This window comes from Vanellus vanellus (genome assembly GCF_965231255.1).
Source record: "Vanellus vanellus genome assembly, chromosome: 5".
Lineage (NCBI taxonomy): Eukaryota > Metazoa > Chordata > Aves > Charadriiformes > Charadriidae > Vanellus > Vanellus vanellus.
In genome coordinates, this window is record NC_138910.1 from 44,805,738 (window position 1) to 44,874,638 (window position 68,901).

At 56.0% G+C, this 68,901-nt stretch overlaps 2 protein-coding genes across 2 annotated transcripts; one reads left to right on the forward strand and one right to left on the reverse strand.

Annotated features, from left to right (window-relative positions):
• Positions 1-17,243: 17,243 nt before the first annotated feature.
• Positions 17,244-60,209, forward strand: COL18A1 (collagen type XVIII alpha 1 chain; the record flags this gene model as incomplete). Its single annotated transcript, XM_082484011.1, has 45 exons — positions 17,244-17,354; positions 17,938-18,036; positions 18,531-18,667; positions 19,139-19,206; positions 47,013-47,557; positions 50,503-50,586; positions 50,679-50,738; positions 50,899-51,037; positions 51,157-51,260; positions 51,349-51,375; positions 51,472-51,642; positions 51,749-51,775; positions 51,857-51,919; positions 52,026-52,112; positions 52,268-52,321; positions 52,396-52,545; positions 52,695-52,757; positions 52,934-52,978; positions 54,035-54,175; positions 54,267-54,338; positions 54,454-54,480; positions 54,610-54,654; positions 54,797-54,859; positions 55,302-55,337; positions 55,409-55,498; positions 55,668-55,697; positions 55,815-55,841; positions 56,036-56,098; positions 56,251-56,325; positions 56,421-56,456; positions 56,581-56,634; positions 56,864-56,938; positions 57,150-57,221; positions 57,430-57,472; positions 57,616-57,678; positions 57,767-57,810; positions 57,918-58,040; positions 58,133-58,277; positions 58,386-58,459; positions 58,538-58,666; positions 58,855-58,890; positions 59,053-59,313; positions 59,397-59,594; positions 59,784-59,899; positions 59,993-60,209. The coding sequence occupies 45 exons, from the start codon at positions 17,244-17,246 to the stop codon at positions 60,204-60,206; spliced, it is 4,386 nt and encodes a 1,461-aa protein (XP_082340137.1). The 3' UTR covers positions 60,207-60,209.
• A 1,448-nt stretch (positions 60,210-61,657) lies between these two features.
• On the reverse strand, positions 61,658-66,949 carry SLC19A1 (solute carrier family 19 member 1). The gene is made up of 6 exons (XM_082483858.1): positions 66,839-66,949; positions 64,011-64,321; positions 62,595-63,342; positions 62,179-62,371; positions 61,954-62,095; positions 61,658-61,848 (listed from the first exon to the last, which is right to left on the reverse strand). Exons 2-6 carry the CDS (start codon positions 64,185-64,187, stop codon positions 61,660-61,662), a joined length of 1,449 nt encoding a protein of 482 aa, XP_082339984.1. The 5' UTR covers positions 64,188-64,321; positions 66,839-66,949; the 3' UTR covers positions 61,658-61,659.
• Between the last annotated feature and the right edge of the window lie 1,952 nt (positions 66,950-68,901).

Here is a 68,901-nt window from a genome sequence, read left to right on the forward strand (position 1 = left end):
CCAAGAAGCATAGGAGCTATTCTTCAAAGACCTGGTATGGGAAAATCAGATGCATATGGCTTTCCTGGATATTTAAGTTAAGCCAGATAGGGTATCTCTAAGCATTGCCAGTGTAGACACTGTAGCCCGGTGCTGGTTATGGGGACACTGAATATGGGATTTGGGAGAAAGAAAACTAGATGGATCAACATGTGTTGGCCAGTATGTAACACTGAAGGTCAAACATAGCAATTGTGAATTGCTCCGGTGCGATCTAGTGTAACAAGGGTCCTCCCCATGCAGGCAGAGGCCATAGCCAAAATACAGGCAGAACTGAACTCCAGATCCAGTGGAGGAGAGAAAAACTGGGACAAGGAGAAGACAAAGGGTCTTTCTATGCTTCCCAGAGCAACAGTGAGGGTAAGGAAAATCCTAGATATCTAGATAACTCACTCCATCCATGTTCCCTTGGCTGAGCTGGTGATCAGCACTCCTGCTGAATAGCTCAGGCACTGAAGATATAGGGCTGAGCTTCAACAGCTGGAGCTGTGGGTGGAGACCCCAGTAGAGGGGCTGGTCAGGGCTATCGGGGCCTATTAGTGCTGTCAGGGCCCTGACAGTGATGATGAGAGACTCCTCACCTTGGGGAATCTTGGAGTTAGCTGCCCCCTGACTCTGGTAGCTTTAGGTGAGGAGGGAGGATTGTGAGCATGAGAGGAGATATGGACTGATCATGTTCACAGGGAACAGGCAGGAGCCTATGAGTTGAGAAGTTGTTTCTTCTTTTCCAAAAGTGGTCTCTTTAAAAACTTTCTGAGTTGGGCAGCCAAGACCAGCACCAGCACCAGAACCATCAGTTGCTTTGGAAAGCTGGCACCATAGTGCCTTGGAAAATACTGCACTCACCTGGCTGCTTGCAGGTCATAGCAAGAACAGGGTTGTGAGTCACTCTGGGGAGCAAATGCAGTAAAATGTGTTCTCTTGTACTGCTGTTAATGCATGGTCCTCTATGCTCATGCCAGTTTCTGTTATTCTTGCATTGCCCTTATTACTGTTGCTATTAATAATTTGAAAAAGGGAGAGCCTTATAACATCAGGACAAAGAGGTGAAGGAGAGCTCCCTTCTCCCTTATGTTCAAGACTGACTTTAAAGAGTAGGTGGCCTTTCTCCAGCTCCAGTATCATCCTTATAGCCAAGGTTGAGGAGCACCTTAAGAAGTGAACGTATGGGAAAACAGCACGTCACCCTCTTGGGAAAAGGGGAATGAGGCGAGCCATTCATGGCATCTTCCTCTGATTTGATGTGACAGCAGAGTGGTCTAAACACTGTCTCAGGAAGCCAAGTGTGGGCAAAATGTCTGCTTCCATCTCCCCCAACACATCCCCTGCAGCTACAGTTGAGACACGGCTGCAATTTACTGACTGCATTGTGTGTGGGAGAAGGATCTGTTCTCAAAACTAAGACAGCTGGAAATGAGCCCTAGTAACAGCTCAAAAAATAAGTAAACACCCACCTCACTGATGGGCCCCTCCTCTGCCTACTCATTTCAGCAGGAGCACCCATGGCTGCCTAAGCAGCCTCAGTGGGAAGGGCACAGGGCCTTCCACAGAAGCTGGCATGGTTTCTTTGAAAGAAGTCACAGCTTGTGGTAATAATAAACACATTGTTTGTAATGTGGACAAGGAACATGTGTGCAAATGGACAAGTGCCCAAATGGTCATCTGACACCTTTTGCCTCAGATGTACTGAAATCAGTAGGTATGGTAGAGAATGTGTCTTCTCAGGAGACCTGCCACACCACTGATTGTTGAGAACTGTGGTACCCATCTCCTTTCTCAAAGGCCTGTGCCCCTGGGTGACTTCTCTGTAAGTAGGCAGCCAAAGTCAAAGTGCATTAATGTCTGGGCTCCTGCAGGTGGCTTTTTTGAGGAGGAACTGCAGGAATCAGTGGCAGTTGGTATCTGCCAGAATATAACAGCTGTTCCTTCCTGGAATGATTTTTCATGGAAGTGATTACCTGCAGTACTAAAGTATCACGAGCTGCTGAGTTTCACATGTCAATTAGACTTGTACAGAGATACTTTCAAGTTTCCTTGTGTTCTTTTGGCTTTTTTCATGTAGAAAAAAAAGAAGCCCAGTCTCTGGCATTCAATACTAATGCTGTGTATTCAGCTGCTGCTAGCAGCATCCAAACAAAACTAGATGCCTGCTGTGCAAGGAAATGTACAGCCATGAACAGGGAGGTTCCCTGGTGAATAACAAGCGAGACACTTACTTTGGGGAGTGCAGAGGATGGGGATAACTCTGGGATGAGAACCTATTCTGTGCCTCTGATTATGATGCCACCACCCTGAAGGAGCAGCAAAGAGAAGTGCTCGAAGCAGACATGTTCTGATAATTTTTGCTGCCAGATGGACACGAAGCAGACTTGTTCCCATGGGGTTCAGAAGACTTGATCCAGGACCAATGGATGGCCATACATTGGCAGGGAATGGCCTCCAGCAAGACCAGAGTACGATCCTCTAGTAGCCAAGTCTGAGCTTGTGAACTGGGCCATCTTTTCGGCAGATACCAAATTTGGCACATGCACACACAATTCTGATACTTTCTTGCTCATCTTTGAATGGTTTGTGAGCTCACCTCATGCCACTGTTGGAGGCTTTGGCTCTAGAGCACCCCAATGTGGCCTATCTTCTCCAGCAGAGCAAAGCAATATGCTTACTTCCCTCCATCACTTAATCTCATCCACATGAGTCCCTGCTTTTCTTCAGTGTCTGCTACTCCTTCCTCCTAGGGCATACAAACCCCTACATTTCTTATGTGCCCAATGGCTCTTGTTGTGTGATGCCACAGGCAATATATATTGTGGGTTTAGCACTGTTGCAGAGCTGGCTTTCTTGATTTCAGGAAAAGAAGGTGCATGCACAATATCCCAGTTTCTGGGGAATGTTCCTACTATGCAGTTACTCAGAAAGGCAAAGTGAGGTTCCTCTTCCCAACCATGTCCTATTCCCCTCTGGAGCTTGGGGAGAGAAGAAGGATATTGTGAGAAGGATCACCATCAGAAAATCCTAGAGAAAGCTACATGGGCTTGCAGCCTACCAGCCTCAGTTATGAGTGAAAGTATGCCAAGAGAGACTGCTATGGTTTGTTCTTAGTAAGTCTTGGATTTGGAGTTTAGAAGCTCATTCACATGTTTTTAACATTCTTGCATGAAGGAGAGGTACAGCAGATGCACATCAAAGCTCAGGTCTCATCACAGCTGCTAATGATGGCACAGATGCAGCTGGCTTGAGACACTGCCAGCTGCAGTGAGTCTGATCTCAAGCAGTGCAATTAAGAATTGCACTGCGATTTCCTCTGCAATGCAGAGGAATAGAGAAATCATTCAAGCAGCCAGGGATCAGGTTAGGCAAGCTAAAGCCCAGATTGAACTAAATCTAGCCAGGGACATTAAGACAAGCAAAAAATCCTTCTATAAGTACATCAGTGAGAAAAGAAAGACTGGGGAAGATGTGGGCCCTCACTGGAAGGAAACACAAGAGCTGGTTACCGGGGACAGAGATGGAGCTGAGGTACTCAATGACTTTTTTGCCTTAGTCTTCACTGGCAAAGACTGCAGCCACACTACCCATGATGCAAAAAGCAAAGGCAAAGACTGAGAAAATGAAGAACTGCCCACTGTAGGTAGGCAATAAGGAAGACCCAGGGAACTATAGGCCAGTGAGTCTCACCTCTGTGCCTGGCAAGATCATGGAGAAGATCCTCCTGGAAACTCTGCTAAGGCACATAGAAAACAAGGAGGTGATTGGTGACAGCCAGCATGGCTTCACCAAGGGCAAGTCATGCCTCACAAATTTGGTGGCCTTCTACGAAGGGGTTACAGCGGCAGTGGACAAGGGAAGAGCAACTGATGTCATCTACCTGGACTTGTGCAAAGCATTTGGCTCTGTCCCACATGATATCCTGGTCTCTAAATTGGAGAGACATGGATTCAACAAATGGACCACTCGGTGGATAAAGAACTGGCTGGACAGTCGCACTCAAAGAGTTGCAGTCAACGGCTCAATGTCCAAGCGGAGACCAGTGATGAGTGGCGTTCCTCAGGGGTCGGTACTGGGACCTGTACTGTTCAACATCTTTGTCGGCAACATGGACAGTGGGGTCGAGTGCACCCTCAGCAAGTTTGCTGATGATACCAAGCTGTTTGGTGAGGTAGACATGCTGGAGGGGAGGGATGCCATCCAGAGGGACCTGGCCAGGCTGGAGAGGGGGGCCTGTGCCAACCTCATGAAGTTCAACAAGGCCAAGTGCCAGGTCCTACATCTGGCTCAGGGCAATCCCAAGTACAAATACAGGCTGGGAGGGGAATGGCTGGAGAGCAGCCCTGAGGAGAAGGACCTGGGGGTGCTGATCGACGAGAAGCTCAACATGAGCCAGCAATGTGCGATCGCAGCCCAGAAGGCCAACCGTATCCTGGGCTGCATCAGAAGAAGTGGGACCAGCAGGTCAAGGGAGATGATTCTGCTCCTCTACTTCACTCTCGTGAGACACCACCTGGAGTACTGCATCCAGCTCTGGAGTCCCCAGCATAAGAAGGACATGGACCTGTTGGAGTGTGTCCAGATGAGAGCCACAAGGATGATCCAAGGGCTGGAGCACCCCTACTATGAGGAGAGGCTGAAAGAGTTGGGCCTGTTCAGCCTGGAGAAGAGAAGGCTCCGGGGACATCTTATTGCGGCTTTCCAGTACCTAAAGGGGGCCTACAGGAGAGCTGGGGAGGTACTTTTTACTAGGGCATGTAGTGATAGGACGAGGGGGAATGGCTTTAAACTGGAAGAGGGCAGGTTTAGATTAAACATTAGGAAGAAATTTTTCACTTTGAGGGTGGTAAGGCACTGGAACAGGTTGCCCGGAGAGGTTATTGAGGCCCATCCCTGGAGGAGTTCAAGGCCAGGCTGGACATGGTCTTGGGCAACCTGGTCTAGTGGGAGGTGTCCCTGCCTATGGCAGGGGGGATGGAACTCTATGATCTTCAAGGTCCTTTCCAATCTAAACCATTCTATGATTCTATGATGATTGTATTCCACACAGGCCAAAAGAATGTAGTTCCTGCTGCGAAAGGTCATAGAGCTACTGCAGGATGCAGATGGGGAGGTGGTTGGGATGACCCTGTCTGTGTTTAGCAAGATGCTCCTGGCCAAAGACATCCCAATTGCCAGACCCACTGCTCTGCAGCTGGCTGAGATGCTCTGTCCACTCTTTGACAATGTAAGCCTTTGTGCCTGCCCGCCCCCCCTGCCCCGCTCTGGGTGCTGCCACGAAACTTTGTGCCCTGTGGATTTTCAGACCCGAGCCCAGGTGGGCCTGGAGCAGCTGGTGCTGAGGTCTTGCCCTCTTCCTTTCCACCAGGAGTCCAGCTATGTGCAACTGTTCTCCATTCACCTCTTCCAAGATGTGATGGAGTTTGTAGCGGAAGTGGGTAAAAAGCTGCTGAAGATACATGTGCACCAGAGCCTGTTCCCACTGCTCTGCCACTTGCATGACGAGAACCAGCATGTGGCAGAGGTGAGGTGTTCTGACCTGCTCGGGTCCTGTGGAAGGTGGGTCAGCTGCCTCCTGTCCTGATGCCTCGGGGACTGCAGCGCTCCAGCCTCCTCCTGGCTTTGACTACAGAGCAGCAGCTCTGGGGGACCTCTGTCCTGATGCCCTGGCAGCACCAGGTGCCCGAGATGGGGGTTGCCCCACTCCTCTGCCCAGGCACTGAACCTGCTGAGGGACAAGTTCCCCAGCTGCTGCATATTCCTACCAGGGGCCAGGAGAGGCCCTGAACCTTGCCCAGGTGCAGGGGGGACAGGTCCTGTGCCCTGGGCAGCAGTGGCATATCCCAGTCTCTGCTGCTCTGTGGGCTTCTCCGGAAACCCTGCTTTGATCTACCAACTTCCTGAAGAAGAGGAAGCTCAGGCAGCTTCTGAAGAGGGACCAGACATGGACAGTCAGCGAGTGCCTCGTAAGGATGGCTCCGAAGCCCCAGACTCAGCCTGGACAAGCCCTGTGCCCCTAATGCCCAGTGTGTGGGACTGGCAGCTGTCCCCTGCCCACTGCTGCTGCCCATCGCTGCCAGCCTGTACCCCTGAGGCTCCCTGGGTGGCACATGAAGGGACAGCAGGAAAAGCTCTGTCACAGAGGCACTGGAGCTGCAAGAGCAGCTGCAAGAGTCTTTTGACACAAATGCTGAGGCGAATGAGGGCAGATCACGGGAAAAGGTCCTCCAGTGGGGTCAGTCCCCATTCTGAAGGTCCCATCACCTTTGACAACCCAACAGGATCTTTCTCCCGCTGGCCTAGGTCTCGATGCTTTTGCTGGCAGCAGAATTTAGGAGAATGAAACTCAGGCCAGTTCTGTTCTCCTTTGAGTACCCTCAGTGCAACTCTTTTCCCACCTTGAAGGATGGGAGCAGCTCTGGTACCTGCCATGGGAACATTTATCCCGCTCCTTCCCTCCCTGCATGCTCATGCTCTGTCCATGTTGCTTCATCAACACGCCTGCCTGACTCCTGTGCACATCGCCCAGTGCCCATGGGGCAGCTGCAAGGACTCATGTGCCAGCCCCGTGAGCCCCAGCACCCTACAGAATCAAAGCTCCTCAGGCTATTGCTTGCCCTGTCCATCCATGGCTGATGCACTCCTCATGGGATTGCTTTGCCCAAAGAAGGGGCAGCATGTGCCTCTCCCACACATGTATGGCAAGCCAGGATAGTGAAGCATCCCCAGCAGCAGGGCTGAGCAGGCAGTGCTGGAAGGGGAAGCTGATACTGGGCAGGGGAGCACAGCTCCTTGTCCATCCTTCCTGGACCCCTGTGTCAGGGCAGATGGAGGAGCTCAGCCCTCACCAGGCAGTCACCATGTCAGAGACACTACATACAGCCTCAGGTGCTCATGTTTGCGTGACAGAGTGGGGTGCACGTCTCCGCATGGGGATGTTGGTTCTTAGAGTACAGCTCTCCCAGCTTGCCTCTTCTGTCCTGGAGGCCTGGGCTGAGTCCCAAAGCACTGCAGGAGCCCACAGCCTCACTGCTCACCCACCAGGTAATTGGCCTATGGTGCCATTTTGTCCCAGGAGATCTTGAGAAAACACCTCACTATACTCAAAAGCTGGCAGGACCTAGCCTTGCTGCCCTACAGGCTGTGTGTTGCTTCTGAGAGAGGTAACGGCTCCTACCCAGGCCACTCGCAAAGCCTCCTGCTCCTCCTGTGAAGCAGGGTCCACCCCTGGGCAGTCATTCCCAGCCCAGACATGATAGCAGCAACCCATCTCGTTGAAGTAGCAAGATAAGCATCTCTGTTGATCGTCGGGGTCCTGTTGCTGTTTGATTTCCTGAGATCAAACACATCTGATCTTCCAGCAAGGCAGCAAGTAGCCAGGGAAAAGGAGTCCCTGGCTGCGGAGGCTTGTTTTTACCCTGTAGAGCATGTGCAAGACGCTCAGCGAGCATCTGAGAGTGCATATTGCTTGTTTTCTTCCAGAACATTTACCCCCCCAGGCATCTGTAGAGGTTTTCATCCCTGCATTCATTGCCTGGGAGCTCAGCTAAGCTGCTGCCTGCTGGCCTGTTCCTCAGCTCCCGACTTGCTGCTGCAAAGATCAGCAGAGGGCAGGGCAATCCCACCAAAGAGTGACCAAGGACCAGGAGCTAGGGCATCCCATCACAGCGCCATAGATGGCAGCTGCGGATGAAGAGGAGGCCAAGGTACCCAGCTCACCTCCTCCCCAAGGAGGGTGCAGCCAGCTGGGCAGTGTCCCTGCCAGAAAATACACAGGGAGACAACAAAATTGCTCTCGGACATGCCAGAGATCCTACTCTCAGCTTAAAACCTGTCCTTTGAGGGACAGGGAACAAGCCCACCCTGGGTAAGAGGCAGGCAACGCAGTCCTGCTCTGGCAGCTGGCCTGGCCTGTGCGGAGGCTCCCCAGAGTGAGTGCAGGAGAACTAATGCCTCTCATTTTCCAGCCCTCACCTGCTTTGCAGATCACTCCCAGCTGTGCTATGTGTGGGTAACAGGGTCTGTCAGCAGCCACAGCAAGAGGATGGACCCGGGCTGAGGTCCAGACAGGAGCAGCAGGAGAGGGGGGCTGGAGGCAACACTGGGAGCAAGGCCACAGTGTGGACCTGGAGGCTTTATCCAGGAGATGGGGCCAGACACAAAGACCAGCAACCTGCAACTGTCCAAGGGCCATCCAGCAGATGGGCTGAACACAAGCTGCCTACCACACAAGTATGAGGTCCACACAGGAAACAGCACCTGAAGTAAGCTACCTGTTACACAGGTCCAAGGTCCACCTGGAGACAGAGGCATCAATAAACATGCCCTCACAGAGCTCAGGCCAGGACTAGCTGCTCAGGGCTGAGCTGAAGTGAGCAGGGCCCATGGCAGGAGGATGTGTGGGTCCCGGGGGGGTGTCCCATGTGAGGATGTTCAGGGTCATCAAGACCCTTTAGAGTCCTCAGGGGCCCAATGCTTAGAGCAACCCAAAGTTTGAGTACAAGGCGTGGGCCACCCAGTGCCTCAAGGGTTCAACTCTGGTTGGGACCACTCCTCAAGATGAGGGTTGATGGGAGCTGCATGGTGACAGTGCTCATCCCTGTGTTTGGTTGTGGTCAACTACCTGTAACCTGTTTCATTGCACCTCTCTTCCAAAAGTGGAGTTTGTGAATGTTTTCTGGGGATGATCTGCTGGTTCAGGGAGGGAGGAAGAGCTGGGTACCATGTTTGTAGAAATACTCCATCAGAGCCCAGAGTAGCTCCAATACTTGATATCTTTGCTTCTGAGAAATCCTAGGTACACCTGGGTCACCAAGCTTTGGAAAATGTCATTGGGTGGCCAAGGCTGACTTGCCTATTTGCTCTCCTAGATGCTTGGCTTTCAAGGGTCTTTGGCACTCTCCTAGTGAATGCACAGGGGGGTCGCATCTCCTGGAGATACTCTTTTGCCTTCCCAGCAGATGGGCAGGAGAAAAAAGCCAACTTTCCTACCCAAGAAGTATAGCCAGAGAAATGAAGCAGATGAGTGTCCAGCTGTGCCACCTGGTGATGTGCCAAAAAAGCCAACTTCAGGAGCTAGGGGCCAGGCAGGCCTGCACCTTCTCTAGCGGCCTTGGGGAGGCTGGGAGAGGGGTGGGGGTGGAAGGCAGAGAAGTCATGAACCCACAGCACAACACAGATAAGCAGCCTTCTTTCTGCAGCCTGCAGACATGCTCATAAATAGCAGGAAGTTTCAGATACCCAAATAAGCAATTTCAACTGCAGTTGGTTTTACCACACAGGGGGGTGGTTTAATATCCATGCCTGGAGGGTGTGCTTATTCTCAAGCTTGCCAACTGTGTCTGTCCTCCCTCAGCCCAGGGCGCTTACCGTGCTTTACAGGGCTCTGAGCCTTGCCGGCAAAAACTCTGCAGGACCCGCCAAGTATGAACAGGTGGAAAGCATGCCTGTGGGGACACATCTGCAAGTGTCTCTACATGCCAGGAGGGCTGGGGATGGGTTTTTATGGCCTAGTGTCTCGCCTGAGCACGTGAGCCCAACAGCTGGAGCTTTGAGAAGCAATTTGAGATTTAAAAAAAAATAAATCACTGGAGGCAATGATACCAGCAAGTACCCAAGGATCCCCCAGCCCCATGCAGCCTGCACATGCCCACTCTTACCCACTACCCACTGCCCAGCAGTGCCAGGCACTTCTTGAGAGCAGAGAGGGGAGCACAGGGAGCTGCAAATCCACACTTGTGTCTTCTAACTGCACTATCTGGGAAGATCTGTGACACCTAAAGGTCTCTGGGAGACACAGGGCAAGACCTGTCCTTGCCCTGGTGCAGTCAACCCAGGCATGGGAGGGGAGTGGAGAGGGCCCCTTCTTCCCCAGCTCCAGGAGACAAAAAAGCAGAAGTGGAAGTGCACAGCAAGCCTTCAGGGTCCAAGTTTGCACCTTGTTTCTCTGCCGGGGGCTGGGGTGGATGGGAATTTGGAAGCTCGCCTCTTTGGAAAGGGTCCAGCTGCCTTAGGAGAAATTCCTCACATACCTTTGCTGTGAAGAAAGTGCTGACCTGTTCGGGGGCGTTTGCTGAGCAAGTGAAGACGAGCCAAAGGCAGCTCATAAGTGCTGGGAGAAAATGGCCCATTTTCTCATCACTGGGGTTAGGCAGCAGGTCAGGCTCTTTGGGGAAAGCAGTGCCTGGTGGCAGTTACTTTGTGTGCTGTAAGCAACTCCAGCAGTACGCCCCTGATGCTCACTGCCTTCACATACTGACAGGGAGATGCTCTGACTACAGCAGAGAAGCTGACGGTGCCATGCTGTGTGGTAGGTGAGTACTGCAGGGTGAGCCAGGTGAGCTGGCAGCTAGGTCCAGGCTGCTTGGCCAGACCCTGGTACCCAGGACCTGCCTGTGGTGCTCTCTGAAACCCTACCAGTCCCAGGGGTGAGACCCAGGAAACATGCAGAAAGCTGGAGTCTCAGGGTGGAGATGAGACTGTGGGTCAGAGAGACGATCTTTAGCTATGGTCAGAATTGGAGCACCTCTTGGGTTGCTAGGGAAATGCACAGGGAAGAAATGCTGTTCCTTCATCGTAACAAAAGCAGGCTGCTGGCACTGATAACTGCAGTGCCAGAGAGTGTTTAAACCAGAAGCAGGCGGGTGGGGGAGAGCACCTGGTCTGGCCTGATGGGACTGATGCGAGGAACGCAGCTAATGTTCAGTAGACTTCTGAAAATGCCAGCAGGAAAATAAACAGCGTAACTGCAATAAATAAGGAAGGCAAATCAGATCCTCTGCAGTGCCAGGAGAACAGCCAGCACATCTGGGCTGCAGAGCAAGGGCAAAACTACAAGTGCTCCCATAACAATGCCAGATACCTAAAGCCAGATAGTTAGAGATTTTAGGGGAGGCTGTAACAAGGGGACACTTCAAATACTCACTTGTGGACTGGATGAAAGTGTCAGGGGACAAGATGTAAGGATAAAACCTTTGAATGGGGTACAACGTGCCATCCCCTCAGAAGCAGCCTGAGAACCACCAGAAGATGCTTTTCTGGGTCTGCTCTTGCACAGCACATGGGGCTTAGCTCGGGACAGTCTAGGCCAGCTGCAATACCACTTGGGTTTTGTTTTATGGTAAGGAAGAACAGGCTGAATAAATCAAGCATGTGGTTATTTGATTTCAAGACATGTAAAAATGAGGAAATGTGACAGAAAAGAAAAAAACGGGCCAATCCCAAACCTCTCAACAGTGTGGTCCAGAAAGCCAGAGGCCTCCAAGCTGCCTGGCTGTAGAAAAACACCTTATTAAGAGCCTCAGTAAAACATGGAGCAAAGACCAAATAGGGCATCCTGTAAAGCCCCTGTACAGCTGATGAGAAAGAATGGGGAGCACAGGAAAACATTGATGCTGAAGAGCGGAAGGTCTGCCGAAAGAACAGGAAAACTGAAAAAACGCAGCCAGTCGGATACAAATGGGTAAGCAAGAGGGCTAGGAGAAGGCTTGAGGACAAATGTGCTCAAACTAGTGGTGAAGAGCTCAGCAAATCTACTGCAGGGCCTGGCAAGTGAGCAGGGTGCACAGGGATTAGGTGGCCACAGCTGACAGGTCTTTGCCCTGGGGGCATTTCCACCCCCACCCATCCCAGACCATTTTTTTCCCACACAGGTGGGAAGGGCTCATAAATTGGAATAGAAATCCTGGCAGAGTTATCCTGGAGATACAAGTTAAATGTCAGTCAGTCCTGGGCAGCTCAGAGGTGGCAAGCACCAGCTGGGCCAGAAAAGGATGGGGCACATTGACTGTCAGCAGGCATGTGATCAGGTCCTAGCGCTACCCTATGCAAGGTGGGTACAAGGTTCCTCGCGCATGGGGGTCCTCACAGGAGCAGTCCTTCCCGGTGGCCAGACCCTATACCAGGCTGCAGGAAACCTGACAGCTCAGTGCATTCTGGAATGGGGAACTGAGGCAGAACCTCAGGACACCCAGCTGCTGAGCAGCCTGGGGCGGTCCAGTCTCCCGCAGAGCCAGCCAGCACAAGCTTCTCTGTGGGGAGCTGGGAATTTCCTCTTCTCAGGGAGGAAACAGCTCCTATTTTGAGTCTTGCTGGAGCAAAGGCCTTTGTTGTTTTTTTTTTTTCCCAGCTGAGTCAAAGTTGACTGTTCCTCTCCAGGGGAGATGCTAAATGCAGTCTGGGAGAGAAGAGGTGACAGCCTCCTGCTGGGAGACTCTCCAAGGAAACAGCACTGCCACATGCCAGGAACTTCAGTTTTGGGGCTGTTTGCTCTCAGCGTTACCTCCACACAGGGAAAATGCAGGCATGCTTCACCACCCACACAGCATCCCCAGGGCCCCGCTGGTCCCTCCTCCAGCCAGCACCCTGTGCTGTGACCCGCGTCCTTCCACCTCCATCCTGCTCCCCATGCCTGAGCCAGAGACAGCCATGACTTACAACCCATCAGCATTGTGCCTGGCAAGCCGATCGTGATGGTTACAGGGGTATCCTCCAAATGGCAGCCTGGGCCCAACCCCATTACTGTGCCAGATCAGTCTCTCTCCTGGAGACCTGTCTGTCTTGGCCCTATTTCAAGGCTCTCCCATGAGCAAGCACCTGTCTGTCAATGCAGGAAGGAAGAGAAACACGCTCTTTTTCTTATGTTAAAAATAAACTGCTTTTCAACAGGTCTCTCTGAAAGGGCTGGGGAAGGGAAGCAGGAATCAGGATGAGTTTGCTTGCTCTGTGGCTGCTGGCCCCAGCTCACACCAAGCAGTGAAGGCAGACATTGATTTGAACTGAACTGCACTTTCTGGGGGAAAACAGGGAGGTGCGTGTGTGAGCAGAGCTTGCTGGGGCACAGTGCCCATGAGCAGGTCATGCAAGGGGAGGGAGAGCCCCGGGGACCCATGGGAGCTGGAGGCTGCAGGTGGCCCCCACTAGTTGTAGGAGGGACATGGAGGGGCTGGAGCTGGCAACCAGGGTGTCCCAGTGTGGGAGGACTCCTCCCTTGAATGAGCAATTCAGGCATCACAGCTGACCGGGGGCATTTGGGGGAAGGCTTCAGGAGCTCTCCCAGCCTTGCTGGGTTTGGCAGAGCTGGGGTCAGCTGAAACTCCCAGTGACCTCCAGCCCTGCAGAGGGATGGGGCAGGGCATGCAGTAGGAAGGAGTAGAGGGGTACCTGGTATCCTCCCCTGGGCAGATGATGGGGGCACAGGCTGGCACACATCTCCATGGTAGCAAGAAGAGATGCTGCTGGGGGGATGCCATGAGCCTGGCCACTCTCCATGGGCTGGTCCCCTGGTACTCTCATAGTATTTGTAGTCATCACATCAGGAATATTGGCAGGGACGTGCCTGCCTAGGGACTTGTTCATGACTACTCTCCTCCCTTTGTAGTTGGTCCTATCCAACTCCCCATCCTACCCTGGCAGCAAGTCCTGTGGCTGGGGACAGAAATGCCTGCTGGGATTTGCTCTCAGCTTGTCTCTGCTGAGCCTCAAAGGGTGCCTCCTATGTTGGTGTTGCAGGCTGCAGTGGGTAACAGCTCTGCATCCACCTCACCCACCAGTTTTGTGGACTTATAGCTATCCATCATCTCCGCCTTCCACCCTTTCCTCACCTCCCAGAGCCCTTGCCAGGTGGTCTCACCCCCTCAGACAGCTGCTCCATCCCCTCCATCATTGCAGATGCTCCTCACACCAGCTTCACCGGGTTCCTCTGAAGCTATGGGGGACCAGACCTGCACTTTGTACCTGGGATGTGGATGCACCAAGGTTTCACACAGCTCCAGAGCTCTAACCTTCTTATCTTCCACTGGTGGTGTATGAGCATGACTGTGTAGCGGGAAGGGAAACAAGTGCCATTTCCCACAGCCAGCCAAAAGGCAGAGACCCAAGGGCAAGCCGCTGTGATGAGACATGCAAGAAGCATCCGCCTTGTCCCCTTTCCCATGAAATGCTTCTCTTCATCTCTTTGTCTAGTATGTGCTGAAATATTCATTTTCCCCTGGAGTGGATGAGTCATGAAGAAGCCGGGAGGGAGAAAAGGCTGCCGGGACACCCCAGGTGCCCGTGTCTGGTGGACAGGCTGCACAGGAGGGAGTAGGCACTGCCCAGGGGTGCGGGCAGAGAACAGGAAGGATGCATGTGGTCCAGCAGTCTGGGGCTGGCTCTCTCCCTGCCAACACTGCATGGGGCTTCCCAGCCCTGGGATAGGAAAGGGGATCCCTCATCTAGTCCGCCTCCTCCTTCCCTTGGGTGGAGGTTACTGTGCGTAGCAGTGCTATGCCTCTGCTGAATTAGCAGCTGTGTATCTGCTGGCTCCAGAGCAAATACTCTTGCTTGCCCTTCTCTCTCATGTGTCGCTCTGCTCTTTTATTGCCAATATCAAACCTGGGAATGGGCCAGGCCATCTCCATCATATCACAACTCCACAAGACGAAAGCTCTCCACAGCATGTGGCCCAGGGAGAGAAGGCAGCCGCTCTGCAATGTGGCCAGGGCTGGGGTCTTTTGCCTGCCCAGCTCTATGTGAGGGGCTCTAGTCTCTGTGGTGGTGGGGGAGACTGCGCCACACGATGTGGGGGGGCTGCAGACAAGAATTTGTCCTGTCCCTGCTGAGGTAGGAGGTGATGGACCCCTGGCCCCAGCTCACCTCCCTGCGTCCTCCCTGCAACTTCCCTGAGTTGCAGCAATCTCCTTCTCACATCTGCAGGAGGGATGTGGGTGAGATCCAGATCCTGGATCATTTCTGCTGCCGGCTAGGCCTCTGGCCGCCCCCATAACACCTCCTTCTGCCCTCTGCAGACCCTCGCTAACGTGTTTGCCAGATATGGCTGCTAGGGCCAGGTGTGGTGCTAATACACTCCCAGCTTCCCAACACCCCAACCTGGCTTAGCTCATTCCCTGCCCACATGGGCGGGGAACATGCTCCCCATTCAGTCAAGCTCTTGTGCTTGCCAGTTTTCCTCATTGGGGGAATATCTGGATTTCCAATTATTCCCACTCCCTGCCTGTGCTCCTTGGGTCCTTCCCAAACGCCCACCTTCACGGCTGTGCGTGCTTTACTTCTGGAAAGGAGGGATGCCTTTCGCAGACCAAGATGCTGTTGCATTATCCCTTGCCAGATCCTGACTGAAGGTGTCAGCTGAAGGGTGGGCATGGTGCTGTGGACATCCCTCCTGGATCAGCTCCTCCACCGCTGTCCTGGTGGGTCTATGCCACCAGTGGACAGGGGCTTCTGAGCCAGAGCAACAGATGTGGCAGAGAGATGCAAAACTGGCTGGTGCTAGTGGTCCTGGGTGCTCACACCCACAGGCTGTAGCCAGGAGAAGGTGGCTTTAACACAGACAAATGGCACACCAAAGTGGCAGGACTGGCCATGGCCACTGCTTGGGGACTGGCACAGATGGGACAGCCCTGCCTGTTGGTGGTTTTCTGCTCCCTCCTCTTGCTGCAGCCTTTTTTTTTCTGCACAGAGGTTTGCCAAATATTGTCCATTGCCTTCTTGTCCCTTATTGCCACCCCTAGCCCTAGTCCTATGGTTCCTGCTGCTCCCCAGCCTCCTCACTAGGGTCCCTGCAGAAAAGCATGGTGGCAGCAGGACTAAATCCTCTGTCTGCACCCCAGCTGCAAGTTATGAGAGCATCTGAAGGGAATGCGCACAAGCAACTGTTTTTCAGCAGTGGCAACAGTTCATAGTGCCTGCTGGCACCCCCACCGCTCCCACAGCACGTGGGTCACAGCTCCTTGGGCTACGCGGCAGCCTGGGGATACACTGCCCTTCACAGTGCATGGGCAGCCGTCGCACCAAAGCCATTTCGGGAGAGGGATGTGGACGCAGGCCATGCGTGCCAGCCCCGGAGCCACGGCCAGGGATGTGCCTGGGCTGCAAGGCCAGCATTTCCAACCCCTCCCCTCTGCCCAAAGGAGGGAAAAACAGGCCAGACATCCTGCAGGGCTGCCAAGATTACATTTTTTTTGGTCGCTGTGCTGTCCCGGCCGCTGACCTGGCAGGCACTGTGTGCTGTGAGCTGGGGCAGCCCCTCTGCCCCTGCAATGAGGTGCCCCTGCCCAGGGACACTCAGCAGCATGAAACAACCAGCCACAGGATGCAGCCAGGAGGGATGGGTGGGAGCCAGGCACAGGGGTGGGGGGACAGTTGGACCCTTGAGAAGCCGTGCAGAGATGAAAAATGCCAAAGCTTTGCTGGAGCTTGAAGCCTGCAGGGCAGGAGGGCCTTTTTGGCTGGGGTTTGGGAAGTAGCGTCTGTGGGCGGCTGAGCCACCATCAGAGCACTGCTGGTTTCCATTTGGTTGGCTTTCGAAAGAGCTGCCTCCCTGGCAGCATGTCCCCCCCGTAGTGGGCAGTGTTTGTTTGCTTGGGAAAAGATGAGCCTCATTATCTGTCCTTCATAGCTCTCAAACTTTAAAGCACAGCAGGAGGAAATTTTACGATGGGAAACTGCCCTGGTGTCAGCTAGGCACTTTGCATGGAGGTCTGCTGGGGGGAGACAGCCTTGTGGCAGTGGGGCCAGCACTGGGGCAGAGACCCACTGGCAGGCACAGGAAAGGCAGGAGGGTGGGCAAAAGGTGATGCACTTGAACCTGTCCTGCATCTCTCCCCGGCAAACAAGCACAGAGGGAGCTGGGGGAGCATGGTGAGGGCAGGGAGAGCCCAGGGGTGCAGAGAGAAGTCGGGGCTGTAAAGCAGCTCCACATTCACCTGCGCCTCGGTGCTCACAGCACCCAGCGACAGCATCTCTGCTCTCAGTGAAGCACCAGCCGTGTCGGTGTGTGGGAAGGTCTGGGCAGGCAGTCAGGGTAGCCCCAACAAGGTTTGCACCTCCTGGTCCATGCAGCACTGATAACAATAGGAAGGGCCAGTGCTGTTTCCCTGTTGAGCTAAAGCAATGCCCAGAGCAGCCATCCAGAGCTGCCCACAGCCTCTCCCACCCTGTGGGAGCATTTACCCTCCTGCTCCCGTCACGCCCATTAAAAGTCGGCTTGCTTTGAAGATACCACCACTATCAGGGAGGATCGTTTTCAGTTTTCAAGGAGATTTTTCCAAGCACCATCCTTGCCCCAGGACTCTCCTCCCACTTGCTCCGTGCTCTCCAGGCCCAGTGTCATCATGATTCCTTCTGCAGCCCATCCACCCCTCTGAAAACTCTGTGAAATGGCAGCCCGCTGACTCAGGGCTGCCACGTGTTGCCTTTTGTGCAGCTCAGGTACTCTGGCAATGCACATCAGCGTCTACCTGGAGGAAAGGAATCCAGCTGCAGGAGAAGAAAGGGGCGGCAAATCAGTCAGCATCCAGCCGGGAAAGTGTAAATTCAACAGTCCTGACTGGGTGAAATCATTCTGCACCCAAACAAAAGGCAGCTTCAGGGTCTATTCATTACCCCAGACCAGGGTTGTGCCGAGGGGCTGCCTGCCTTTTGCATCGTGGTGCGAGGCGTGGTTAAAAGATTTATAGCGAAAAGATGGATAGCGATAGCGTGCACCTCTGTGAGCACAGAGACGAGCAGCTGGATGTCATGGTTTATTCTAGTAGATCCAAACCGTGGCTTAGACTAAACACCGCCTCTGCCATCAGTGAATCACTTCTAGATCCCCTGGAAGTTTCCAGGGCTTGGATTTCAGAAGTTTGCTGCCTCGAGGCACTAAAATGCTGCGGAAGACAAAGCAAGGTGTGGCAGGTTTTGTGGGGATTATCCTGCCCTCCACGGGGCTGGGGCTGGAGGGAGATGAAAGCTGGGATAAGGGGAGGAGAGGGCTGGAGCTGGAGGGAGATGAAAGCTGCCGTGAGGGGAGAAGGTGAAAACGGGCAGCAGTGCCAGCTGCATGGAAAAGGTGAGGTGCACTGCCACCTGGGCTCTGGCACTCCAGCCCCCTGGCAAGGGTTGTCCCATGAGGGTGCCAGGGTCCCCCAGGCCCTCCCTCCTGCTGAGCTGGGCCAGGTTCATCGCATGAACAGCCAGAGCGGCAAGGGAGGCTCGAGGGGTTCCCAAGCCCCCGACATGCAGTCGGGAGTAGCGAGGGGCTGCTGGGATAGGGAGGGGCCAGGAGAGGAGGGCGTGGGGTGCCCAGATGGGAGCACCCTTCCCTGCTTGGTGCACCCAGGACTTGGATAGGGGACAGGAGAGGGAATGAATCACCGCTGAGCTCATTCCCTCCTTCAAGACCGGGCCTGGCCTGCGAGCCATGTGCTTGGTGGAGCAGGCAATGCCGGGGCAGGTCCTGGCTGCCGGTGCCCTTTGGGCCTGAGGGTGCTCCCCAGCCCCCCAGGGAGGTGATGCTCGTTGGGGAACCGCGCCGTGCCCTCCGCGCACCGGGGGCTGGCGCAGAGCCCGGACGCTCCCCGGGGGAGTCCCCGACCCCCTCCCGGCTGCAGGAGTCGGTGCAAGCGCCGAGACCGGGGGCTGGGGGCGGGCTGAGCCGCGGCCCCGGCCCGGGGCGGGCCGCCCCTCCCGTCCCCTCCCGTCCCCTCCCCTCCCCTCCTGACCCCTCCTTTCCCCGCCCCCAGGCCGTGCCGAGCCGAGCCGTGCCGAGCCGAGCCGCGCTGCCGGCACCGAGCGGGCACCATGCGCCCAGGGTGAGCGACGGGGCCGCGGAGTTGCGGGCGCCAGGGCTGGGGCGCACCGGGACCCCGGAGCCGCAGGGGTTGGGGGGCACCGGTAGCGCAGGGCCCCGGAGCACCCGGGGCTGGGGCTCGGGCTCATCGGGATCCCGGCGCCGCCCGGGCTTGGCACCGGTACCGCGGGAGCACCGAAATCGTCGTGGCTGGGGGGCACCGGTATACTGTGAGAGGACCCCGGGGGTACCGGTACCGTGGGGACACGGGAGTTGGCGGGGCTTGGGGGCACCGGTATGCCGTGAGAACTCCGGGGGCACCGGCACTGGTACAGCGGGGACCCGGAGCCACCGGGGCTGGGGTTCACCGAGAGTCCGGTGCAACGGTGCCGCCGAGGCTGGGGGGCACCGGTATACCGTGGGGATCTCCCAGCTTCCGGGGCGCCCTGGGGCTGCGACAGTCTGGAGCGCAACGGTCCGGCCGGGGCCTGCCGGCCGGGGGCCACCCCTGAGCCGGCAGAAGGGTGGGTAACCTCTTGCTCTCTCCATCCCTTCCCGCAGGTGCCCCCCGCGGCGGCTGCTGCTCGGGCTCTTTGTCCTGCTGGTCCCCGCTGCTTCCCAGGAGCCAGGTAATGTCCGTGGGATGCTGAGGAGGGGGGTCACTGCCACCGTGCCTGGGGTCCTGGACAGCCTTCCTGTCCTGAAGCCCCCTGTCCCCTGGGATGAGATGCAAATATAGCTCTGCTTCCCAGAAGACATGAGGTTGCGTCTCCCCTCAGGCTAAATGCTGCGCCCAGTCCGTGATCCCCAAAGAGAAGGGTGCTGGGGGGACTTTCCCTGCATGCACCCCTTCAATGGGGGGACTTTCCCTGCATGCACCCCTTCAATGGCCATGTCCCTCATGGCTGCTGAGGGTGGCAGGGCTGGGGTCCTGTGGGCCCCATCTCCTCGACGGGGCACTGGGCAAGGATGTTGGGGAAACACTGTGCCAGGCAACCCTTGAGAGAGATGTCTGGTTGCAGTGCACTTGGAGGCTTTACTGGGGTGAGAGTGGTTTGTCTGTACCACTCCGGTTGTGAGACAGATGGGAGGGTGCTACCCCAAAGTGGCTGTGTTCCATGTGTTAGCAGTTTCTTCCGTGCCTGCAGAAGTCCTCCCTGTGACTGTGTGTCCTTGGAAGCGTTGTGAGCGGTAGGAAGCCTCGAGCGTGTGCCCCGGGGATGCAACACCTCCCACGCCACTCACTGGCTTTCCCCAGCCTTCGAGGCTCTGCAGAACAACTCGCTCATCTCACTTTCAAGCAGCTTGAAAGTGCCCCGGGAGAGGGGAATTCAGCGCTGACTCAGCTTTCCAGCCTTTCTTTCCCTATGGGGCATGCGAGCCAGTTCTCCCACTGCCTGAGTGCATGAGCTGCCTATTTTCCTGGTGAACTTTACCTCCCCGCTGGGGAAGCTTCCTCCCGGCTGCCAGGCCAGTTGAAAGCCCTCCTCCCCTTGCAGCCAGTCTCTGGATGAGTGCCCAGCATGAGGTGGCACAGAGAGCTGTGGCTGACCCGGGGAGCCCCCAACCCTGCTTGTAGCCCCCATTTGCAAAACGGCTGAGCTGCAAGCAGTGATGCAAAACTGTGTGAGGGTGACTTCTCCGGGGTGATGTTCTGGTTGTCTTCTGCTTGCGCTGAGCGTTGTCAGCTTGCCAGCACGTTATGAGGCAGGGCTTGTGCCCCTCTATCATCGTAGGCTGGGCGAGACACGTTGGTAAGCGGCTGCCCCAGGTACAAGGGAGCTGGAAGTCGGACAGGCACTGGGCTGTGAAATCGGTGGATTATTTACTGCAGCAAGGCTTCATGTCATCTAGGAACAACTCAGGTTTGGCTGTGCAGAGGCTGGGTCATGTTGTAGAGGGGAAGAGAGTGGCCTGGGCAGCAGGGGTGCCCAGCGCTCCCAGAGTGTGTCTGGGAACACTTGGAGAAGCTCTCGAAGTGCCCCAGGCTGGATTTATGATAATGCTTTCTGTGGCGTGGGTGCCTCCCGAGGGACCGCAGGAACAAAGCTTCATTGGAGGTCTTCAGAGATGGGAAGATCATTCCCATGTGAAATCCTGAATTGACTATTTTAGGTCCCTGGAGACTGTCCAGCACAGCCGAACTGAGCTGGAGGGCCAGGAGCTGGTTTTACAGTGGTTACTCAGAGCTATTCATGCTCTTCCCACCCCCTCTCCACTGGCATCTCAGCTCCTGGAATGGCACTGGGCACACAGGGTTGGGCAGGACCCTTTGCTGAGCTGAAGCTGCATCCCCCCCACCTTTGAGCAGCCATGCTGGGGAACTCCAAGGACATTTCACATGGCACGCAGAGGGGTTAAACATTGGGGGAGCACTGCTGGCGCTGGTCACCCCTGGCAGGGAGGTGCCCGTTTCACCCAGCTGACTTGGCTGTCTCCCAAAGGCAGGCTGCGAGTCGGGTTTTAAAAGAATTTGCAAGAGGGTTGGTGTGGCTTTTTTTTCTTTCTTTCTTTTTTTCTTTTTTTTTTATTTTTTTATTTCTTCCCTTGGTTCAATGTCCAAGGACTGCAGGGCCTGTTCTGCCAGCACTCCTTTGTGATGGCTCCTGGGGAATGTTTGCTCTGAAGGCTGTCCTGGCATGGAGATAACCTTTCTGTTTATCTGCCTGCCTTGCAAATTTGGGGGCTTAGCTGACCGGAGCTGGTCTTACCTCTTATCTCCAGATCTCTGGGATTCCTCAGCAAGGGCACGTAGCTGCACGGGGGGATGAGGATGCTGCAGGGATGCTGCTGTGGGCCTGGTCCTGAGTGCACAGGGGAACTGGGGCACATGCAGGGCTATGGGTGTCCCCCATGCACAGGGCAGCAGCCCAGGCTGTGTAAGACACTGGGGAAGTCTGCATTCCCAGGATGGGGGACAACTTTGGGAGAGGTCACTGGAGATGGGGGATCTCCACCATTAGGAATTTACAAAGCTGGCCAGGGTCGCCCCAGTTTGGTGGTGGAGATGGCCTGAATTCCTTCATCTTCTCTCATGCTGAGTTTCTCTGCATCAATTTGGGGCTGGGATGGGCTGGTACATCAAGGTCTTGGCTGGTGGTGATGAGGAGGATGCAGGCAGCACCTGGGAAGCCGAGCTGCCTCCTCCCTCTGTTAAATATAGCAGGTACTGGAGCTGCTTGCTGCTAGCGTAGAGGATCATGCCTGATTGTATTTCCATCTTCAATGGCGCGTTGGTCTCAATGACTGGGATTCCTTGCAAGCACGTGCCTTCAAAGATGAAATGGGTGCTGTGCAAAGCGATTTACAGCCTGTGACATAACTGCTTTGGCATCGGCGCCTGGGGATTTTTGACAGGTGGATTGGAGCTTTCACAAACATTATTTTAAGAATTTATTCTAAAGACTAGTGGAAGGGCTGTGGGAAATTAGCTGTGGGCAGCACCCACCGGCAAGGGTTCAGCTTGGGGATAGTTGGCACCTCTCAGCTCTGGTAGCATTGTTTGGCTACTGAGGCCCCTGTGATGGGCTGGAGCAACTGGGGAGGATGCTGTGTTTGGGAGGCTCTGCAGGCTCTTCATCTCCTTATCAACTGGTGGGACTTCTGTTTGCAAAACCTTATCTGGGCTGCTGCTCTCTGCTGTGGGAGCTGGTGGAGAGTGAGAGCCGCCCTGGGCTGCCGGCAGCTGGAGGTGCCAAAACTGTGGATGTCTCCTTGCAGCACTGCTGGATGCTCCCAGGGCTCCTGGTCCACCCCCTGGCAGATGGATCCCATCCCTCCTGCCCATCCTGAGGAAGAGGCAGCAGAGATGAAGCCACCTCACTCGAATGGCACTTTAGGGCTGGAAACAGTTTAAAAAGAGATCCAAGTAGTCCTGCAGAGCAGCTGTGCTCCTAGGCAGCATTTTTTGTCTCTTCCCTTGGTGTAAGCAACCTTTTCAACCCCACTCCTAATTTTCTCAGTGGTTTTACAGCTCCATACCTGGGCTTAGTCCATCCCCAGCATCCTTCACCGAGAGCTCTGATGCAATTTTGGGTTTCCATGTGGGGCAAGGGAGCTCAACTCAGGTCTCTCCTGGTCATGGGCAGCTGTGGGTGTCTGGGAGCTCCTCACAGGCATTCATCCCTGGGAGGACAGAGCTGAATTCATTTTCCCTGTGGCTGCTGGAAGATCCCTCGCACACACTACCAGATCCCAGAGAAATGGGGTTTCTCTGCTCTGAATAGCAGCCTCGTTGTAACATCGCTTCTTATTTGTTTTGTCCTGCAGCTGGAATAACCTCTTCTTACAGTGTTTATATTGATAAAATTTGTGTGCTGTTAAATAGCAAACCTGAGCACTTGGAGAAGACAGAGGAACACATTTTTGCAATCCTGTTTCAAGCATTATTGCATGGCTTAAAAAATTCCCAAGCAGATAACTGTGCTGCTGGGAAACAGTATTTTCTCCAGTGCAGGGATGTCACTGATTCTTTTTAAGGAGGCAGGAGCGTGTGGAGAAGGGAGCAAGCATAGGGGATGAGGACTGAACTGAAGCTGTATCCTCCCATGAGTGTGGTGCCTGCAGATGATGCCGAGGACCCGAGCACATGAGACACCACTGTTTGCAAACCAGTCTCCCGGGCAACCTGAGGGGTGTTTGGTGGAGCTGAGGTCTGTCCTCAGTCCTTTAGGATAGTGAGGGAGGGCTGTTCTCACCCCAACTTGTGGTATGGGATGCCGCTTTTGTGTCCTCCGGCACATCTGGGGCTTGTGGCAATGGTTCTGGGAGGAAGCTCTCATGCACATGGGGCAACCTGCTCTTCTGCACAAGCTCAAGGCAAGTCACCCTTGTGTGTTTGCAGTCTTACTAATTTACCCACTCTTGCTTTATTGTAGAATAACAAAATGGTTTGGGCTGGAATGGACCTTTGAAGATCACCTAGTTCAATCTGTCCTGCCATGTGCAGGGGCATCTTGCACTAGATCAGGTTGCTCAAAGCCCTGTCCAACCTGACCTGGAACACTTTCAGTGATGGGGCATCCACAGCTTCTCTGGGCAACCTGTTCCTGTGTCTCACCACCCTTATCTGGTCATCCTGGTCTCTAAATTGGAGAGAGATAGATTTGACCGATGGACTACTCAGTGGACAAAGAACTGGCTGAATGGTCACGCTCAAAGAGTTGTGGTCAATGGCTCCATGTTGAAGTGGCAAGCAGTGATGAGTGGTATTCCTCAGGGGTCGGTCTTGGGACACCTGCTGTTTAACATCTTTGTTGGTTACATCGATGTGGGGATTGAGCACACCCTCAGCAACTTTGCCAACAACACCAAGCTGTGTGGTGTGGTTGACATGCGGGAGGGAAGGGATGCCATCCAGCTGGACCTGGACAGGCTTGAAAGGTAGGCCTGTGCAAACCACATGAAGTTCAACAACACCAAGTGCAAGGTCCTGCATGTGGGTAGGGGCAATCCCAAGCACAAATACAGGCTAGGTGGAGAATGGATTGAGAGCAGCGCTGAGGAGAAGGACTTGGGGATGTTGGTGGATGAGAAGCTCAACGTGAACCGGCAATATGCACTTGCAGCCCAGAAGGCCAACCACATCCTGGGCTGCATCAAAAGAAGCATGGCCAGCAGGTCGACGCTCTTGTGAGACCCCACCTGGAATACTGTGTCCAGCTCTGGGGCCCCCAACATAAGAAGGACATGGACCTGTTGGAGAGAGTCCATAGGAGGGCCACGAAGATGATCAGAGGGCTGCAGCACCTCCCCTATGAAGGCAGACTGAGACAGTTGGGGTTGTTCAGCCCGGAGAAGAGAAGGCTCTGGGGAGACCTTATAGCAGCTTTCCAATATCTGAAGGTTGCTTACAAGAAAGCTGGAAAGGGACTTTTTACAAGGGCATATAGTGGTAGGATGAGGGGTGATGGCTTTAAACTGAAAGAGGGTAGATTTAGATAGATATTAGGAAGAAATTTTTCACTATGAGGGTGGTGAGGCACTTGGAACAGGTTGCCCAGGGAAGTTGTTGAGGCCCCATCCCTGGAAATGTTCAAGGCCAGGCTGGATGGGGCTTTGAGCAACCTGGTGTAGTAGAAGATGTCCCTGCCCATGGCAGGGGAGTTGGATCTAGATGATCTTTAAGGTCCTTTCCAACCTAAACCATTCTATGATTATCATAAAAAAAAAATCTTCCTTATGTCCAATTTAAACCTACCATCTTTGTTTAAAACCATTGCCCCATGTCCTATCACTACAGGCCTTGCTAAAAAGACTCTCTCAATCTTTCTTATAAGCTCCCTTTATATATTGAAAGGTCGCAATAAGGTCTCTCTGGAGCCTTCTCTTCTCCAGGCTGAAAAACACCAACTCTCTCAGCCTTTATTCACAGGAGAGGTGGTGTAGTGCTCTTATCGTTTTCATGGTCCTCCTCTGGACCTGCTCCAACAGGTCTGTATCTTGTACTGGGGATTATGGAGCCAGATGCAGTGCTCCAGGTGGGGTCTCAGGAGAGCACACTAGAGGGGGAGAATCACCTCCCTTGACCTGCTGGCCAAGCTTTCTACCTGCTCCCACTCTGGTTTGTGGTCTTGGTTTAGGTTACCCCACCATGGACATACCCCCTTCCTTCTGAGCACTGCCTACGGCATGGGCATCTGGGGTTCCAATTGCCCAGCCATGTGGCAAGCCCTGTGGTCCGTGCTGGTGTACAACTCAATAGTGCATCCTTCCAGCACTGGAGTCCTCATATTTCTCACCTGGGCTTTCTCCTGCTGCCTGGGGGCTCCTGGCTCCCCTATGGCTGTGGCAGACAGGTATCCACCATAACCAGCTCAGTAGGGCCCAAGCAACTCTTCAGTTCAGTAAGGTCCATGCGGAGCCCTGTTTAGCCAGGAGAGACGTACAAGGGAGGTGGGTTCAAGGAAGGGTACTTGCCCTGTGTCTGGAGAGCAGAAGGAGAAGATCCTCCATCCACAGGCAACCTTCCCATGTATTTCCAGCTGATGCTTCCCTGCCTCGAGACATGCTCTGAGCTTGGGGCTGCTTTGCAGAGGATGATGTCTCTGGGAGGATGCGTGGAGGGAGGGAACTAGAGGAGAACAAGGAGGGTTGGAGCCATGTGAACCGTTCACGTGGGGCTGGCAAGGGGCTGCTGCACAGCTTTCCCGGTGAGGGGTTGCCTACACCTTGCTGCTCCTGCTGTTGTCAGATGTGCACGGTGCTGTTTTTTCTAATCTGCATCAACCGTTAGGGATGATGGTCTAAGCCCTGAAATAACAATCCCAATGAGTGTACTGTGTCTCTTCCAAACTCTGATAGTTTACCAAGAAAAGAATTAATTCTGGTATTTCAGTAGAGAGTTCAAAGCTCTGAAGGAGACATCTGGGATTAAGTATCAGATGTATATCAGCAGCCCAGAGGTATGGGATTAATAAAGCATTTTAACGATCCTCTAGCGTATCTGCTGACATTTGAGAAAGCATTGGAGATGAATCCTTTCCAAGAGCGTCCCGCACATCTCTCTGGCTGTGTATGCAGCTTGGAGGCAGCATCTTCTGCAACTGATGGGGGGACCAATGCTGGGCTCCACCTCATGCCATCACTTCATCTCTTCTCTGCCATCTGTGGGGTGCTCTCACTGGCTTTCCTGTCCTCCAGCTGTGTTCCTCGTCCTTTGGGTACCAATGTGTGTGGAGCAGCAGTGCTGCTGCCCTCTGGGAAGATACGCAGTGTCTTGCTGAAAGCAAGTGATCAGAGGAGACACTGATGGGTGGGAGCTGGTGGAGAAGAAACCTGCAACGGTGTTGGCTGGTACTGAATCCCCTTGAGTATCAGGGAATGGGAGAAAGTCCCTGACTTTGTCGATGGAGGAAAGTATGTGGTAGCAGCACATGTGTGGGTTTTGGCTTTTAATGTGGGATTTGATTAGCCCAGAGCGCTTTTGCCAAAGATATAATTGAAGCAAGGAGCTGAACAGGATTAGAAAATGGTTTGAACATTTTTACAGCTAATGGGGGCTTCCGGCATTGCCTTCCGGATTTGGAGCCACTGGGAGAAACGTGAGAGCGGAGGCTGTGGACACTGGGAGAGCTGCAGTGGACTTAATGGCAAAAATGGGTCGTGTTGGGTGGGAGTGAGTGAGGAGCAAAGAGGGAAGGATGTGGTGGGAGGAACCAGCAAAACCTGGGAAACTTGTGGTTAATACACTCTGGATGATGTCCAGATTTGGGTTAATGCAGAGTTACTCAGATACCTGTGAGGCTGTCCCCTGTGCTTGGAAAGCTTGGCTCTGGTATTAATGAGCGAGAAGCCTTCACTAAAGAGAAAGCCATTGGGTACCTTGTTGCGATGTTGTAGCCTGATGTCCTGCATCCCTCCTGATCACCAGGAGCAGGGTTGCCTGTGGGATGGATGGCAGCTTGGCAGCACAGCTGGTGGGTTGCCTCGGCAGTGCTGGGCATGTTTACCAGCTCTGCCCAAGTAATTGCACATCTTTCAGCGTGTTCTCTGTTTCTCGGCTTAATTTCCTTCCCCATTAGCGTGTGCAAGAGCAGACAGTGCAAAAATCCTCAACAACCTTGAGGCACAAGAGCAGTTGATAAACCCTTTGGGGGTGAAGGCATGGTTCCTGCAAGCCAAAGGTTTTTGCCTCCCTGCAAGTGCTGGGGGCTAGGAGGCAGCAGGAACCTCCCCACCCCGGGGGCTGTGGGATGGGGCAGCTCCAGGGACCAAGGCTCTGGAGACTTGCTGTGCTCCCGGCTCTGACCGGCAGCGCTGTTTGGCAGGAGCATCCCCAGCGCCGGGGTCTTTCTCAGCCAGCAACATCTGGTCCGGAACACCCCGTGTCTGCTGGTTTTCAGTTGAAAAGGTTGCTTTTGTGGAATTTTTATTGCTTTTTTTGGCATCGCTTCCCAACCCTTTTCTAAGATGGAAATTGGTCATTAGTGGATTTTATTATATTTTTATTTGATTCCCAAGCTTAATCTGCTGGTTTCCTCCTCCTGGGGGACTGGAAGATCTGGCTGTTCCTCTGACCCTGTCCCCAGGTTGTGGGAGTCTGTTCAAACAGCCTGGGGTGGAAATAGCAGCCAGGGCACCTGGATTCTGCAGCTTGCCAGCCCAGCATCACCAAGCTCATACTCTTCCCACTGTCGCTGCTAGCATAAATCTCCATCAGCCCGACAGCCCTTGAAGCTATCTCTGGCTTTATAATTCATAAGTAAGCCACCTGCCTCTCCTCCAGTAAATGCTGTAGTCAAACAATTTTTTTTCCACCCTCTTCGTTAGTCTGTAACTTAATTGAGTTGGGGATTGTTGACTTTTGGATAAACGGCACCTTTTTGATAACCCCAGATAAGCTGGCAGTGCTTGCTGGCTGCGCCTATGCTGTGGATGGTGGCCTGGGTCCCATCTGCTTTCCTTCCAGTGCAGCAGTGTTCCCAGCTGAGACAGTGCCACACTGGAGTGCATCTCCTGGGGAGGCAGGTAACGGAGGTCCATGTTTGATGGGTGTTTGAGGCTTTGTCCATCACTCCTGCCGGTGGGTCCCAGGCTGCTGCTGCCGGATCAGGGGCTCTGTGTTTGTTCTGGTTTACAATAGGCTGTAATTTATTAAAAGGGCAATGATGTGAGATCACCAAAAGCCAGGGAATCTCCCCAGTGCCAATGTGGGATCCGTACCTCCTGTGGGATGTGTGGTGCTGGGGTGTTGCATGTTCTGCTGTGCCTGCCAGCAGCAGGATTAGCAGGGTCCCCAGGGAAGGGGTAACGTGGACCCCTCTTCTAAGCACCTATGATCCAGGTTGGAGGGGTGATGCATGCAAGTCAGGGTAGCAAGGAACTGACCACTGTGTTAGGGTGAAGGTGAAACAACATCTTGTCTTCCCTAAACCAGATCCCCAGCATAGAAAGGCATCTTTTTGGCTCAGTCCTTCTCCTCTGGCCCTGAACTGCTCCCCAGAAGGGCCAGGGAAAATCTTGGGGAAAGCTTGGCATGGGACTGGGTGTAGATGGAGAACCTGGGTTCAGCCTCAGTGGTGGCTGTGTGAGGTACAGCCAGCCTGGTCTGAGGATGTCAGCAGCTCCTGAGGTTCCTCGCCAGACACCAGCACGGTGTCATCTCCCTGCTCCCTACTGGGGACCTCCCGTAGGACACCTGCCCGCTCTCAGCATCATCCCCAGGGATGGGTTATCTGTAGCCACTGTCCCTTCCTCCCTTTGGGCAGGGGGCTGTACTGTGGGCGGCAAGGGGACAGACTTGCCCAGACCCATGACCTGTGGGTGACACGGAGCCCCAGAACACCTTGTGTTACCCTCTTGCTGATGCCAGCATCTCCCCAGCTGGGTCCTGAAACAGGAGAAGGGCTAGTAGGTGGCTATTCTGCCATGTGCCAGAACTGTAGGCCTTCAATCCAACATTCATTAGCGTGTGCTTGTGATTAATAACCACTTGCCTTGCTTACGAGATGAATTCTTTCTCTGCTGTTGAGCACCAGGTCATTCACCCAAGGAGAGGACGGGTGCTTTTGGACCCAAGAGGACCCGTGTTCTGTAAGGAGATTACCACCCGCTGCATCATGAGTGGAGATTCCCTCTCCAGAGCCCTGGCATGGAGTGTATGGCATGGCATTGCCCTCCTGGGAGATGCCAGCACCAGTTGAGCCTGCAGGTGAGGCCTGATCTGGTGCAGGCATGGACCCAATGGCTCAGGTCCATGCAGCCCTATCAAGGGAGGTGAACCATTTTCAAGAGTGTCCTGTGCATCTCTCCATATATGGATCCTGGAGGCAGCATCTTCTGTGATGGATAGGGGGCTGGTGCTGGGCTCTGCTTCACCCCACAGCTCCATCTGTTCTCTTCTGTCTGTGTGGTGCTCTCACCAGCTCTCCTATCCCCCAGCCACACTCCCCATCCCCTGGGCACCAAAGAGCAGCGGTGCAGCTACCCTCCAGGAAGATGTGCCTCACCTTGCTGAGAACCAGTGCTCAGAGGAGGCACTGATGGGTGGGTGGTCGTGTGGAAGAAATCTGCAATGATTTCAGCTGGTACTAAATCCCCTTGAATATTGGGGAGTGGGAAAAAATCCCAGCCCCATGCCTTGTGGATGTGTGTGGCAGCAGCATGTTCATGTTTTCAGGTTTTTAATGTAGGACTTGATTAACCAGTTATTATTTCTGCAACTGCTTTGGGGATATCTGCACCTGGGACTTGCTGTTAAATCTCTGTGTGGGGATGAGCCCAGCGTTCCAGCCCCCAGGGGCATCCTTGGGGAGTGGGAAAGCCAGGTCTGGTTCCTCAGGAGTGAGTGCCACAACTCCGTGGTGAGCCTGGAAAGTGATAGTCACGGGGCCACTCATGGCAGAAGGGTGAGCTATCCCCATGCATCCCCATCCTGTGACCACGCTGAGGCTGGCCTCTTGCTTGCCAGGTGCCCTGGAGGGCTGGAGGCAAGGCCAGGGATTTGCTCTCCGGATGGCTTTTTGCAGGGACAACTTGCATCAGACGATGTCCCTGGAGTAGGGGACAGTGGGACCTTCAGGGCAAGCTGATCTCCGCTGAGTGACCCATCCTGGATTTCCTCGGGATGGGTGGCAAAAGGGAAAGCTGTGGGTTTTAGGCTTTGGCATTGTAAAGAGAAAAATCCTGGAGGGAGGTTTCTAACCTCTTCCCACCAGGTAACCAGGGCACCATCTGACAAAACCGTGGATTTTATTTAACAAGCCATTGCATCTTTTTGGTGGGGAGATAGAGACGTTGGGTCATGAAGATGGACGATGTGGGGGAGTCCCAGCATCCCAACCCGTGCATGGTACCCAGTGGGCTGGGATGGGCTCTCCATCACATTACTCAGCAAGGCAGGAAGCAGAAGAAGTTCAGCATGTGGCATGCCCTGAGGCCATTTGATGGTTTGAGAGAGGATGCTGCTTGCTGAGGTCAGCGTTTGATCTCATAGGGTCTCCCCAGGGCTGGGCAGGAGATTGTGGTAGCTGTAGTATGGCCCTCTCCCAGCCACAATGTAGGAGGGTGGTGATCCCTGCTGGGCCTGATCCAGCATTGGAGCTCAGCGGCAGATACATTGCTCTCTGCCAGACTGCATCAGCAGTGCCCAAGGAGACAGGTGTCCTCGTGGCATCCTGCAAGGCTGGAATGCCACCCTGGGTCCATCTGGCCATGGCTGCTGCTGACATTGGTGGCTTCTTCCCCACCTTCTCCTTGGGTTCAGCCGAAAGAGTTAACGAAACCATTTGAGAGGGGCCCCCAGAGGCAACTGCTGGAGGTAATAATCTTCTTTCTGCTCTTTTTTCTTTTCCCCTGCTAATTGTGGAGTTGACATCGTCCCCTCTTATGAAAGGCTCTTTTGTTGGCTGGGTTGCTGGGCAAAGCCCAGGCTTGGCAGCAGGTTGCAAGACCCGGGTCCGTCTCCTGCACATCCCTCTCCAGCAGCAGGTAGTGAAATGGCTCTTTCAGTGACAGCAATGTCCCTCCCTCCCTGGGTCCCATCTACAAAAAAACCCCACCTCCTCCTTTTAGCAAACGGCACCGATTTTCGCCCCGGTTCCACCTCGCAAGCGGAGGGAAAGGTCAGCCAGTCTAGACGCTAATCCGTCAAGTGTTGTATTTCTTTGCCTGCGGGTGTCCTAGCAACAGGATTAATGCAGTGGTGTAAGGCGGACATTGGCTGGGTCCCGCTCCATCCTGGGCTGGTGGTCCGGATGTGTGTCGCTCCACATGGCCAGGCAGGGGGATAGAGGTGGGCTGGGCTCCAGGGGCAGCCCTGGCCCCTCTCCCTGTGCCTGCCCACAGCTCTGCCGGCAGCTCTAGGTGATTAGCTTCAGGCCAGCGGCAGGGAAATTTGGGGGACGGGTGATAAAACAGGCTCATGGAAGTTTTGGCTAGCCAGTGTGCATCCAGGTCAGTGGTGAAGCATCTCTGCCTCCCCTACTGACATCAAGCCTGATTTGGGGAGTGCACTGGGGGATACTTTGTGGCCAAACCACACCAGGACTTGGGACAGCCTGTGTCACTGTAAATCTGACTCACAGTGGAAACAGGTCTTCCAGTACATCCTTCATGCTCCGGCTTGGTGAACAGTCACTGTGCAGGGGTTGCTGTTAAGCTACTGGAATCTCTCTGGCCTCAGGCTGTTGCTGATGTGTTTTGGACTGATGAGCCACAGTTGTGCGAACACCAGTAAAAACCAGTTTGCTTGGGTAGGGAGTGAAAATGTTTTCCATTTCTTTCGTGTTGCTGTTTAATCTTTTTATCGGACTGTTGGTGTTCAATCTCTTGATTACCCCCATTTGCTTCTAAGTGTTGCTGACGATGCCTCACTGCCCATGCTGGAGTACAGGGGTGCAGCTGGTGCCAGCGTTTGGCACCTGAACATCCGATAGGTGGTACCCCAGTGAGTACCACAGAGTTTTGGTGGGTGTTGCCCAGCCAGAGCCGACAGTCGGAGGCCCCACATACGCAGCATTGGAGGCACAGGGCAGCTGCCTGCTGATAACATTGTCCCATTTTAATCTTTTAAGCCCTTCCTCTGCTTTCCCTATGACCCCTTCTGGGCTTTCTCCTGCCCCCCCTTCCTTGCAGAGGAGCCAGTGAGCGTTTCCTCTGCGGGCTGTGCAAGGCTTTGTCCCTTCCTTGCTACTCCCTCCATCCCATGGGGCTCCCATAACCCTGAAAAGGTGGGTGCAAAGCAAAGTCCTCCAGCCAAAAGCAGTTTAAAGAGCAAATTCTGGGTTTAATCTTTGCACTGCAGCCGTGTCACTGCTCCGGCCAAGCAAGTGATGGAGAGAAGCTGGGGGTGGCTGGGTACAGACACAGCTCTGGGAGCTCCTCCAGTTTTCAGCATCCTTACAAGTGAGGTGCTGGTGCGGTGGTGGGGCTCACCCCTTGAGGGGTTGGAGCCTCCATGCTCCAGCTGCTGACTTTCCACCCTGCAAGTGGCCACACGCTTTAATTAGGTGAGGGTCTGGCGGGGCTCCAGGGTTGGGAGAAGGGGGGTTTGTTCCCCACAAAGCCTGGCCAGGCGCTGTGAGGACAGGCTGGAGCTTGCCTGGAGTCCTGTAGTGTAGCTCCTCCTGCCTACGTGATTTTTTTTTTTTTCTGCAGCTGGGATGGGTTAAGTGGGGTTTTAGGAGTGGTTTCTTTTCTCTTGGGTGCTTAAAACAACAACAAATAAAAACCCACCCCAGCGAAACAGGCTGGTGACGCTGTAAGGAAGGAAAGATGTTGCTCTGCTGATTTATAGGGCTTTTTTTATCTTTACAGGTCATTGCTAGCATTTGTGGAATTGGCCTTGCTGCAGGAAAAACTGGTTTCCAGCTTTCCCGTTAGGAAGAAACTTCTGCAATCGTGTAATTAAAATGCAGAAGAAAAAAAAAAAAAAAAAACAGTAAATCCCAGAGCAGCTGGTTGTGGTGTGCAGTCCTTTGGCAGCTGCATGTGTCCCCTGCCTTGCTCTGTCCTTGACTGTGCTGCCTGCAGCCCATGGCAAAAAAAAATTTGCATTTTTTTTCACTTTTTCTGGTCTTTCTGGTTCATGCACCAGACTGCAAAAGCAAAAAAAAACCAACCCCAGACTACTACATTTTGACCATGGGAGTGTTTTAATCCATCTTGAGCCAGTTTCCAGTATTTTTTGTCAGCTTATCTGAGCTGGTGCAGGCACGAGGCTGGACTTCTTGTGGGCTGGGGAGATTGGGACCATGACTCCCCCATCCCATAAATGGGAAGTGATGAGTCTAACTCAGCCCCATTACAGTCCCCTTGCAGTGGGTAGCAGGGCAGCGGCTGCCTGCAGGGGCTCGTCCCAGGTGTTCAGGGTCCCCAGGGATGCCTGAGCTTTTTAGGAAGGAAGGAAAAATGTGCCTTTGTGGGATTGTTTTTTTTTTTTCAGTTTCTTCTTTGCTGCCAGGCTGAGAAAGGACTTGGATATTTGGGAGGTGAACATTTTTTCATCTGTGGTCGTGATGGTTACTGCTTACTCGGGATGGGGGAAAAGGCCCTCTGCTGTTTGGGGCACCTTGTACCCCAAGTGTGGTCATCTGGACCAAAATCCCAAATAGCTTTGTTTTTTAGGGATGACTAAATGGAGGTCCCCTAATGACGTACCCAGCACAGCTCGCCCAGACTTTCCAGCCCGCCCCCCCCCTTTGAACCCTGTGGTATGTGAATTTTTGCTGGTGTCAGAGGGTCGGCAGCAGCAAAATCCCTCCCGGTTAAAGGGTGGGAATACCAGTGTGTGCAGCTTGGGATAATTACCAGTTGTCAGCAAAACAATAGTGGCATTGTAGGGCAGGAGCAAAGCGAAAGGGCCCCTGTCTTGAGAGTAATGTTACTTTTCTATTTACGTTTCCATAGTCTTTGCTGAGAAATGGCCCTATTCTCTCTAATCCTCCTCTTCAGGCATGCCTGCTGGTTTTTTTGTGTGGTTTGGGTTGGGGTTTTTTTTAACCCTTATCATCCCAGAAAACAGCTTGCAGGGATTCATCTCTGTGGTGCTGTGCTGCCTGGCCGTCCTTGGCTGGTGGTGGCATTCCCATGGGCTGTCCAGCTTCACTTTGGGATGCGGATGCCGATGCCCTACTGTGGCATCATCCCCGTGCTCAGGAGTGGACAAACCTGCTCCTGAATCCTGAATCTGCATGCGAGCAGGAACACAATTTACACCCATCCTTGTTCATGACATCTGCCATGTTATAGATGGTCAAGACCAGTGCTTTAAAGCTATTTGTTGAGCTCATATTTTGCCTTTAAAACCAAGTGATTTGTTGAAGAAGGGAATAATTGGTCAAATGATGTTTTTTGGTTCCTATCTCATGCTTCTGCTGAGGACTAGTAGATCTCTTGCCCAGCATGTTCGGTTGTTCATTGGAGAGGCAAGATGTGCTTTCTGGCCTCATCCAGGTCATGGGTGGTTTCCCCAGTGCTGAAGGAAGCTAGGGAAGCTTCTCTCCACTTGCACGGACCAGCAAAGTAGCCACCACCAACATTGACCTGTTCAACTCCTTTAATGTCCATTTCCAGTGGTGCTTGGGCTTTCTCAAAGATCTACATTTTGCTGTTTAAATACTTTCCATGCTGGTGGAGACATAGACTGTTGTCCTGGGAGGGAGGGATTCAACCTTGGCTGACATCAACTTGTCATTGCTCAACTTAATTTCAAGGCATTCAACTGATTTATTTTTTATTTAGAGCTGGGACATGTGCAGCCAGGTAGGTTCAAGGACCAGATGACACTTTCCCTGTTCAAGTGGCCCCTCATCCAGGCTGCTAACAAAGGCATTAAATAACTTTGACCCCGGAATCCACCCCCTCAAAGGGTCTGCTGGGTATCTGACCCCCTTGTATCCCCCTACATTGGGGGACCAAAAGCCACGGCAAGGTCTGACATGAAGCGCAGTGCCAAGCAGAAAGTCTTGGGATGGGATGCAATGCCAAAGCAGGATGGCCAAGCTCGGCTGCCTGGTGCAGAGAAAACTTTGGAAAGAGCAGGGAAATGATGCCAAAGTCAGCAGCACAGGCAAACTATTGTCTGAGGAGTGCAGAGAGGTGGAAGGACCGTGGAGCGAACAAGGAGTCTTATTACGTGCACAGCCGGGGGCTTCAAGAGGCTCCAAACTAAACAAAGTCCCCTACACTGCAGGGAGACAGAGCTGACAAGATCAAGGCTGGTTGGATGAGCGGAAGATTGCAGCTGAAGTCCAAAAAAAACCCAACCAAACCTCCTGGATCCCTATTTTCCTTTCCATTCTGTAGCAAAACAGTGTTTCTTGCCACTTGACTGGGCAGCAATCTGGTGAGCTTGGATTTTGTTTGCTGCGAGTCGGACTGAGGATGAGGTTAATGAACTGCTGGGTGGGTTTCCCTCACCGTAAAGCTGCAGAGAGGCTCTGTAAAACATCCACAAGCTGTGGCAGTTTCCTCTTGCAACAGCAAGGACCAGCTAGCACCTGGCATTCCTGGCTTGTGGCAGATGCAGGATGGATGCTGTACCACAGGATGGATGCTGTACTACTCCATCGTAGCTTCAGGTACTACTTCTGTGTTTTGTATGGTGAATTGGGATTTATTTTAGCTGTGCTGGTATTTTCATCTGTGCTCAAGTCCTGAAAAACAGCTGGGAACGGGCACCTTCCAGCATTTATTGTGCAGCCTTCAAAGCTTGTGCAGGGTTACCCTCTGACAGCGCTCCTTGACTTCAGAAGCTAAACATCCTGGCACGGTGCAGCGTGCAAGCACAGTTTAGTGATGGGCATGTTGTCCCACAGGCCTTTTCCAAGTTCCTCTTTGTGCCCAGCCCTCTCCAAGGCTGGAAATACGCTTGTAGGAGTTGTGTCCTGACATTTTGGGCTTTGTTGGCTTCTCTGCTGTGTGATGCTGGAAGACTCCACTTGATCTTGGAGGAAGTGTATCCCACCTGGGTAGCTTATCCTCCTCTTCTCCACTTTGCTTTGTGCAAATGAGCAAGTTGAAATGGCATTGAGTTGGCTCATAAACCCTCCATCCCAGCGCCGATCTCCCCCCCATCCCACAGCACAGCATCTGTCCTGTGGCACAGCATCCATTTGTGAGCTGGGATGCTGGGTGCATTGGTCTCCCTATATTTCTAGGTATAAATAGGTGCCTGGGAATAGGGATGTGCTCCACATCTGCACATCTCTTGCAGAGATGGGAACCAACCCCTACCTTTGATAACCAGGATAGACCCCCATGCTTTCCCAGACAGTGGTTGCAGGCCCTGCTGGAGCCCCCTCGGCTGCGTGCTGGGGCAGGAATGCCAGGAATGCAATTGAAATTTGGGGCTTCCCAGGAGTGGGGCTCCCAGGCTGAGCCGGGACCTTCGTAGGCTGTGAGGAGGGGGGTGAGTCTTCACCCTCCAAGAAGCAATTAGTTTGCAAGGTGATTTATTAATGCAGCGGAGGGTGAGCGAGGGGGTTGCATTCCTTCCCTCACCTCCCCTTGCTTTATCTCCGGGCTGTCGGTTGGCCCCGGAGGGAGACAAATGATGGGAAGCAGAGCCAGTGGCCCCCACGAAGGCAGGGGAAGGGGAAACGGTGATGGGGCTAGGGGCTACAGGTCACACCAAGCTCACCTTGCGTTTTAAAGACCTCCTTGCACTTTTAAATACCTCCCTTGGGTTTGGCTGTGTGTGGAGGTTGACAACCCCTCTCCACTATCCATCCCCTGGGGTGGCCAAAGTCACCCCAACCCCCAGTTCCCTGCCCTGACTGCCAGATAGACAAGGCGCTGCTTTGTCCTCCTGCCCATGTGGATGGGAAAAAGGGGGATACCAGCATCTTTTGACTGTCCTTTCTCCAGCTTGAGGCTCCCAGTCTTTGCCGGAGGGTAACGAGTTACAAAGCAAACTCAAGATGCCTTCAGTGAGACTGGCTCCTTGGTGCGCCGTTCCCTGGGGGCTCGACCCCCTTAGGTATTTTTAGCCACACTTGGAAGGAAGGCTGTTTGCTTTGCGCTTTGCTCACCCTGCCCGCTGCCATTGGCCACATAATTTCCCATGAGGGATGAGAAATTAGAAATACTCCCTAGATGAGTAGGATGGATGCCCCAGAGCAGCGGGTGCCTCCGTCTCCGCTCAGTTCAGGAGCAGGAGGAGGGTGCAGGTAATGGTGGGGGTATGGGCACAGCCACTCTTCTTCCCCTTGGGGTTATTTGATGGCTCCCCAAGGCAGTTGTGACATTTTCACGGTTTATCTTATCAAGGAATTTGCTGAGAGGATGTTTCTGGCTCTTCATGAGTAAATGTTTAGGAACGCTGCAGTCCCAGGGGCTCGGCGGTGTTGTGCAGCCAGAGGCAGGGGAAATGCTGGCCTGGAGGCAGGTCCTGGCAAACTGGCACCTGCATCACTGGTGTGGTGTTTGGGGCTGTGATGGGTGCCATTGCTCACGCCAGTTTGGACCCCTTGCATCCTCATCACCAGCCCCTGCCTTCGTCTCCCTGGCTAGGTGCCCGTCTGGAGGCTGGGTTTTGCCGCCTGTCCCTAGAGCTGTCTCCACATGGGAGGTCAGTGGCTCGGGATGTGGCAATATCCTCAGCGTGCATCTCGATGAGGGCCTTTTAACTGCTGTTTGGGCTTTGAGATGAAGACCGGATTAAAATCCCAAACATCGATAGGATTTATAGATACCATCTGCCGCTGACAGTCGCTGAATTTTTCTGCTCAGTGCGTGAGCGCTCCCACCTCCAGCATTTTGGCTGTGTTGGTGTCAAAGTTTCCTTCCCTCCCCAGCAGCATGGAAGGGAAGAGGTAGGGATGGGGCATCAGCGGTGGTCCCAAGCGCTTGCTCTGCTGTGGTTTTGTGCCTTTTGGAGGTCGGGGCTTTATCAAGCACCCTATGGCAATGTTGCCATCGCTGGTGGTAACCAGCAAGCTTTTGGCAAGCTGCTGAAGTGCTGGTGTGCTCTGGAGGGGTTGTAGGGCTGTGGTGTGTTTGCATCCTGGGGCTGACCCCAGACATCCTTCCTACTGGTCCCAGGGGGCCATTTCATGGAGTACCCTGCAATGCAGTGCTGTATGTGGGCCGGTGTGGCTGCTCCAAAGGGACTGGGGACATTTTTAGTGGTGGCCAAAAGCAAGAGCAATTTGCAGCCATCCTGCCTGCAGCTGGGGGAAGTTGGAGTTGGACTCGGCAAACAGAATGTAGATAAAAATAGCCCAGTAATGGGCAAATTTGTGAATTAAATAAATTAAATTTGTTAATTAAACTCCCAATTGCTAAGTGAGGCTTCTTGGGAACTGTGACATGGGGATGCTGTGAGCTCTGTCCCTCCACGACTCCAGGGGTGTGTGGCTGAGCAGGGGTTGCCCTGGGGGTCTTTCCCTCTGTGGCTCAATCTCTCTGGAGCAGGATGTGCTGTCGGCATTAAAGCCCTTTCTACAGCGGTCCTTAATTTTTTGGGGGCTCAAGGCTTCTCACCCAGGACATCTCGGATCCAGGGTCACCCCACTGGCTTGTGGAGACCTTCCCTTGGGATGTGAGCAAGGGGGGAGGAAGGAAGCTGCAGGTGATGGGAGATCACATCTCCCTGCCTGCACTCTGTCCAGCTGCATCCTGCAAAAACCGCTGCCCGTCTCTGCCCCAGACCTCGGTGACCTCTGAGCTTGTGGCCGAGGTTACCGGGATAGGAGGTTACGCCCTGGTGTGACCGGGATGGGTTGTCATCCCTGATGGGGTGCTGCAAAATGGGTCTCCCGAGGATGACTCTGCTGTCTGCTCGGCCTGAGGCTCCCTCTGCTGTCCGTCTGTCTGTCCGTTTTTGTCTGCCCGGCTCTTGCTGACGGTCCGGCCTTGGACTGTGTGTGTGGGGGGCGTTGCTGAGCTGGGCTTGGGCAGGGTCCCCATCCCCTTTCAAAATGCAGTGGGGACAGCAACCCGGAGCTGCTTCTGGCGAGACCTCAGGACACAAGAATGGGAATGCAGCGCAAGCTGCAAGTCTGGTACATTCATGGCCAGGTTTGCTGTCCCTGGACAGCATCACGGGCTGCTTCCATGGCACAGAGGCACACATGGCCAGGTTGATTTGAACCCTGCTCATTCAGCTCCACTTTGGCCCCTGAAGAATAATGTTATTCTTTAACCACTGATGGGATGCTGCAGGTCTGAAATCTGGGTGACAGGCTTTTTTAAATCTTTTTTTCCTCTTTTTTTTTTTTCTCTTTATCCCTCCTTTTTTTCCTCTTCTTTTTTCTCTCGCTGCTCTCCTTTTCTGGTCTCTTTTTTAGTCTTCCCTTTCCCCCTTCCCTTTCCCCCTTCCCTTTCCCCCTTCCCTTTCCCCCTTCCCTTTCCCCCTTCCCTTTCCCCCTTCCCTTTCTCCCTTCCCTTTCCCCCTTCCCTTTCCCCCTTCCCTTTCCCCCTTCCCTTTCCCCCTTCCCTTTCCCCCTTCCCTTTCCCCCTTCCCTTTTCTCTCGCTTTTTATCTTTTTTCCATATTTTTCTCTCTTTTCCCCTCCCCCCCTTTTTTTTCTCAATTTTTTTCTCTCTCTTCTCCTTCCCCCCTCCCCCCTTTTCACCCCTCTCTTCTTTTCTTCTGGGACCATGCTGAGCCCTCAGTGAACAGGGCAGCTTCATCCCTCTTTTCCAATGGGACCAGCAGATGCTGGACAGCAGTGGGAAGACACATCCAGCCTGTTCAGGAGGGAATTGGGACCAGATTGAGGGTCCAATTTTGCTTTTATAGAAGTGCAAGGTCATGATGAGCTTCCAGCAGTATCCCCTGGAGCATGCAAAGTGCTTTTTGGAGCCTTTAGCTTAGAAGACACTAAAACAAGGGGTTTCCCCTGCTTTGCTGGCAAGCCAGCTGCCGTGGCTTCTCTTTGGGGAAATACTGCTCCAAAATATTTCACCGTCTGGTATGTTCCCTGTTCCTGCCTTGCCGCTTGGTTGGTGGCAGAGCTGGGCACTCTGGTTTGGGATACTTTAGTGCCACCTGTGCCACTGGGCCACCCTCCAAGTGCTTATTTTGGAAAATCTGGGTCCCTTATTTTGGGATGCCCCAGCCCTGGCTCCTTCCCCAGGAGCTGCCTTGGAGGTGTGCAGTGAAACGAATATCATTGACTTAACGAGGGCTGGCGGCGGCGGCCCTGCACACAGGAAGGTTCTGTGGGATTGCTGCTTTGCTCTGCTCTGCTATCATGAGCTGCCTAATCCCAGCAGAAGGAAGAAATGGGATTTTTTTCTGGCTGGGCATTGTATCTGCACATGCTTGGGGCACCCTATCATGGTGCCACTCCCAAAACCCTCCCTGCTGAGATGAGGAGGCTCATCGGGGCTCGTGATGCTCCCCCCTGGGTCTGGGAGCTGCCTTGGGGGGCTTGGATCACATCTCCACCGCAGGCTGGCACCCACCCCACTTATCTCCCTCAATTTGGGGGAGATGCTGTGGGAACGCAGAGCTTTTCCATCTATCCTCCCTATCAGTGGGAGAGGAACAGCAGTCACCAGCATTCCTCTCGGATGCACTGAGGACACAGGGGGGGTTGCCAGGCCGCCACACCCTTGCCCCAGGGAAGCAGAGCCGGGCACAGGAGGGTCCCGTCCGAACACGCTGGGGCGGGTTGGCAGGCTGGCTCCTTTCATCAGGTTGACAGGAGCACATGAGCTTCGGGGGGGCCGTATGGAAACTCTGACATACAGCTAAAAACGTGTCCTGCATTCGATTAGTTGTGGGCTGTTCCACAACACATGCCCTTAACAGCATCGGTCGTGGGGCAAGCCTATTAGCAATAGCATCCTTGCTGTGCCAGCTGCCACTTTAAGGGGAAAACTCATCCATTTATCTTAAAAAATAGTGTGGGGAATGTCACATAAAGCAAAATAGACATCTGAGCGTTTGTTTCAGTGCCTTTCCTGAATGGTTTTTAAACTGGAGTGTCAGGAGAGTTGCATCCCTTCCTGCTGCGTGTTGCAGGATCATGTTATTTGCAGACTGTGGCTTTCCTGGCCATGCAGCATCCCGGCTAGGGGGAGCCAAAATTGTCATCTCCCCATCAATGTCCCTTCTTGGGGACACTTTTTGAGCCACAAAGGTGACCTGCCCCGCATCGTGGCAAGAGCAGTGTGGTGGTGTGGTCCACATGTGTGCTACATCCCAGCAGGGGACTGGGGACTTAGTGGTCCCCAGGGATAATGGCTTGTTGTCTTCAGAGCTGGGCACTTTTGCGGTCTGGAAATAGGCCAGATAAGTAGATTTGGGGTGATTTTTTTTTGTAAGCTGGGGCACAAAGAGACTGAATTTTTGGGGGTGTGGGAGAGCACCAGTGCTGCCCAGGGGAGATTTTTTTATCCCAGGCTTCAGTAAAACTCTACTCAAGATTACAACTGCTCAGACCTCCTGGCTTCCAGACATTACTGGTGTGTGATGCTCGGGGAGGGGGCGGGGATCACAAGCACCTGGGGGGTCCTGGCCCTGTAACCAAGTTGGGAAAACTGCTCAAAAGCACTTGACTTTTGGGACTTGTTGTGTTTCCAGCCAGTGGAAATCTTGGAAATGTTTTCTGGAATTTTTTTCCTTCCTCATTCAGTTTTGCTCTGAGGTTATAACCTTTCCCCAAGACCTGTAGGGGAGGACACCTCTGCGTCCCACCGAAGCTGGGCATCCATAGGGTCACGTCCATGCATGACCCCCCATGTACAGCTCCCAATGCCAGTAATTTAACCAGAGCCACTGACCAGGGAAAGAGGATTTAGGATTTTCTGGGCAGGAAGGAGTTAAAAAGCTGGCAACAGCAGCTGTGACAGGGAACAGTGCTTGTCAGAGGGCTGGCTCAGCTCCCAGAGGTTTTGGGGGGTTCAGGGTGGGTCCCCAGCCCGGGTGGCAGGGTCCCCAGGGGGCTGTGCCGGGTGCAGGGAGGCTGGCGCTCGGGAGAGGAGGGTTTGGCAGGGCCGGCGGCGCGGCCACTCCTCCTGCTACGCTCTGGTTTGAAGGGTCGTTCTGGGGAGGAGAGTGAGATGTGAGTGCTCCGGGAATCTGGCCCTGGCAAAACTCCTGCCTCTTCGCTCCTTTTCTTCCTCCGGCCTCTCCATTTCGCTCTCTGAAGCAACGGGGCTTGTTTTCTCTTCCTAATGGCCCCGGCCCCACCTTGCTTGGAGTTTCTGCTCCTCCTGGCTTGCTGCTTCTCCTCCTCCGAAACTCAGCTCCTGGACTGGATTTTGGGCAGCACAAAGACCACGGGAAGCCCAGCAGCACCCGGCAAGGGAACGGCAGTGTCGGAGCCGCTCACCTCTGCGGTAGCTCCCACCGCCAGCGCGTCCTCAGGGACATGGGGTGTCCAGATGGTAGGCGATGTCACCACCCCACAGCGCCAGGAGCCGGATCCCAGTACAGCAACACCTGCAGGCAAGGGGACTGCGGCTGGAAACATCGAGCAGTGGGACAGGAATGCCACAGGGCTGGTGGACAGCACAGCACAGCCAAGTATCACCCCTCCCCACAGCTTGTTACCTGTCCCTGGCCAGGAATCGGCCAGCAGCTCCACCAAGGGCCCACAGATCCTGGAGACAGGGACTAACGAGGATCCGCAGCTCCAGGGGACAGGGACCCCTGCAGCGGTGGGGACATGGGTGTCCTTGCAGAGACCAGCAGGTCCCCGGCCAGGTAGTGCCCCTTTTCCTTTCTCACCAGGTGACGGTACCCGTAAGCAGGCAGTGCCACCCAGGGACCCCACGGCACAACTGCCCCGACATGGCCACAGAGCATCGCCTGCCCCATCGAACCTGTGGCACGGCACCAGCCACAGGGGGCTGGTGCTGGCCGGCATGAATGGGAGCCAGAGCCCTCCTTTGCCTAACAGGAGGGTGGCTAACAGTGTGGATCCTCCTCTTGCTGATACCTCTGGTCCTCTCGAGTTTGATTTACTAACCGCTGCTTCACAACTCTACAGTAGTAGCAGCACAGGGCTGATATCCTTCTTACCTGGATTGATGCCACCGGCCGGCCAATGCCTGCCCATCCCGACCCGCCTGCCCTTCTGCAGCATGCTGGGCACCAGCCATTTCAGATTACCAAATTATCTCCACCACGGCAACGAGGTGGAAATTTGGGCGGCTTTGCATGAGTGGGAGGGGCTGCTTGAATCGCAGTGCCATCGCTACGTGGAGTGGTTTCTCTGCTTGCTCCTTCTCCCTGGGTGTAGCGCCTCAGTCCCCGTAACCCCCCCGCCATGCCAGGGCTTCTGCGAGGCCGTCAGAGACTTGTGTTGGATGCATTTGGCTGGCGGGCGCCTGCCTCTGCCTTGTGATGCTCTCCCCGAGGAGGACGAAGGGTATTCTTGTGTCTTTATTAATGCTTCTGCAGGTAATGTGGCTGGGTGATGTCCCTGTGTTTCTGTGTGTGTCTCCCCCTCCCCAAACTCCCCTGGGTTTTTAGGCACCGAGGGATGCTTCTGCCTTGTCCCCATGGGAGGCTGCTGAGTCCAAAATCGCTTTCCATTCAACCTCAGCTCCTTCAGACAGGGACTACCACAGTGCACAAGAAAGGGATTTGGGGTGTCCATACCAGGACCGGAGTGCTTGCAGAGCTGTCAGCTCCCGCAGGGGCAGAAGGACCAAGACCCCGCAGCCACTCAACCGCAGCAGCATCTGGGGCCATGGCAGTGAGGAGACTTCAAGGTGACCTGTGACTGTGCCTGCATGCTCCCCTCTCCCAGAGAGGCCCTTTGCCGTAGGGTTAATGATTTACCCAACGGCTAATGTTTGATTCCCCCCTGCTTGGCAGGCAGGAGCGGTGACTTCGCCTCCAGCTTTGTCATTAGGTGGTTGTGACCCTTCCGTATGTCAGCCGGGGACTGAGTTGTGCCTCTTTGGCAGGGGGGTGAAAGGAAGGGAGCCCGGGGGGCAGGACTGATGCTTGGAGAAATGCACATGGGGGTGTAAGAGCAAGAACACAGTTTCAGATGAAAGCCGTAGTGGGAGCTTGCTGCTCCCCACGCCAAGCTCTCTGAATGAGGCTGTGTTCCTACGCCGGCCCCTTGCGCCCTCGGGTGATGGCCTGGGGCTGCTGACCAGGAGCAGCGAGACGCCGGCTGCCGTCAGAGGGCAATTAAGTGGGGGGCTGGCAGACAAGGTCACGCACATGGTCCCCTTGGTGTCAAAGCGACTCTGTTTGCTGGCAGACCCCAGGAAGTCGCAGCAGGATCATGGGGATGCTTGGGGGGAGGCATGTGCTCCTGGATTGGCAGTGTCGGGAATGGGTGGGGGGTGTGGGGACAGTGGTGCACCCTATGGAGTGACTTGAGGTGCTCCTGCATGCTGGGGGTCCCCTGTATCCCAGCTAGGATAGGATGCATGCAGCCATGCTCGCAGACCCGGATCCTGCCAGCCAGGAAGATCATGGCAGAGTGGGAAGGTGGCTTGGAGCATCGCTGGGGCCTTTCCAATGGCAACAGGAGCAAATGGCTAGGTCACTGTAGCCAGAAGCATCCCCACAGCCATCCTGTGCCAGCACCCATCCCGAAACTGCTGCAGCGTCAGCCATCTCTGGCTCTCCATGCTCCGTCGTGGGTGCTGCCATGCCACAGGAAGGAGGGAGTGCAGTATGTGGGCTCTGGGTGCCCTTTGGAAAAAGCAGGCATGGCCTGAAAGGTGTGGGGTTGGGAAGGGGCACTTGGCTTTTACAGGGGAGCAGCCATTTGAAAGGGGTCTCCCCTTACTCCCCCTCCTCCCCAGGTGCTCCCCAGGCCCCATCTGGCCTCACAGCCCTCGCCTCTGCCCTCTTTTCATATTGCACAGGGTAAAGACATGTCCCTGTTTGCTTTGGGAAGCGCTGGCACCCAGCTCCTACCCTGGCCTTGGGGGCGAGTGGCATGTTTGGAGAGGAGGGAGGATCCCAGAGCCGGCTGAAATGCCAAGGAGAGTGTGGTTGAAAACTGCATTGCTAACAAAAGCCTCTTTCAGCCTGTCCCCCATCATCCCGAGCCCCAGGGGCAGATGATGGCTTGTCTGGCTGTAAAAATTGAAGCACCCGCTCTTACACCCGTGCAGACCCCCGGGAGGAAGCTCTGGTTTCCTCTTCCCTTAAAGCTGCTGTGAATTTGGCTTCCTCCAGCCCAGGATAAGCTCCATTCCTGCATCCTGGTGTTTGTGGTTGGCTTGGCCACAGCCACCTGCTCCAGGGTGGCTGGCATGGCTGGGGATGTTGTGGCTGGGGATGGGACAGTGGGAGTGGGCTTGTGGGGTGTCTGAGCATGGGGTGTCTCAAGGGTAGGTGCCAGGCTGGGGCTCACTGCAAGTTCGGGGGAGCCCACCTCGCTCGCCCCATCACTTTTTGTTTCGGGCTGTGCACATCTGGGTGCAAAAGGATGCTGGTCTCAAAAGGATGCTTGGTTCTAGGATCCAGAGGTCCCTGTGGTCGGCAAGGCAGAAGCTGAGTCCTTCCCCTCCGAGTGGGCTGGGTATGCCCCAGGGGGAAGCCCAGTCCTGGTGCAGGGCAGATGAGGGGATTAGGGCTGGTGGGAGGGAGGCTTCGTCCCAACCAGGTTCTCGGTTTTGAGGTGCCAAGCTTGGGAGGGACTAGGGGCTTGGGGGAGCAGGGTAGGCATAGAGTAGTTTCGGAGCAGCAGGCTCAGGTGAAGATCAGTGGGTCTGGGGTCTGGCATAGAGAAAACTTGCCCCCAACTCTAATCAGTGGCATTTCTAACGTCCCCACTACCTGGGTTCCTGTTATGGGGCTGGCACTGACATTGGAGCTCGGCAGCAGGGGGGAGGCTGGGGATGCTCCGCATGCGCAGGTACCCCTAGGCTTTGGAAGATGCATTCAGGTTTTTATCTCCTCCCACCATTCAGAGAGGCGTATTTTCCTTCCAGGCTGGGCAAGGCTGGGTTGATTTCTCTCCCCCCCCCCCCCCCCCCCCTTTTTATTTTTTAAGAGCTCTTGAGGACAATGTCTTGCTCCAGAGAAGGGTGGAGGTTCCTGGCTGTTTTTCCCCTGCTCAACACACCTCTGATAACCCCCCATTGCTCATGTGAAACTCCAGGGATGGAGTTAGGGACACTGAATTTTCTAAGCTCCTGCTCCCGACTTGGAATGGGGCCGAAATCAGCACCACACATCTGTTTCTGGTGCAGAGGCCTCAGCCATTTCGGAGCTGAGGAGATTGGGTTTCCTCGCTCCTGGGAAACACAGAGTTAAGAAGCACCCGGCATGCTCAATCCCATCTGAGTTGGCACCTGCCCGAGCAGTTGACATAGGAGACGAGGAATCCAGCGCGCCCGGTGTGTGGGCGATGAGGATGTGCCTGCTGCCAAAACAACGGGAGCTGGCGTACAGAGGGCTGGCTCGCCCCAGCCAGATGTTCAGCTGCGTCGAGTAGGAGACACTGTCCCGAGCAGAACTCCCCCAAACGCCTTGAGAAAAAGGAGTCAGGGAAGGAGGCAAGATCATCTGGGAAGCTGAAGGAGTGCGCCAGTTCGAGCGCCATTCCCAGGCTGTTGCAAGGGGATGGCTCTGATTTATTCCCAGCTGGGGTGACCCCATTAGCGTGTCCCAGGATGACATGGAGGGTCACTGTGACCCCAGAGCGGATAAGGATGCAACAAACTGTGCTCTGTGGTTGTTCAGCATCCTGGTGCTCCAGCAGCATTCCCTGCTGCCTGCACAGGCATGTTGCTAACATAGGCAAGATCCCTTTGGTTTTATCCCATCTCAGGGATGTCCTGGCCGTGGTCGGAGGACCGGCAGCAGGGAATGGGTGGCATTTTGGAAGCCACATCCCAACTGTGCAGTGAGAGCAGCTCAAGGAGCATTGCTGCGTTGTAGGCCAACCTGCAGTGTGAAGGAAAATTCCAGGTCCTGGGAAGGGCGAGCAGAGGGAGCTGCTGAAAAGTGATGTTTGGGGGAGATATGGCCAGTGATGTCCCCCCCAGGCATCTTGCTGAGGGTGACCATCCTCACCAGGCTGGTTGTGACCATCCCCTTTCTCTTCTTCTTGCAGAGAACCTGAGCACTGAGGTCAGCCTCCTGGAGCTGATCGGAGACCCCCCGCCAGAGGAGATCCTCAAAATTTATGGCCCTGACAACAACCCTGGCTACGTCTTTGGCCCCAATGCTAACACAGGCCAGGTGGCCCGGTACCACCTGCCAAGCCCTTTCTACCGAGACTTTTCCCTCCTGTTCCACATTCAGCCCACCACCCCCCGTGCTGGCGTGCTCTTTGCCGTCACGGACTCCTCACAGAGCATCATCTATGTGGGCATCAAGCTGTCAGAGCTGCGGGCAGGCAAGCAGCAGATCATCTTCTACTACACAGAGCCAGGCTCACCAAGCTCATATGCAGCAGCCACCTTCACCGTGCCCACCTTGCTGAACCAGTGGACGCGCTTTGCCATCAGCGTGGAGGAGGACGAAGTTGTTCTCTACCTGGATTGTGAGGAGCGTGAGCGGGTCCGCTTCGAGCGCTCCCCAGATGAGATGGAGCTGGAAGATGGCTCTGGGCTCTTTGTTGCTCAGGCTGGAGGGGCCGACCCAGATAAATACCAGGTAAGGGTCACCCCAAGAGCATCTCCAAGAAGCCTGGGTGAGGCTGGAAGGACGTGACACCAGCCTGTGCCTGTTGAACCAACCTCTTTGCCCAGAAGACAAACCAGTGGCCATGCTCCATGTGTGTCCCTGGGAAAGGAGACATTTGAGATAGGCGGAAAGGTGGCTTGAGATGCCACCAACTTTATTGTCTTGGGTCTCACCAAAGCAAAGCTCTCAAAGCAGGCTGGCAGGAGGAGATGGGGTTGTGCTACAGCAGCCACCATTGCCTGTGCCTTTTCCAGCAAATGCATGGGGTCTCTTTGAATCTCCCTGTTGCTAAAAATACCCAACTCCATTGTTGAAGGAGCTGGTTTGGCTGGTAAAATCTCTCTCTTAGCTGGAAAAAATGCTTGGGCTGGAGCATATCTTTGTTGGCTGACGTTGGGTGGTATCTGCAGGAAGACTTTGGAGAGCAAGGGGAGAAGTTGATAGCTCAGCCCGTGATTTGAACATGACATGTTCTAGATAAGGTTTATGAAAAGTGTGGGGAAAATTCCCAGCTGACGTGGAAATCCCCCACGATGCTTGAGGAGAGGAAAGTTCAGGATTGCACTGCCAGTTTTTTTCCTGGGTTGAGCGTAGTTTGCCCAGCAACAGAGGCTCTACGGAGCGGAGCAACACTTTTCCTGGGAAGCTTTGCAAAGCATGTTTCTGAGCTTAAACATCATCTTTACTAATGAGCAGTGCTGCTGCGGTCCCAGTTAAATGGCTTCAGGCAGGGAAAGCTCCCTCAGGAAAGGGTTAATGATTGATGGGCTAGAGACCGGTTTGCACTGGGATTTGTTGGTCCCTTGAGGTTTCAAAAGCAACTTTTTGCTCTTGAACATGCTGGGAGGGCCAGGTCTTGGCCGTGGAGGAACTGCTCTCCCCAGCTGGAGAGGGTTTGGCACAATTTGGAAGGCAAAGCAACAGCCCAGAGCAGAGCAAAGCACTCCTGCCTTTCTAGCAGGTGATGTTCCCGAGCTTGCCAAACACCCGCTCTTGCTGCCCGCCCCCGGTTTTCCCGCGGGGAATAGCCAGCCATCGAGGGATGGAGACTGGCTGAGAGGGGAGCAGGGAGTGCAGGCTTGGATGTTTCCTTGGCATCTGACTGCCTCGTGGTATTTCCATCGCTGACCAGCCCTGACTTGTGTTATCTGGAACTAATGGGGCATCAAGCTGATTAAAACCTGGCCCTTGGTCAAGCTGCAAGATGAGCTGCTCACAGGCAGCTGGAGGGCTGCTGGTGGGGTCTCATCCAGGATCTATGCTTTTTCCAGAGTTGCCCTTGTGTCAACAGGATGAAACCTGGAGGGGCAAAGCCTGCAGGTAATGCAGAAGCCCCTGGGACAGCAGATATCAAGGGGGTTACTGTAAATGAGGTCTCATCCAGGGTCTAGCAGGAGGATTTGATTGCAGCTGGATGCACAAGACCTATGGTGCTGCTATCCCCTTTATTGGGGCAAGTGGGATGCAAAGGGCCCTCATAACCATCCCTCATGAGCATGGCTCGGTTCAGGGCTGGAGTTGAATTATTTCCAATGCCTCCAGCAAGCTCCAGGACCAGGAAGGCCAGGCTGGAGTGTTGCATTTATCAAAGCTTGGGCTTGCCGCTGGTGCTCAGTAGGAAGGAGAGGGATGGATTAGAGCTGGCTGTCACAAGGGCAAGCAGCTGGAGGAGGTGACAGCCCACCTGGGGGGCATTTGCTTGTGAGAGGGATTTATATTTTTTTAATTGTAGATATATAAATAAAGCTAATATATTTATAATGTTAAATTTATTTTATATCTATAATACAACATATTTATACTATTTATTACATTATATTTATATATTATATTTATAATATTTATAAAATTATAATGTCATAGCCAGCCTGGCTGAACTGCAGCTGCCCCTGATTTTTGTTTTCTTAAACCCATCATGTTTCCTGAGCGCAGCTCTCTTTCCTGGACATGGTGCGCTGTGCTTTCAAGTGAGCCCAAATATTATTTTAGGTGTCTTGCCCAGAGAAGAGACACTGAGTGGGAGGTATCTGCCCTCTCTGAGCTCGCTTCCCAGTGTGGTCCCCAGCACCTTCCCGCCAGAACCAAAGGGATGGGCATCATCTCATCCTGGCAGCATCTTGTACTGGCAGTATCTCTGTGTCCCATCCCAGCAGTGACCTGGACTGGGCTCTGAGATGCGCCGGGTGACCCCGCTCGCTGTGGGAGCTGTAAGGTTCAGGCTGGCACCCACACACCTCCCCAGTCGATATGGGGATGTTGCCCTCCCAGGCAGTGCAGGTAGCTGGGCTGTGGGGGTTTGTCTGGAGGCAGGATCCTTAGGAAGGAATTTCTGTCAGTTTCTTGTATAAACTAGTGTTTTGGATGTGCACAGTGCTTGCAAAACACAAATAATTGGTAAGGAAGTGCGGATTAACCTAAGACAAAATGGGGGCTGCAGTGAACTGGGACCTCCCAGCATCCCTTGCTTGGGGCAGAGAGGCTGTCTGCAGCTGGGGAGCACTCTGGAGAGGCGAAAGATGGGAAACAAGGAGCATGGCCAAAAATGTCCCTGAAAAACCATTGCTGGCTGGCTGGCCAGATCCTGGCCACTACCTCCACTCAGCCCGCCTGATCCCAGAGCTGGCAAGTGACTTTTTCCCATGGCTTTTCAAGCCATGCCAGTGGTGCTGGGCACTGAGGCTGCAAGGTTGAAATGTCACTGTGCTGGGTTATGCATAGATGCTCAGGTGGAGAGCGCTCTGTGCATCAGATGAAAGAGCCTGATGTACGTGGGGCACTTGAGGGACATAGTGGCTGTGTGACACAGCAAGTCACGTCATGCTGCAGGGTGGCTTGTGGCACACATCTGTCCATGGCACCCATCCGTCCGTGGCACCCGTCCATCTGTGGCAACCCTCTGCATGGTTTCCTTCCAGGGAGTGATTGCCGATTTGAAGCTGCAAGGGGACCCGCGGGCGGCTGAGCGCCAGTGCGAGGAAGAGGAGGATGACACTGAGGAGGTGAGCGCTGGCAGCCTGACCGGGAGAGGCTAGGGTGCTGTCGCCCCGTGCTCCTGGCTCACCCCTTTCCCCTTCTCCTCGAGCAAATGCAGGTCTCTGGTGATTTTGGCAGTGGGGCAGAAGGTGGACACCAACCCTCAGGGAAAGACAGGGTAAGTTGGTGCCCACAGGTGTTGCACTCAGTGGCAAGACCCCAAGATTTTAGGGATGAGGAGGGCTCCCAGGATGCCCGATGTGGTCCTGGCGCCTGCCCCTTTTGAGAGGGCACTGGGAAGTGAACGGCATCGTGGTGATCCCTTATTGTTGGCACAGGGTGCCCCGGGGCTGGTGGATGCTGTCCCGGTCACCTCTCCCCCCGTGGCAGCGGGTGGTGGGCCAAGGAGCGGTGGGGGCTCCCCGCAGCAAGCTGAGAGGACCAGAGCGGAGGAGACACTGCAGGTCTCCACAGGAGGTAATGCTGGCAGCAGCATCCCCTTCCCTGCCGTGCCGGCTGGCTCCAGGTCACACCAGTGGGGACATGGCAGAGTGGCCCTCCCTGAGTACAGCTGGGTCCCTTTTCCCTTCCTGCAGGCACCGGTTCCAAAGGCGAAAAGGGGGAGAAGGGCGAGCGTGGTCCGAAAGGGGACTCGGGGACTGGCAGCATCGTAGGGATGGGCAGTGTCAAAGGCGAAAAGGTGGGTGAGAGAGGGGATTCCAGGGGCTCAAGGATGCCACCAATGTGTCCCTGTTTGACACCCACTCCTCTTTGTTTCTGTCTTGCAGGGGGAAAAAGGAGAAGTGGGTGTTAAGGTGAGCATCACTGGGGAAGCCGGGGCAAAGCCATGTCTGCCAGGGCTGCCACCACTGGGGATGTGCCACACATCTCCATTTCCCTCTCCTCTCCAGGGCAGTGCTGGATTTGGCTACCCTGGCTCCAAGGGCCAGAAAGGGGAGCCAGGTGACCCTGGTCCCCCTGGGACCCTCTCACGGCACTCTGATGGCTCGGTGGTGGAGCAGGTCACTGGTCCCCCGGGGCCACCAGGGAAGGATGGAGCCCCCGGCAGGGACGGCGAACCTGTGAGTTGAGCCTCCCACCCCTCGGGTTTCACTTCTCCCTCCACCCCTGCCTGCTTGCCTGCCTGCGTGCCTGCACACTGACCTCTCCCCTCTCTGCCATCCCTAGGGTGATCCCGGCGAGGACGGCAAACCTGTAAGTGGGGGGGGGGGGTGATGGGTGCTGGTCACCCCCTTGCCTCTCCACCTACTGACCCCCCTCCGTTCCCATTTTCAGGGCGATATGGGGCCCCAGGGGTTCCCCGGGATGCCGGGGGAGCCTGGTCTGAAGGGGGAGAAGGTAAGTGCTGGTATCAGTGTGGGGGGATGGCACACGCTGCTGCCCCCCCTTCCTCTTGCTGATGGCTGGGCTACACTTGCAAACTGCACTCTCTCCTTTGTGCCAGGGTGACCCAGGCGTAGGGCCAAGGGGGCCCCCTGGACCGCCTGGTCCCCCAGGACCCCCAGGACCCTCATCCAAGCATGACAAGCTGGTGGGTGCCCCCTGGGATACAGGGATTTGGGTGAGAGGTATGGGGCCACGGAGGTGTGGGATGCTGCCGCCAGCCCCCAGGCAGCATCCCTGCACCACCGGGCATGCCAACCCTGGCTGTACATTCCTGACATCACCCTTGCGCTTCTCCCCCAGACCTTCATCGACATGGAGGGCTCTGGCTTTGCTGGTGACCTGGAGAGCCTGCGGGTGAGTGTGGTCCCCTCCTTTCAGCAGGGAGCTGGAGGGACACGCTCAGCCATTGTCCCCTCTTTCTCTTCTAGGGTCCACGAGGGCTGCCTGGTCCCCCGGGACCACCCGGCGTGCCTGGTTTGCCAGGGGAGCCGGGACGGTTTGGGATGAACCACACAGACCTGCTGGGACCGCCGGGGCTGCCAGGCAGGGACGGGACCCCAGGGTCCCCAGGGCCAGTGGTAGGTGTATGAGGTGGTTGAGGGGACCCATCTTGGGGCCACCCTGCAGCATTGGGGCTGTAACTGCTCCCTGTGGTGGTGGGGGTCTTGGTGCCCACCCACCCCATTGGGTTTCCCCACGCTGGAGCAAGCTCCTGGTCATCTTGCAGGGTCCTCAGGGTCCTCCTGGAAGAGATGGGGCAGCTGGGCCGCCAGGGCCCAAAGGAGAGCAGGTGAGTGTCCCATGTACCCCAGGAGCATGTCACAGCTCCCCCACAGGGCAGCTTGGTACCATTGGCGCATCCCCAGGAGGTCCCAGCTCCCTCTGTCCCTGGGCTGGGGACCATCAACCTGTTCCTGGAGCAGGGCAGCTTCTTCACACCCTCTTCTCCTTCATCCTCCTCCCTAGGGTGATGTGGGTGACCTTGGCCTCCCTGGTGCACCAGGACCCAAGGTACCATGCATGTGGCGGGTTTCTTGTTGAGGGGGGGAGGGGGGCATGGCATTTGCAACGCAGCCTGAAGGCAGGGACACTGCTTTGGTGCCACAGCTTGAGGGTGTGTGGAGCCACCGACCACCCCTGGGATGCTCACCAGGCTCCTGCCACCACATTCTTTGCTTTGCTCCAGGCACTGCTGCCTTAGGAAGTGGGCAGGATAGATAAGTGGTGTGTTTTAAGGCACAGAATAAGGTTTTCTTGGGGATTTTGGGTGCCCGCACCCCAGTGGAAAACACCCCATCTTCTGCACATCACTCTTCTGCCTGCCTGCTTGAGCTTCTTTCTGCCCCATGTTCCCAAGTGTGGAAGTATAGGCTTGCTGGGACGGGCACAATTACCCGTCCCAATTACAATCTTGGGGGCCAGGATGCCCTTTGGGATGACCCATCCACCCCAGCCTGAGCTGGGGGCAAGAGCCTCAAGAGTTAAAGTTTCTTAATGCTGCCAACATCGAGAGTGTAGATGGGGCGGCAGTGGGCATAAGGACTGATCCTGCTGCTCGGAGACCGTGCAAAGCACAAGGGTGCCTGAGAGCATCCCCACTCTGCTGTGCTCTACCACCACATTGGAGCTGGTGATGCATGCAAAAAAAATATCACATTTATGATTTTAGACGAGCCTCTGGTGGCCACCGTGCACATTACATGGGGACCTGGGGCCATGCAAGGACAGCTGGGACAAGGGAGGTTGGAGCTGGGCGATGCCCCATCCTGCAGAGCCCCTCTGTCCTGGAGATAGGAGCATCCGTGCCCTGTCCCAAGGGGTGGTTTGGGGATGCAGGAGGGGATGTGCCGCCTCCCACTTGCAGGCTCCAGGCAGGGACCATTCCCACCTCATCCCATCTGCCCCCTTTTTTTTCCCTGGAAACATTCAAGGTCAGGTTGGACTGGGGCTTTGAGCAACCTGATCTAGTTGAAGATGTCCCTGCTCATTGCAGGGGAGGGTGGACTAGATGACCTTTAAAGGTTCCTTCCAAACCAAACTGTTCTATGATTCTTGTCCCCTTTGCAGGGCAGCAAGGGAGAAACAGGACCAGCTGGAGCCCCAGGAGAAATGGGGTTAGCTGGACTTCCCGGGCCCATCGGACCCCGAGGGCAGCCAGGGCCCCCTGGTCCCCCAGGACCGCCGGGACTGGGCTACGAGGCTGGATTTGTAAGTGAGCACCCTTGTGATGGGGGGGGGGGGGGGGTAAACTGGAGCGGGGTGCAGATGTGGCTCAGGCCCTTCACCCCTCCCTTCCTAGGGTGACATGGAGGGCTCAGGGCTGCCGTTCGCTGCTGGCTCCCTTGGACCACCTGGACCAGAAGGACCACAGGTAGCTCCATTCTTGCTCCTTCCCTCCTCTCCATTCTGGGCTTCCTGGGGCATCCCCTGTCATCATGTCTCCTGCCATCACCCCATGCTTATGGCCTCCTTCTTGTTGCTTGCAGGGGGTGCCAGGACTGCCAGGGGTGAAGGTGAGGAGCCCTTCAAATGCCTTCCTCTCCCTTTGCTGAAGCCAGCTGGAGGAGGCTGGCTCCATCCTTGAAGGATGCCCATGGGCAACTGGTGGGGATGTTCCTGCTCTGACACCTTTTTTCTTGCAGGGGGAGGTCGGCAGCCCCGGGCAGCCTGGCTTGCCTGGACCAAAGGTAGGAATGCCAAGAGGTCAGGTTAGGCTGTGTGTGAGCCTCTGGGGTTGGTGGGGTGCTGGGGAGGACCCCTGTTCTCAACCTGGGGCTGTTGGGAGGATGGTCTGTATTGCATCTTGCCCTTTCCCACACCTTGTTGCAGGGAGATGCTGGTGTGCCTGGTGTGGACGGCCGCCCTGGGCTGGAGGGCTTCCCTGGACCGCAGGTAGGAGCATCAGCCCCTGCTTTCCAGCAGCTCCTCCCTCACTCCAGGCAGGGCACCCTTGCTCACTGCAGGGCCAGTTGCAGCAGCCAAAATCCATCCCCAGTAACCAAAATCTGCCTTCAGCAGTCAAAATCCTCCTCCCCAGTGCCTTAGGCTGTTCCCCTGCCTTGGGACCAAGCTCACTGTGTGCCAAGGGTGCCCACGCTGCTAAGGACTCCGTCCCCATCAGCTTGCCACTCTGCTCACCATCACCTCCACCCAAAAGCATCACACCCTGGCTCGCTGCCTGGACCCTGCAGGTCAGGGGTGGGGGGGAGTGAGGAAGCATGGCCTGAAAGGTTTTTCTGAGCTGCAGGCAGGAGGGGGTCTCCGCTTGTGAACCAGGGTCCAGCCACACGTGCTGCCAAGCGGGAAGCTCACCCCTGCCTGCTCCTCCTTCCAGGGACCCAAAGGTGACAGAGGCAGTCCCGGCGAGAAGGTAGGTGTCAGTGGGCTGGGGACAGGGACCGGACAGTGGTGGCCCCAGGGCTGACGGCTTATATCTTCCAGGGCGAGCGAGGCCAAGATGGTGTGGGGCTGCCTGGCCCCCCCGGTCCACCTGGTCCGCCCGGACAGGTTATCTCTGTCTCAAGCAAAGATGTAAGTGATGGCTCCTGGCTTCAATGCAGCTGGAGGCAGCTAAAATTGAGGTGGGAAGGGGCCTGCCCAGCATCCATTGTGCAGGGTGATCAAGGGAGATGTTTCCATGAGCTCTGACCTCTTCAGAGCAAAGACCAGGGTAAAAACCTCATTTTGTCTCTTTTTCCAGAAGTCTTTGGTGGCTTTGCCTGGTCCGGAGGTAGGTGCCCTGCTGCCACCCACACCCAACCCTCAGCAGTGCCGTCTGGGCACCTGGTTTCTTGGAAAGGGGGGGGGGGGGGGTTGCTCTTACAAGCATTTCTACTTCTTCCCACAGGGCAGACATGGTCATGCTGGCTTCCCGGTGAGTTAGAGGCACGGCTGGGGACTGCAGGGATGGCCCCGATGAAATCTCCGGGCGCGCTTTTGTGAAGTCTCTGGTTGCCAGTTCTGCTGCACTTTGCTGTAGTGGTGCTAGGGTGGTGGTGATGGAGGGGGTGTTTGGGGTCTGTCTTTGGTGGGTTGCAGCTGATGTGGGCTCTGTGCTCCTCCCTGCAGGGCCCAGTGGGACCGAAAGGAGACCGGGGGTCATCTGGTCCCCAGGGCTCCCCGGGGTTGAAGGTAACTGCTCCAGGCTACCTCTGTTCCATGGGGTGGTCACACTCCTGGTCCCCCATCCTGCCTGGCCAACCAGTCCCGGTGGTGATGCCAGCCCCACCATGGGAGGGAGCCTGGTCCCTCCATCTCCTCTCGTGCCTCCTCCTTTCTTGCAGGGAGAGAAGGGGGAGCCCGGCGTCATCATTAGCCCTGATGGGACTGTGGTCACTGCGCAGGTGAAAGGAGAAAAGGTGGGTGTGCTGCAGGAACGGGGGAGGCACGATCCCATTCAATGGTTGCCTGGTAGTTCCGGTGGTAACACCTTTTCCCTCTCCGCTGTCCACAGGGGGAGCCAGGGCTGCGGGGACCAATGGGACCCTCGGTAAGTCACCATCACCATCCTCCTCATATCTTATGGGGAGGGACGGGGCTGATCCAAGGCAGAGGGGGATGGGGGGGGTGCCCCTGCTCTGAGCATCCTCATCCTCATCTTCTCTCCCTTCCAGGGTCCCCAGGGACGAGCAGGGATGAAGGGAGAGATCGGCTTTCCGGGCAGACCTGTAAGACCTGCTACCAGTTTGTTTGTCCCCTCAGCTGTCGCCTCCTCCACCATGTCTCTGCACCCCCTTTGCACGTCTTGCACCCACTGAACCCCCAAACCCTATCATGTCCCTGAGGGGCGGGGTGATGCCAGGGTGTTGGAGGTGATGCTGGGGTGTTGGAGGTGACGCCAGGGTTTCAGTGGGCAGGGGGACAGGGATGAGGCTCATCTGTGTTGCTCATCCACAGGGACGTCCTGGCATGAATGGGCTGAAGGGCGAGAAGGGTGACCCTGCGGATGTCAGTAGCGTGCTGGGCTTGCGGGTGAGCAGTGCTGGTGGCCCCCCTGGGCTGCTGGCCCAGCAGAGTGAGGGGGACACACTGAATGTCTCATTGGGGACCCGAATCCCTTTGGGAAAGGGCATGTCTCCCTCTCTCAGTGACTGGTTGCCCCTTTGGGGCAGGGCACAGCCCCAGTGCTGCCCCATGGGGACTGTCCACTTTGCAGGACCCTGACGCATCTCTCCCCCTGCAGGGTCCCCCAGGACCTCCAGGGCCTCCTGGGCCCCCTGGGCCACCTGGCAGCATAGTCTACGACAGCAGCAATGTGAGTAACAACACAGTCACTGTGATAGGGGTGCTGAGGGCTGGTGACTGGGTCCCCCTGTGACCCCTGGCTGGCTGGAGGGGATGGAGGATGCTCTGGTGGCATCCTGGCCTAGGCTGGCACATGGGGCTGTCATCAGCATCATGTTAAAGGGGGCGTCCCTGAGGATGCTGTTGTCTCTGCAGCTGCTTCCTTTGCATCCCTGCAGGCCTTCAGTGACTCTGGCCATCCTGTGCTGCCAGCCTTCCCTGGTAAGGGGGTGTCCCTCTCCCAGCCCCCTCAGGGTGGTTCGGGGACCCCCAACAAGTGGGATTGGGGGAAGAGACCCCCTCTGTTAGAGCTGGGGCTGAGATGCTGCAGCGCTGAGATGGCATCTCTCTGATGTTCCCCACAGGTTTCCACCAGTTTCCAGGACAAAAGGGAGAGAAAGGAGATGCTGGAGCCCCAGGGCCCCCAGGTGGGTAACCGGTCCCTGCATGCAGAGGTGGGCAGGGGGTAGCTTGTACCCATCCTGGCTCTCCTTTCCCACCTCTCCCTCTCCACAGGCCACTTCCCCTACGACCTGAGCCGCTTTGGTACCAACCTGCAGGTAAGCCCTTTGCCCACCAACCGCAGCTTGTGGGGCTGGCACCCAGCACAATTTAGGGTACTGGGGTGTGCTCTGGCCGCTTACCTTAAAACTGTGCCATCCTGCAGGGTGACAAGGGGGAGGCAGGTCCCAAGGGTGAGAAGGGTGAGCCAGGCAGCACCCCACTCTATGGTCCCAGTGTCTCCGGGCTGCCAGGGCCTCCAGGGCCCCAGGGCTACCCTGGGCTGCCGGTGAGTACCCCAGGGCATGGGGGGTGAGGGGGCATGGTGGGGGCAGCATCCCCAGGTGCTTTGCTCCAGGGATGCTCTCTCGCACTGCCTAGGGTCCCAAGGGGGACAGTATCGTTGGGCCGCCAGGGCCTCCTGGACCTCAGGGCCCCCCTGGTATCGGATACGAGGGGCGGCAAGGACCCCCTGGCCCTCCCGGCCCCCCTGGTCAACCGTCCTTCCCAGGCCCGCACAGACAAGGTGAGTTCCTGTGCTCTCTGCATCCCTCCCTGTACCCCCCGCATCCCTCTCTACACCCCCTGCATCCCTCCCCATGCCCCATGCTGCAGCCCTCTCCATCTCACCCAGCTATCAGCATCCCTGGGCCCCCCGGGCCACCAGGACCCCCCGGACCACCAGGCACCAGCGGGATGTCCTTGGGGGTGAGTTGGGGCTCTGGAAGGGGTTGCCTGCAGGCTGGCCAGCTGAACCCTGAGCCCTCCGCTGTGCTGTGCTTGCAGCTGCGCACCCTGCCAACCTACCAGGCAATGCTGAGTGCCACACATGAGCTGCCCGAGGGTGGCCTCATCTTCCTGACCGACAGGCAAGAGCTCTATGTCCGCCTGCGCAGGGGCTTCCGCCGGGTGCTGGTGAGTGTTTGGAGGGGTCAGAGGGGGGACCCTGTCTTGGTTTGCACTGCCCGGCTCTGAGGGGATGCAGGCAGCGTCACTCTGGGGTTTCAGTGGCATCCTTTGGGGATGCTCAGGCATCCCTCCCATCCTTGCACAAGGAAGAGGAGAGAGGGGTGGCTGGGATCTGATGTGCCATGTATTTGCAGCTGGAGGAGCACACCCTGATACCCAGCTCGGCTCTGGTGAGTCCCCTGTCCCCCATCCCCATCTCCATCCATCTTTCCGCATCGCCATCCATCCGTCCCCATTGCATCACCATCCTCATCCTCATCCCCAGCCCCAACCAGCTCCATCCCTGCACAGCGCAGCATCAACCCTCAGCCTGTCTCTCCCTCCCTCCCCAGGACAATGAGGTGTATGACAAGCCCCCCAGTGTTCACTATGCTGGCCCCCAGCCTCGTGGACCCCTGCATCCCCTTCGCAACCACAGCCCACCACCCACCGCCCGACCCTGGCGCGGGGATGAGGTGGTGGCCAACCAGCACCGCCTGCCCGAGCAACCCCTGCTCCACCACCAGCATGAGCTCCTCAACAGCTACTACATCCACCGTCGGCCAGATCCAGCCCCTGTGGCCACCCACGTACACCAGGACTTCCAGCCTGCTGTGAGTGCCATGGGCTGGCTGAGGGGAGGTGATAAAGGTGGCCAAAGCTGTGTATCCCAAGCCCTTTTGTCCCCTCTTGGCAGCTTCACCTGGTGGCCCTGAATACCCCACTGAGCGGCGGCATGCGTGGCATCCGAGGCGCTGACTTCCAGTGCTTCCAGCAAGCTCGGCAGGTTGGGCTGGCTGGCACCTTCCGTGCCTTCCTCTCCTCCCGCCTGCAGGACCTCTACAGCATTGTACGCAGGGCCGACCGCTCCGCCGTGCCCATCGTCAACCTCCGGGTATATGTGTCCCCTTCCTGACACCCTATGAGCTCTGAGGGATGCAAAGCATCCCAAAGCCCCCATCCATCTGCACAGTAGTGACTGCAGAGCATCTGCTCCCTGTGGGCTACCAGGGCTTGGAGCTCCTGTGATACTCTCAGGGTGCAGACGGGGCTAACCCCATTCCTTTTTCTACCCCTGCACCAGGACGAAGTGCTCTTCAGTAACTGGGAAGCCCTATTCACGGGGAGCGGGGCCCCGCTGCAAGCTGGTGCCCGCATCTTCTCCTTCGATGGCCGGGATGTCCTGCAGGATGCGGGATGGTGAGCATGGGATTGAGTGATGGGGAAGGAGGGGAGATGTGGGTCTGGACTGTGGTGGGGATAGTGGCAGCCCCCCACCTTTCTCCTTTCCAGGCCACAGAAGAGCATTTGGCACGGCTCGGATGCCAAGGGCCGGCGCTTGCCCGAGAGCTACTGTGAGACATGGCGGACAGAGGAGCGTGCTGCCACCGGCCAGGCTTCCTCACTGGGCTCTGGCAAGCTGCTGGAGCAGGTGGCCAGCAGCTGCCAGCACACCTTTGTTGTCCTCTGCATCGAGAACAGCTTCATGACTGCCGCCAAAAAGTGACACCTCCCCCTCATCCCCTGGGTACCCCATGCCTCCCTGGGGAGGGTCGGGCCAGCCTGCACCCTGGCACCCCCATGGTCCTCAGCCACCCCATCTCCTGCTCTTGCCCCGCAGGATTTTCTTCTCCTCCCGTAAACCTGAAGCCAAAGAGTATCGCCATCGTCCCTGCCTTGGGTCGGCAGGGGCTCGTGTCCCACCTGGGGCAGGCAGCTGTGGTCTGGCTGCCTTCCTCCTCCTCCTCCTCCTCTTGCTCCACTTCTCTTCTAACCCCTAATATTTAACCACTTCAGCTTGCGTCCACCACCTGCTTGGATGCTCTTTCCAGGGTGGCTGGTCAGGAGGATGCTCAGCAGGGAGATTTCAGCGCTGCCACGTGGTATGCCCTCCTGGAAAGCCCACAGGGGTTTCTTTGAACCCCACCTCCCAGCCCCACACTGTCCTTGCCAGGAGCTTGAGGCCAGACCCAAATCCATGCTGCCGGGACCATGGGGTTTTCTCCAGCCAAAAGCCCAGCATCCCACCCAAGCAAGGGACCGTCCCATGGCAGTGCCAGGGCTCTCCCTTGATGGTCTCTGTCCTCCCAAGGTAAGAACCATACCACCCAGTCCCCCATCATCATCCTCACCTCCACCTCCCTGGCCAGCAGCTCATGAGCCCTGGGGCGTCTGCTGCCCCTTTACCCCCACTGTGCCCCTCATCCCGAGCACAGCTGCAGCCAGGCCAACATGGGGACTGGGGCGATGGGGTGGCCCCAACATGGGGACAGGCTTGCCCTTGGTGTGTGTTTACATGTTTGTGCGTGTTGAGCACACACGGTACCAAGGTACCGCCATCACCCCGCCTCCCTCTGCCACCTTTGCTGTGCTCTAAGGGCCAAGGCACAGCAAAGCTGGGTTGAATTGGTATGGACAAATCCAAGGTGCTAAAAAAAAAAGAAAGAAAAAAGATAAATCTGTAACTAGCTTTTTATTATTGTATGGAAATTATTACCATAAAAGCTGTGCGAGTCACACAGTCTCTATTTCTTACAGTCTACTGTATTTTGTATAATTAATGCAATTTGAAGCCTGTGGATCTTTATTTTTATTTGTCGATTGTGTCCGATAAACCATTTTCTGAAGGCACTGAATAAAAAAACATTTTCCTCTTGTAGCCTGGCTCCGCACGATGATGGGGAGCTAGTGGCCAGGAGACTGCTTGGACTCCATCCATATCCCTGCATGGTAGCTGGTGGTGGCAGCTGTGGGCATCCTGCCCCTGCTCTGGTTGTGTTTGTGGCTGGGGGGTGGGGGTACAGCCCCTGCCCCCAGGGAGCAGACAATGGGTCCTATAGGGTATGTCCTCAATGGGCTGGCACCAAGGACCTCCAGCAGGACAGAAGACAAAGCACACGGTGATGGTGATGCTCGCTCATGGAGCCAAGACCCGGCCATGGTGGTCACGGTGCCGGTGCTTAGGCTCGCACGGCATCTGCCTCCAGGCTCTTCTCCTGTACTGGCACCTCGGCAGGGAGCTGGCACGGCTCCTTGGCGAGGGTCAGCTCCGCTGGCTGCTTTCGGCGGCTGTGCTGGATGCCCACGCTGACAGCCGCCAGCAGGTAGACCACTGCCAGCAGTGTGAAGTAGCCAAAATACACATAAAACTGCAAAAGAGGTGATGAGAGAGCCATGTTTGCAGCCCCCCCCCCCCCCCCCCAATCATCCCACACCATTAAGGGACCAACATCCTAGGTGCCCCTCGTCCCTACCTGGGGATGCACAGACAAGCCCAAGACCCTCTTGTCGGCCACGATGATCGTGATGATGGTCTTCAGCATGGTGGCGAAGAAGGTGTTGACCCCGAAGACCAGTGCGCAGAGCTCTTTAGAGAGGGAGGTAGCGATCTGGAAGCTGGGAAAGAGAGGGGGACCAGTGAGCCCCTGGTGCCAGCCCAGCTGCCAGGGTGGGAGCAGGTCCCCAGGGGTACCACGCACGTGGCAATGGGCACCAGGAACTGGTAGGAGCCACGGAAGAGGACGTAGGCGCTGTAGCACAGCCAGATGTTGCTGGTGGTGTTCATGAGCAGGAGCAGCCCTGCCTGGAAAGCTGTCACCACCCCGATCACCAGTTCCGACCACAGTGTCCAGCGGATCTTCATGTAGCCGGCGGCGAAAGAGGCGCTGGCCCCTAGGGAGGGGATGAAGGATGCTGTGAACACCTCACCAGTATGGGACCACCTTGTGTCTCCCAGCCTAGTGATGCTCATCTCATCTAGTGACACTCATCTCATCACCACTGCCATACCACCCCCTGCATCCCCAAAAATGCCACAGCGATTGCCATTCCCGGGGATGCAGTGGGATGGGGTGTCCCCCTGCATCTCCAGTGTCCCCAGCCCGGGGCAGCGTACCCAGCAGTGTGGAGGCGGCGTCCACCCCTCCGTTGTACACCTGGCGGTTGTCTGTGGCAGGGTAGATCTCATTCCAGAGGATATGCACGTAGTACAGCATCAGGTAGTAACCAGCCGAGTTGAAGACCCACCACAAGGACCAGAGCCGGAGCTGGGGTTGCCTGGGCAATGCTCCCAACTCCCGCAGCATACGGCACAGCGCCGCCTCCCGCCAGCTCTGTGTCCCTCCCGTGCTGTCCCCCCCAGCCATCTTGTCCAGCTCAGCAGGCGCAGCCCCATCGCCAGCCCCCTCGGGACGATTGAAGAAGAGGCTGCGCCGGGGCCGCTCAAGGAAGAGGGTGAGGATGAGGCTGAAGCTGACGAAGCCCAACGAGATGTAGTTGAGGGTGAGGAAGGAGACGCTACCCAAGGTGATGCAGAGCTGGCCCAGCACCGAGCTGGTGAACACGCCCAGGAGGACAGCGGAGCGGGAGTAGCTGGCCATACGCTGGTAGCGAGATGGTGCAACAAGGGAGAAGATGTAGGAGGAGTAGGCAATGCGGGCGGCCATGGTGATGCCATAGAAGAACTCCATCAGCTGCATGGCCAGGACAGAGCTGCCCAACAGCAGCAGCAGCCAGATGGAGATGTGGCTGAGGCTCTGCAGCACCAGCACCGGCTTGTAGCGCAGGTAGTCTGTCAGCAGGAAGATGGGCACCAGCACAGCCATGTAGGAGTAGGTCAGCACTGGCGTGATTACGTTGGTCACCTGCCGTGCGTGCAAGGAACAGCTGAGCACTGGACACATCCCCAGGAGATGTCCCCGGCCCAGAGGAGTGCAGTTTGGGTGGGCACCAGCTGCTGACCCCCATGGCAGCATCTCCTGGGGGAGGAATGTGGCCCTCGGTGGAGCACGCCGGGGGCCTGGCTGAGCTCCGGCTCCCTCCTGGGCCAGGAATGCAGTGTTCCCATGAACAGGAACACAGCAGCCTGTTGGGACCCGGGCCAGCATCCCTTGGTTGGGGGACAACAACATGTGGCCCCTCCTCGTTTAACTCCATTGTTACCAGCAGCCCAGCAGCATACAGCCCTGTGCCCCTCTGTCCACTGCTTCTCCCAGCCCAGCACCCCCCTGCCATCCCACCGGCAGCCCAGGCAGGCAGGGATCAGGCATTGCCCCAAAAAAAGTGGTTTCCAGCCTGAGCACAAGAAGCCTGGGACTGAGGGGACAAGGTGACTGACCTCACAGCACAGTGAGAGAGGGACATGCTGCCAGATGGACACATGCCACCTTCTCCCCCCACCCAAAAAGCACTGCCACATATCACCACACACCTCCATACCCCAGGGCTGCGAGAGGATGCTCTGGCCAGCCCTGGGGTGGTGATTGTGGCTGGAAGGGGGACACCGAGGGAGGACAGGCTGCCTGTGGCTCACCTCTGCCTGCGTGAAGTTCTTGTCGGTCCCCAGGAGATATGGGGTGATGAAGCTCTCCCCGGGCCGCATCTGCGTCATGAAGCCGTAGAAGCAGAGGTAGAAGACTTGTAGTTTCCAGCGCTGGTCTGGTGCTGTCTCTGATGCCGGCTTTTTGGCATCATCATCCTTCTTGGGCATGGCTCTGCCGGTTCTGCAGTGGGACGGTGGTGTTATCCTGGGGACTGTCAGCTAGACAGGCTTTGCTGGGCCAGGCAGCCCCTCTCTGGACGCAGGCACTCTCCAACGCATCGAAAGCCACGTCGCTGCAGTTTCTGGGGAGAAAGCAACGTTTGGCACAGGCTCAAATTCCTCCATAATCGCAAGGAAAATAAATACCGCTACTTTCTCCCCAGGAGAGATGTTCTTGCAAAAAGAAAAGCAGCCGCATGTCTCACTGTGCGAAAGCACTGGGGGGGACCATTTCGGGTGGCATTTGTAAATCTCGTATAAAAGAGCCTGGATGCATGAAGCACCTGTCTCTGCAGTGGGGCATCCTCAGCTCCCATCAACTCCATTTTCTCCCTGTTGAGAGTCAGTGGTGTTTTACTCTCTCCCTGAAATGAAGCTTTTCTCTGAGCCAAGTGGCTCCACTGCAGACCCAGAGGCAGAGGGATGCAGATGCCCTGCACCGGGAACACTCCAGGAGAGAGATGGCAGTGGCCACAGGGACCACACCGGTTATGAAAGCGAGTTAATGTGCACACCGGGCATGGGGCTGCCCACGTTACACATTAGCTGGGCTCTCGGCAGGACTTTAGCTGAGCTGCAGGCAAGCAGCTGCCCCTCAGCTCTCCTCTGTGCTGGCAGGACACAATGCTTGGGCAGCATCGCCCTGCCTGGGAAGAATGCAAAATGCCACGAAGTTCACAGCCAGAGGGGGATTAAATGCTCAAGTCCTGAGATTTGGCCACAGGAAAGCTGGCAGCACTGGGAAAGCCCGATTACCAGTCATGGGATGAAGGCAGGGAAGGGACAAGGCCTGGCCTGGGCATCCTCCCAGCGCTCCCTGCTCCCACAACAAGTCACTGACAGCACTTTTCGAGCCATAAAAATCCACATGTGCCGATCTATGCCACAGGAGCAAGGTCTAGGAACTCAATTACCCCGCTAATTGCGGAACAACTAATCACAGTCATTAAAAACTAAGTCCATGGTTCCAGTCCATGCCATCCACTGCCATCATGCATGGTGAGACTGGGGGGCTCACATTGCAAGAATCCCCCCTAGATAACGCACGTGACTAACAAGAAAATGAGCTGGTGCCAGCACCAGTGCTGGCATGGGAAAGCCGGTTGTGATCAAAACCAAAATAGCAGCAAGAAGCAGGGTGCGCACTTGCCCCAGCAAGGACTCAGTGGTCCAACGGCATTCCTGTGGGATTTCAGCACTGGTGCTTGAGCAACACCAAAACACACACGTCTCGGAACTCACAGCTGGGCAAAAAACCCTTACCTCTTAAATAGGTCCCTGGGGAGCAGGGCAGGGATTCGGTGCTCACTTCCTGCCAGCCAGCTATCGCCCAGAGCTAGCAGCAGCTTGGGCACTGGATGGAGCACTGCAGCTCCCCTGCCGTGCCAGGGAGGGCAAGTGGGAAGGAGTAGAGGCTAGCCCCCCCCTCAGCACCACACCATGCCATGCCTGCCTGGCACCCCTGCCAGCCATGACTGCCTGGACTATGCCTGGACTATGCCCCATTGCCTGCTCATCCCCGAGCTGGGCTGCAGATGAGAGCAAACATCACATCCAGCAGCCGCTCTCTGTGGGACAGCACCCCACCACGTGCTCTGGGACCCTGATGGGCTGTTTTCTACCCTCTGATCCAAACCTGTTTTGGAAGCAGATGCTCCCCATTTCCTTTCCTGTCCATCCAGGATGGATACGTGTGCTCAGTCCCTGGCCCAAAGGAAACTGTCTGCATTAAACCTGGGATGCAGGTCCATGCTGCTGACTCAGTGCCACCATCCCCAGGAGCAGTGGCTCCTAACTCCCAGCGTATGCATCCCCACATATTCAGGGACCCCAGTCCTGAACCTGTCTGGACAGAACCAGCTCCACCTCTCCAGATCATCCACTGAGCTACCGCCACTTGAGGTGAATGGGCACAAGTCCAGAGGGATGCGCTCAGCTCGGTGCGGTCACCCCTCTGCCGTGGTGCAAGTCAAGCAGAGAAGAGGGACCAGAGCACGGGTGGTTATCACTGTGTGAACCTGTTTATCACCAGGTTATCGCAGTGTGACTTTGACAACGGATCGCTGTCATGCTATGTGTTTGTCAACCCAGGGCCATGGGCAATGCGGGCAGCCGAGGTCAGGCGCAGCTCCCCGTGGAGCCACGGCCACCACGGTCCAGAGGGGAAAGATCTGGGGGAGATGTTCTCCCTGCAGCCACATGTTGGTTGCACAGAAGTAACACCGCTGAAGCACGACGCATTTTGTGGGGAGCTGCTCAGTGGGCAGGGGATGGGGGTGCGAAAGTCCCTGGAGCACCTTCCCAAAACAAGGTGGAGGAAGCTCCTCGAAATGCACCCTCGCCCATCTTGCGGGCATCTCTTTGCCTCTCCCGCCCCCTCCCCAGCACCCAAGGGATGGGTGGTTTGGGGTGCACGTGGTAGAGGTGGTAGAAGAGGGTGGCGCCCCCCCTCCCAAACACCAGCGCGGCACCAGCCCACCCTGAGACAGGGCACCTTGCGTACCCCGGGGACACCCCACAACCCCGGTACCCCAGGTACCCCTAGCACCCCAGCACCGGGGGAACCCCAGCACCCCGTACCCCCGCAGTCCGGGCCGTACCTGGGGGGCAGCGGGCATGGGGGCGGCGGACCAAACCAGCCCGGGCGCAGTGAGGGGGTCCCGGGTCTCCCCGCGGCCCCGCAGCCGCCGGAGCCGAATCCGCAGCAAGCCCAGAAGGAGGGGGAGGAGGAGGAGGATGTGGGGGGCCCTCGGGAAATGTAGTCGTGCCCCATGTGCGGGGCGCGGGAGGACTACAAGCCCCACAGTGCAGCGGGCAGGAGGAAGGGGAGGAGGACGCAGACGCAGAGGAAGAGGAGGAGGAGGAGGAGGAGCAGGAGGAGCTTGAGCACCCCGGGGCGGGCAGAGCGCTGCCGGCGGCCCGCGGCAGTGGGGCTGAGACGTGTTGAAGTCCCTCCTCGAAAACATCGCCTCCGCATCCTGCTTGCCCAGCTCCCGGCGGGAGGGGGGAACGGAGGGACGGGACGGACACGACGACGACAACACCCTTCTCCGGCTCCTTCCCACCTGAACCACGGCCCTGCACCGGTCCTGGAGGCAAGAGCTTCCGTAGAGGGAAACTAAGTGGAGGTGGAGACCCTCGAGGTTCGGACCCTGCAGCTGCTGCCCCCATCTCCCGGGAGATAAAGCATCTTCCAAGAGCATCTTCTCTCCCCCCTTTCCTCCCCCTCTCCCAGCACTTACCCTGCCAGAAGCAAATGCAACCTGACAGGGCTCAGCTACTCTGCTGAAATATTTATATGTTCCCGCCTGAAAGTGCGGCAGTGGGATTCCAGATGTCTGTGGATCATCACACCGCCCCACCCAGGGCTGTGAGCGGTCCAGGCAGCTGCACCCCAGCCTGGGGTCTTCTCAGCCGAAAGCCTTCTGTCCCATTGAGCCTCCCAACACCCATGTGAAGATGCTCACCACCAAATCACCACGGTGGGGGCTGGACCAGCATTTATTTCACTTGGATTGTTCTCCTCCTTTTCTCAGCTAAATGGATAGAGCCAGAGTGTGTTATTTAGGTGGGGGACATCCCAGGTCCTTTTTTTAATGATGGCAAGGGTTTGTTCCCCAAAGCAGTTTCCTCCCTGGGGAGAGAACCAGAACACCAGGAAGGCTTTGGTGCTGCAGAAGGAGCTGGCTTGTGTCCCTTCCTAGGCAGGCACTGGTCCTGGGGAGGATGGCAAGACCACAGCAGATATGTCCACAGGCTCCCAGTGTCCACCACGCATCTCCCCTGGGCAGGGGCACAGCCCTTGGTGGGACCTGTCTCTCCATCCCCTGATTGCCAGCATGGTGGCAGGATTGGGTCCTTTCCTTATGTGACCCTTATGTGACAGTGTGGGTCCCTTGACAGTCACGCTGCCGCTACCAGCCCCAGTTGCTGGCTGGACTCCCCCCAGCCTGGGATAACACCCAGGGGTGCAAGGGCCGATATTTGTGTAAAGAGGGCAGGGTGCTGGCAGCACAGGGCACCCCAGCCTCCCATCGGATGGCTCATGCGGAGGAGGCAACTCCCCAGGCCCGAGGGCTGGCTTCCCCAATGCCTAGCTGCTGGGGCTTGGGGCTGGGCTGGGACTTGGCTTCAGCACAAAGGATGGGGCTGGAGCAGGGGCAGGGGCTGGGGGAAGGGCAGAGAAGGTTTAGGAGCAGGGGCAGGGGCAGGGGCAGGGACAGTGACAGTGTCTACGTCTGGAGCTGGGAAAGGGGCAGGAACAGGAGCAGGGTCTGCGACGCGGGCATGGGCTTGAGCAGGGGCAGGCTTAGGGACAGGGGCAAGAAGCGGGGCTCGGGCAGGGACGGGAAGGGACGAGGCAAGAACTGGGGCAGGGGCAGGCGCGGGTGGGGCAGGCGGGGGGCGGTGGGGCGGCGCGGCGGCGGGGCGGGCAGAGCCGGCGGGCCGGGCAGGGCTGCGGGGTGCGGGGCCGGACAGGAGGCACTCCCTCGGCTCCGGCCGCCGCCTCCCGCGGAGCGAGCCCCGCCGCCCCCTCCCGGCGCCCAACTCCGCCGCTCCTCTCCTCCTGCCCAGCCCTGCCTGCCCTTGCCCGATCGCTCCCCGCGCTGCGCCGCCCGTCCCTCCGTCGCTCCATCCGTCCGTGCGTGGGCAGGTAGGGGTT

What these genes read in the sequence shown, in the direction of transcription:
- SLC19A1 (XM_082483858.1), bottom strand. Translation starts at nt 64,187, where the DNA reads ATGCCCAAGAAGGATGATGATGCCAAAAAGCCGGCATCAGAGACAGCA. An exon ending in TTCCTGGTGCCCATTGCCAC is followed by an intron (nt 62,096 to 62,178) that starts GTGCGTGGTACC and finishes TCTCTTTCCCAG; the next exon opens with CTTCCAGATCGCTACCTCCC. An exon ending in GCTTGTCTGTGCATCCCCAG is followed by an intron (nt 61,849 to 61,953) that starts GTAGGGACGAGG and finishes CCTCTTTTGCAG; the next exon opens with TTTTATGTGTATTTTGGCTA.